At 40.5% G+C, this 71,932-nt stretch overlaps 2 protein-coding genes across 5 annotated transcripts in view; both read left to right on the top strand.

Moving 5' to 3' along the window:
- Window positions 1-3,565, top strand: part of ncam3 (neural cell adhesion molecule 3) — a 6,476-nt gene extending 2,911 nt beyond the window's left edge. The window contains exons 8-17 of one of the 2 annotated variants that reach the window (XM_031733132.2): window positions 1-29; window positions 182-317; window positions 468-635; window positions 784-900; window positions 1,157-1,159; window positions 1,303-1,430; window positions 1,523-1,691; window positions 1,885-2,071; window positions 2,160-2,264; window positions 2,359-3,565. The exon at window positions 1-29 is cut by the window's left edge and continues 105 nt beyond it. In XM_031733132.2, the coding sequence (XP_031588992.2) occupies window positions 1-29; window positions 182-317; window positions 468-635; window positions 784-900; window positions 1,157-1,159; window positions 1,303-1,430; window positions 1,523-1,691; window positions 1,885-2,071; window positions 2,160-2,264; window positions 2,359-2,401 (1,085 nt within the window). In that variant the 3' untranslated portion in view covers window positions 2,402-3,565. The remainder of the gene's footprint in view (window positions 30-181; window positions 318-467; window positions 636-783; window positions 901-1,156; window positions 1,160-1,302; window positions 1,431-1,522; window positions 1,692-1,884; window positions 2,072-2,159; window positions 2,265-2,358) is intronic. The other variant, XM_031733133.2, reaches the window with a different exon arrangement.
- A 42,699-nt stretch (window positions 3,566-46,264) lies between these two features.
- On the top strand, window positions 46,265-70,833 carry mroh1 (maestro heat-like repeat family member 1). 3 transcript variants are annotated; one of them, XM_031747575.2, is made up of 46 exons: window positions 46,265-46,419; window positions 47,061-47,164; window positions 48,166-48,268; window positions 48,411-48,556; window positions 49,315-49,446; window positions 49,835-49,997; window positions 50,556-50,654; window positions 50,815-50,966; window positions 51,629-51,769; window positions 51,963-52,055; window positions 53,257-53,335; window positions 53,674-53,787; window positions 54,008-54,081; window positions 54,235-54,357; window positions 54,827-54,934; window positions 55,171-55,315; window positions 55,501-55,541; window positions 56,044-56,185; window positions 56,422-56,474; window positions 56,694-56,801; window positions 57,484-57,603; window positions 57,717-57,839; window positions 58,504-58,650; window positions 59,412-59,438; window positions 60,719-60,841; window positions 60,939-61,018; window positions 61,351-61,492; window positions 61,631-61,726; window positions 62,650-62,754; window positions 62,860-62,995; window positions 63,208-63,320; window positions 63,529-63,681; window positions 64,929-64,985; window positions 65,247-65,344; window positions 65,502-65,667; window positions 65,892-66,061; window positions 66,174-66,311; window positions 66,503-66,617; window positions 66,788-66,934; window positions 67,017-67,083; window positions 67,225-67,346; window positions 67,492-67,641; window positions 67,766-67,900; window positions 68,049-68,151; window positions 68,328-68,393; window positions 68,487-70,833. In XM_031747575.2, the coding sequence occupies exons 3-46, from the start codon at window positions 48,247-48,249 to the stop codon at window positions 68,561-68,563; spliced, it is 4,911 nt and encodes a 1,636-aa protein (XP_031603435.1). In that variant the 5' UTR covers window positions 46,265-46,419; window positions 47,061-47,164; window positions 48,166-48,246; the 3' UTR covers window positions 68,564-70,833. The 3 variants fall into 3 exon arrangements, with proteins under 3 accessions (XP_031603435.1, XP_031603434.1, XP_031603437.1); XM_031747574.2 differs by lacking the exon at window positions 47,061-47,164; XM_031747577.2 differs by lacking the exons at window positions 47,061-47,164; window positions 59,412-59,438.
- The last annotated feature ends 1,099 nt before the right edge of the window (window positions 70,834-71,932 follow it).

Raw genomic sequence — 71,932 nt, 5'->3', positions numbered from 1 at the left:
GGCTCAACAAGCAAAATGGACAAACACTGGTAAGACTGTATAAACATAAATAATTATATTCAAACAGTAAGCACTAATCCTGAATTGAAAAATTTGATAGAGCCCATAACGTTATATGGTTAAATGTATGTAATGTTTTTTAAAGTTTTATATTTACCTTCTGTCTTTTTCTCTCTGTCAGAGTTCAACTTCAGGCCGTGTCCGAGTGGTGGATGATGTGTTGATGATCGATGAGGTGGTGCCCTCTGATGGTGGATTGTATTCCTGCATGGCCATCAGTTCTTCTGGAAATGCATCAAGAGATGTCGCCATATACAGTAAGAGTTTGTCTTTGTCATATATGGTTAAATGGAGAAAGTGCCTTTATACTTTATTTATAATACCAGTGCATGTTACTGTTCCTTTTATATCAATTTGTGTTTTGCTGTTCCCTTTTTCATTTTTTTAATTTCACACCCTCACTTCAGCTCAGCCCGGTCCACCTCTCTACCTGTCAGTCTCTGCGGGTCCAGCTTCAGTCCACTTCTCACTGAAAACCACACCTGTGAGTGGAGGAACACCCGTCACAAGTTTTGTCCTGCAGTGGAAAGAAAAACCCACAGAGCAGTGGGAGGAGATCACCGTCCCGGCTACAGGTAAAACACCTCCTCTTTCCAGCTGTGTATATGCACCAGTCATCATTTACACTTTCACCTGCTCACAAGTAAAAGTTTTATGAATGAGTGAATGAGTAGTAAGACTTGAATATGTGCAGTATCTGATGCTGTTTGTGTGTTTTTGTAGATCCTCTTGTTATCAACCTCAAGCCGTACACTTCGTACACAGTACGTCTCTCTGCACTGAATGCAGTGGGACGTGGAAAGTTCTCTGAGACACACAAGGTCCACACACAGGGAATACGTAAGTTCTTCACACATTACCAACATATTAGTTAAAACATTACATTATACATTATATCTCTAATTCATTCCATAAATTTAAATAGGTGTGAATGAATTACTGGTTCACACTGTGCAGGATGCTTGCTGATGTTTTTGTGGTACTACATCCTCATCTGCCATCATTACTTTTTCTTTTCCATGTCATCTTCTTCCGTCTCCTGATATTCACTCACACTGTTCATCACATGATGTAATCCACCCTCATCGATCCTCAGAAGGTAAAGTTCTCACAGTTTTTTGCTAAACTAAACTGACATGCTAACTCATTCTTCACATAGTTTAGCTAAATCAGTCAAATGCAATGATCAGGTTTTAAATTTTGTTATGAATTCTTCATGTTTTTCTTTCATCGTTCCCACAGGTGAACCTGACAGTCCAGTTCTGTCCTCTGATGAGATGAAAATAGAGGGCAACACCTTCTCTGTGCCTCTTAAACACACGGTAGATGGTGGCAGCCCTGTGTTGCAGTTTAATGTTCGATACAGACAGGTAAGAGACAGCATGAGCCTGTCTTTGTGTTTGTCTCCATCAGCCCATTTCCCTTGATTAAGTCCTTTGGTTGCTCTGCTGTCTTTAACCAGGATAAAGAAGAGGCTGAGTGGAAGGAAATGCAGATGCCACCTGATGCTGACTCTGTTTCCCTCAAAGACTTGGCTTTTGGCTCAAACTATCAGCTGGAAGTCTCAGCAGTCAATGCCAACGGTTCCTCCATACCTGCCACATTCAACTTCACCATCGCAGAACAGTCTGGTATGTGGCCTCTTGAGCTCTGCAGCATATACCGAGCTAGAAGTTATTCTCAGAGTGTAGTTTATACATGGAAAAACTGACACTCATACAAAATCACAGCAGATCTACCTGGAATAATAGAATTTTCTTGTCAGAATAAAGATGTTTAATGTTTTCTGTTTGCACATTGAGACTTTTTCCTCTCTCCCACCAGCCAAGGGCGGCATGACCAAAGGCGCTGTGGTTGGCATCGTCATGATCATCTTCCTGGTGGTATTCATTGCTGTCGATGCCACCTGCTGCTACAGAAACCACTGCGGCCTGCTCATGTGCATTGCTGTGAAGATCTTTGGGCAGAAAGTTCCAGGAATCAAAAAGCTGGAAGAAGGAGGTGAAAAGGGGTAAGTGTTTGGAATAACCTGGAGGAGATGAAGCTTTATCATATATTTCCATGATCATAACTCAAATATTTATGTGTTTTGTCTGCAGAGAAGTAAAGCTGAAGGGCATGTCCACTCTGAAAAGCAGTATGCAACAGGTGGGGGTCCCACTCAAGGAAGGGAAATGTGACAAGGCCCCACTCACCAAGAATGAGTACGTTCATTTTCTCCCACACACTGTAAATCTACACAGATATGTCATAAACATGCGTTGAGAATCTCACCGACTAATTATTTTTGTCTCGCAGGAAAACCCAACCTGACAGAGACCTGCCCAGCATCAATGCATGAGACAAGGAAACAAAGACAGGAAGATTTCATGTACTTTACAGACAACAAAAGAAGAAGTGAAGTAATGATAGGTGCCATGGGAAAGGGCAAACATTTTAACACTCCGTAGGGGACTGGCTGATTTTGGCCTGACCCAAACCTCTGAACGGTTTCAGTCAGAGGACAGCGATTCTTAGTGCAGCCTCTCGTGACAGCACCGTCCTCTCCTCAAGCTTCTAGCTGACCTGAAGGTTGATACGTGACTGCAGACAGGAGATTAGCAGAATTATTTTTTTGTTACTATGTCTGCTCCAATTTACATTAGTTCATGATAAATGGTCTTTTACAGGGTAATCCTCATGTCTGTGGTTTACAGGCTAAAACCATTGTTGTTACTTTCTAATTTTACACTTGATTTATGAAAAAAAAAATCATAAAGACACAGCAAAGGTTTGCCTTCCACATTTGAATGTTACACAGGCGTGAGGACCTAGTTCATTTTGGTTTTTGTTACTAACTGTTTATTATTACTGCACTGTGGCAGCTCTACTAACTTATGTCTATGACAAAATATCTTATTAATATAACCGAATATGACAACTTTACCATGTGGACCATTTAAAGGGCAATATATACTAAAGCTACACATAATCAACCTTAATTTAATGTATGCTAATTTGTGTTGATATTTATTGGGGGGTTTAAAAGCCATACCGTGACTAAATGAGAAATGTTGTAAAAATGAAAAACATAATTGGACTTTTTAGCCAGTTTTGTTCTTAAGCACTTTTTAGGAAAAGTTTTGAAGCTCTGCTAGTATCACTGACCACTTAGGGGACCTTAAAATGAGATCCCTCTTTAAAGTACCTGTAATAATAGCCAACATGCATGATATGGTTGCTAGACACAAAACTGATTAATGTAACTCATTTTTGTATTTATGACCAAATTAATGATTACAGGAAGCAAGCTGTTCAAATGACAATTTATTTGAAGTATCTTCGAATTATTTTTATATTATATTTTTCACTGTACATTCTTGTAAATACATGTTACTTCTTTCTCTTTGTGTTTTATAAAAAACTTTGACTTGGAAAGCAGCTGTATGTCTCTTTTACTCACCAAATGAATGTTTTTCCCTTTTTCCTGGTGTAATTATCTCATACAGTAAAACTATGAACACAGAGAAAACCTGTTTTTTCTTTATTGACTAAGCCTATTACAATTACATATGACACCCAACTACTATATTTAGAGAGTTTAAGAAAGTATAGATTATGTTCCATTAAAAAAAATGCATGGGTTAGGGTTAGTTTGTTAGTTAGACTGAGTTTTCACAGCTCACTGAGCACCATGTTCAAATTTAATGTAAATGTATAAAAAGAAAGATGGCATGGCTCCACTTCCTCCCACTTTACAACAATGAAGCCAAAAGCTTCTACAGTCACTGAACACAACATTTATTTAGCAGTTTTTAATTCCAGATCAACCAAGTATTGACTCCGGTTGTGCTGAATGGAGTTCTGACTTAAATCCTTCAAATAAGCAAAATGTACTATTCAGATGTACTATAACTCACATGACTACAGCATTAGAAACCTTATTGTTCAGTCGTGGTATCAGAATCAGAATCAGAGGACTTTATTTATCCCCAAGGGGCAATTAACAAACCGAGCAGCATAACGTTGAAGACAAGGACAATAAGAACAGGCAATAGGAGTGAAATAATAAATACAGAGAATATACAGTATATACAGTTTTAAAATTACACAGTTTTAAAATTAAAGTGACTGAAAGGTGAATAAATAACTGTAAGTGACTAAAAGTGAATAATGTATCGGTAGTATAAGAAGAGTGTAGTTTATGTTTATGGGTGTGGGAAATGGTCGGCTGGAGTTAAAAAGCAGAGTGGCTTTGGGGACAAAGGTGGCTCTCCTCCTCTCAGGCCTGCAGGAAATGCAGCGGAGGCGTCGCCCAGAGGGGAGCTATTGAAATGTGGGGTGAAGAATGTAAGAGGGGTAGTTGATGATTTTGGCTGCCTGTCTAAGGGCCTGTTGGCTGAAAACCTGTGCCAGAGTTCTGACAGGTTGGCCAATGATTTTAGAGCACACTGATGCAGTGTGCTGCAGTCTGTTCTTGTTCTGAAGGCTGAGGGAGTGGAACCAGCAGGTGATGGAGAAGGTCATGATGCTTTTCAAGAAGGCATAGTAAAAAGTCATCATGATGAGCGTGCTGACTCCAAAGGAGTTGAGTTTCCTAAGGAGGTATAGCCGTTGGTGGCACCTCCTGAGAATCTCCTCTGTGTTGGCAGAAAATTTCAGGAGGTTGTCAAAGATGGTTCCCAGGTATTTGTACTCCTCAACTACCTCCACAGGCTTCCCGTGGATGGTGGTGGTGACTGAAGCAGCCAGATCCCTCTGCCTACTGGAGAAGGTCACCACCATTTCTTTGGTTTTGCTCACATTCAATTCAAGTTTGGAGCTGTCACACCACTTTACAAACTCCTGAAGAGTGGGCCCGTGGTGCTGTGAGGGGCCTGACAGCAGTGACAGGAGAACTGTGTTGTCAGCATATTTAACCAGGTGACAGTTGGGCTGTGTGGATCTGCAGTCATCAGTGTAGAGGATGAAGAGCAGGGGGGAGAGCACACAGCCCTGGGGGGAGCCAGTGGAGGTGGAACGGAGACCGGAAAGAGAGTTGTTGACCCGAACAACAACTCCAAGTGGTATGCTGGAAAAAAAAAAAGTCCAAGTGGTATGCTGAGCTAATGTTGGTATTTTGATATCCAAGCAATTAACTTTTTTAAGGAAATAATTGATACCAACTTTTTATCTTTCTCAAAATGCAGCTGTGTATAAACAGAGTTAAACTGTAGTCTCAGTTGCTTTCTTCATGTTTGAATGTTTAGGAAGTGATAGAGTCCAGTCATGTAAACATCTGTTGACTTCTGAAGAAAACATCAGGACTAGAAAACAAAGAAAAAAGTCTGTCAGCAGATGCAGTGCTGTGTAATAGTGAATTTGATCAGCATGAGTATGACGTGGCAGCTAATCTGAATTTCTTCTTTCATGTAATATAAAATGAGATTGACCACAGTTATAACTGATGGCAGTTTTTTCTGTACAATGTGAGAATGGCCCATCATGTCTAAGATTACACACCACCTGACAGACAGGCCACAGTGCTTTGTTTTATATGGTGGTGAGTGGCTATGCTGTCTCTACTCCTGTTCACCTCGTACACCTCAAACTGTCAGTGCAGCTCTGCACTAGCTCGGTGAAAGCTTCTGCTTCAGAAAGTGAAAAAGACCCGAGAACTCATACTTTTACAGAGGGAGTATCGAGAGCGTCCCGAGCAGCTGCATCACTGTCTGGTATGATGATAACTGCACTGTATTGGATTCCAATACCCTACAACGGATAGTGAGAACAGATGAGAACATCACTAGAGCCTCTCTTCCCTCCATCACAGACACTTATCACACCAGCTACATCCGTAAAGCCACAGGCATTTTGGAGAACCCCATACACCCCTCACACACACTCTTCACCCTGCTGCCTTCTGGCAAGAGGTACCAGAGCATTCGGGCCCTCACTGTCAGACTGTGAAACAGTTTCTTCCCCCAGGCTGTCAGACTCCTGAACATTCAGTGACTGGACTGACACACACACACACACCCATACCTTCATACACGTCACTACCAAGCACTTATCTGCACAATTTCATACGCACACAGAAAGCACACCTTCATACACCAAGTTACTTTGTGCACAATGCTCAGTCTTCTGCACATTTCTATTGCATTGTTGTGTGTGCACCGTCTTGTGTCTGTATCGTTCTGTTCTGTCTGGTTTCGCACTGTCTTCGTTTTGTTTTTTTGCAATTTTTGCACATTGCACTTTACGTAGTCCTGCGTTGATTGTGTGTTATATGTCATATGTAGCACCATGGTCTTGGAGGAAGTGTCTCATTTCACTGTGTACTGTACCACTGCACATGGTTGGAATGACAATAAAGCCACTTGACCTTGACCTGTCTATCTCGGGCCAGGATGTTGATATGGTGGAGTATAGATACCTGAGCATCCACATTAACAACAGGCTGAAGTGGAAGACTGAATACATTGCCTTTATTCTTCAGTAATTTACACTGAACATTAAAGTTGCCATTTTAATGTTTTATGATTAGATTTCTATGGGGTTTTTTTTAGCTTCTTTGTTTTATTTATCTCATTTACATCTATATAATTTAACTATTTTCTTTTGAGCATTTTTTTTTCAAGGTGTGTGGGGTTTTTTTCAAGCTACCTTATTTATGTAACTTTTTTATAGATTGTGTTTTGGCTGATTGACCACAATGATTTCTTATTTTCAGGAACAATTAACATATATTTTATCCTTTATGTGTAGAGCTGTCAGTGTAAGTAAACAACTCTCTGTTATTCTCTAACATTCAGATTAAGGATAATCAATCAATCAATCTTTATCAATCAATCTTTATTTATAAAGCACTTTTCATACAAACTGTAGCACAAAGTGCTTTACATGGTTAAAAGCAGCCCACCCCACCCTCCCACTCATTCCCCGCACTGTCATTAACAGAAGCGGTCATGATACACATCCCCACACACACACACCTAAAGAGTAAAATTGGGCTGGGTGCGCATTAGCCAAGTGAGGAAACACTATCACAGGGAGCTGTCTGCACCGGGAGCCGATCACAGACCGCAGCCTCCAGGCTGGGCACACAGCAGAAGGGAGGCAAACAAGCCCCCAGCCAGGCTCAGAGGACCCACAGGGCCCCAGCAGCCACGGTCGATCACAGCCCGGTGCAGAGAGCCCCTCCGAGGAAACACTGGAGATATGACCTAATAAGAATATAAACAGGATAAAAAGATAAAATAAATAAGAGTGGGATATAATATAAATATAAGTATAAACAGAGTAAGAAGATAAAAAATGAATAAGAATACAATCAATCGGTATTAGGTAAAACTAAATGAATAATATAAATAGAATAGCAGGATAGAATAAATAAGCATTAAATAAATAAACGTTAGGTAAAAGCTAAATTAAAAGGTGGGTCTTGAGCCTGTTTTTAAAAACATGTACGTTCTCTGCGGCCCTGAGCTCCTCCGGCAGGCTGTTCCACAGTCGAGGACCATACCACTGAAAAGCTGCCTCTCCGTGAGTATGTGTCCTGACTTTAGGGACAATCAAAAGGCCAGTACCAGAGGACCTCAGGGTCCCATGAGGGTTCGTATGATAAAAGCAGATCTGAAAGATAAGAAGGCCCAAGACCATTAAGACATTTAAAACCAATAAAAGAACTTTAAAATCAATCCTGAAACACACGGGGAGCCAATGCAGCGATTGTAAAACCGGTGTAATGTGGGCCCGCCCTCTGGTCTTCGTCCAGCACACGAGCTGCAGAGTTTTGCAAAAGTTGCAAAGGTGAAATATTCTTTTGGGGAGACCAGAGAGCAGGGCATTACAATAATCAATGCGACTGGTAATAAAAGCATGCATCAGCATCTCCGTGTTGGCCCGAGAGAGAATAGGGCGGACTCTGGCTATATTTTTTAGATGATAAAATCCAATTTTGGTTACATGTTTAATATGTGGGATAAAACCAAGCTCAGAGTCAAGAATAACACCCAGGTTTTTCACTTGTAGTGAAGGGCATAGTGAAAATGCCTGTAATTTAGACAAGAGTTTCTCTCTCTGAGCCTCAGGACCGATGATTAAAACTTCAGTTTTGTCCTGGTTAAGCTGTAAAAAGTTTTCTGCCATCCAAGATTTTATATCTAAAATACAGTTAAAAAGGGCATCCATTGGTCTGGTGTCATCAGGAGACACGGAGATATACAGCTGAGTATCATCAGCGTAACTGTGGAAGTTCACTCCATGCCTCCTGATGACGCCGCCAAGAGGGAGCATATACAAATTAAAAAGTACAGGGCCTAAAACCGACCCTTGAGGCACACCACATGTCATTTTATGGATCTTAGAGGAGCATGTATCCATACTCACCATAAAAGTTCTGTCTGAGAGATAGGAAGTGAACCAGTTGTGTACAGCACCAGAGAGGCCCACCATGTGTTTCAGTCTGTTTAAAAGAATAGCGTGGTCTACTGTATCAAAGGCTGCGCTTAGATCCAGTAGCACCAGGACTGAGAGCTTTTGGGCGTCCCAGTTACATCTAATATCATTTAAAACCTTTAGGAGAGCAGTCTCTGTGCTGTGGTTCACCCGAAATCCAGACTGAAATATCTCTAGGATCTGTTTATCAATCAAAAAATCATTAATCTGAATAAAAACAAGTTTTTCTAAAATTTTACTTAAAAATGGTAAGTTGGATACAGGTCTGTAGTTATTAAAATTATTGCAATCCAAATTGCTCTTCTTCAGAAGGGGCCTCACCACCGCCGTTTTAAAGGCAGCAGGGAAGACACCCAACTGAAGAGAGCAATTCATCATGTATAAAAGCTCAGCTTCAAAAAATCCATAAAGTGTTTTAAAAAGTGGAGAGGGGATTGGATCTAAAAGACATGTGGTGGGTCTCACTGTGGAGAAAACTTTCTTAAGGTTCTCAGCATTAACCAGGGCAAAGCTGTCCAGTGTCTCCTCAGGTACAGTCGAGCCCTCAGATGTGTTTAAAATCATATCACGAGAAGATAAAATATCACATCTGATGGTGTTGATTTTTCCCTGAAGTGGTCTGCAAACTGCTCACAGAGTGAGTCTGTGGGGTTCTTTGGGAGCTGTTAAAATCAGGGTTAAATAAGTGATCTATGGTGGAGAAGAGGACCTTGGGATTATTTTTGTTATTACTGATTATTTTGGCGAAGTATGAATTTCTTGAATTGCTTTTTTTGAGTAGAGTTCAATGAAGTCTGAGATTTTTGAAGAGGCCGGAGGTTATTAATGTTTTTGAAGTTACTGGATTTATGATAATTGTGTTGCTCTCTGTTTGTGATTATGACGGGTATTGTGTTGACTGTGGGAGAGAGAGGTCCGAGTCCAGAGTTTTGTGTATCACTGTTAAAAGTGGAACAAATGTAGGAGCTGGGACCACGGGGACATCAGTCAGTGGAGGACTGATGTTTTGCTTTAGGTTAAGAATCACATTCAGACCTATACTGACAGACAGAAAGAACAGTTTTAGTAATCAGTAACTCCTATAATGTCGACATAAATGCACTGTTTCACCTAAAACTCATTTGAGTAAATATGTCTTGTGCATGTGAATCCATATTGAGACTGCACTGTTAATAAGAAGTTTATCAGTCCCATAGATGCTGGCCTCTTGTTGCGTGTGTGTGTGTGTGTGTGTGTGTGTGTGTGTGTGTGTGTGTGTGTGTGTGTGTGTGTGTGTGTGTGTGTGTGTGTGTGTGCGTGTGTGTGTGTGTGCAGCGGACATTGTTATCTATCTGGGTAGATCTGATATGTTTACAACGTGTGAGAGTGTGGTGAAGAAAATTGGTTTACCGAATGTGTTTATTTGTTAAGTCCCCTGTTTTCCTTTCATCATCTCCCCAAGGCGGCTGCCAAACAAAAGAAAGAACTTCTGTCAATAGTAGAGGCCGAGATAAGACCCAAAAATACCCCAACAAACAACTTACGGTAATGCTACATGATGTTACGTGCCAGTTTGCAAACTCTGTGTTTCTTTGACTAATTTCCTCCATTTACATTTGACTAATGAGATTGTAACAATCTAAATGGGTTGACTTTTGACTAAAACCTCCAGAGTCGCCATCAGTAAACTCCACTGTATAAAAATAAATTCTTTAAAACATACACTTTTTTCCCTTCTCTGAGATGTTTTTCTGACAAACAACCCCTGATTTCTGCTGCTGGCAAAACAGTGTTAAATAATGACAACCAAAATAAAAATTAAGTTAAAATAAATAGGACTCTATTCTGGTAAATTTCATAATTGTTAAATTAGGATGGAATTAAAAATGTCTGCAGATGTTTATGTTATTTCTCTATCTACAGGTAAACTTTTTGCTTTCATAAAATGGAAAACGAGTATAACCATGTCAGAATAATTATGTGGGTCAATTTCATTTACACCACGTGTAATGGAAAAAGAAAAGCACTTTTGTTCAGTTAGAGCCAAAAACAGCAGCGTCCCAACAATGCTAGGAAGCAGAAATGGAGGACGTTGTACTATGGCAAGGAAGTTAGCCTGTACAAAAAGAAAAAAACATTTTGGCCAGAAATGCTCAGAATATTGACACAACATCAATTGGACGAAGCATGTGAGGAAAGGTGGGCTGAGTGAATGATTCAGATTGAAACTGAGTAATAAAGCTGAACCTTGACAGAGAAGTTTGTTATATGGATTATGGGACTGAAGGCCCTGAAAGACAACACAAAGCAAACTGTAAGGCTTTGGGGCAGGACAGAGGAGAGAATAATTATCCTGCCAGAGATTTTCTGTTGATGACCACTGGCTCACTGTTCTAAATGAGATGCCTGAATGCATTTGGGTGCATACACCACACCGGAGAAGCAATTGTTTAAAGTGTTGAATATCCTAGGCTTTTGGCTGACTGTCGGGAATTAGAAGGAGAAAAGATTGTTCAGTGATTTTTCTGATCTTAAGAGATGTGAACTTGATTTTTGAAGTAATAGAACCTGTACCAGCTATAATTACTGAACAAGTCCTTTTCAGAATCAGAATCAGAATCAGAATCGTGTTTATTGGCCAAGTATATGTGCAGACAAATACAAGGAATTTGGTTCCGGTAGATGGTGGCTCTCAAGCACAGCAATGTAAATCACACACACACACACACACACACACACACACACACACACACACACACACACACACACACACACACACACACACACACACACACACACAGAGCATAGAGTGAACAGGGGCTATTAAGAGTGTGGCCTGTGTGTATCTATGCCAGCCTGGATCTGCTCAATTTGAATCCACCAATCAGAGCTGCTGCTTCTGTCTGCTTCATCAGGCTGTGTAGTTGTTCCTGTCAGTACAGGAACAACTACACAGAGACGCAGGCTTTCTGCAATGTATTTCTGACATGGAGCATTAAAATAACATCTTAACAAAAATATTGTGACTTAAGGGAAACATAATAACTGTCAGAAAAACTAAATTTGGCACAAATACTAAAACAGAGTAGAAACACTACAATTTAGCAGAAAAGTAATAACTTAAGCAGAAACATTGGACAAGCAAAATGAGCAGCTGAAAAAAAGCTGAATAAGGTGAAGTTCACTCAAAACTTCTTGTTGTTCAACTGTGAAAAATTGGGAGAAATTTTAAAAACGCACGAAAGAACAGCCAGCAGATACACACAATTAGAAATATGGGCACATATGGAAACACAAATGCACAGAGAGACACACACAGGATCGATGTCAGTCGACCAGTCTGAATATTCAATTTGAATCTTCCAAATCTTCCTGGTTTTATGCATTCCCCTCGAATGGCCATAATTTCCTAACCATAGGAGCTAGAGCGGTCATTCTTCGACCGTTCTGTTCAGAAGAGATGGAGGAATCTTCAAGTGTTGATAGTTCATAATTAAAATATGAATTATTAAAGATATATGGCTTGTAATGCACCATAACTGAGTAGAGGTGAACTGCCTTGACTTGCCCTCAAACTACGGTTTGTAAGTTGTAAAATTTTAGCCAAAACCTAAATCTATATGGAGCATCGATATCATTCTTTCACCATAAGATACAGCAGGCTTTGATGAACAGTCATGGAAATTTTCAGGTCTCTGTGGAAATCCATCAAAAAGATATGACGAGAGAAAAAAGTGCTTAATTTGAAATCTGAAGAAAGAAGTACAGATTTCCTACTCTCAAACAAACGTAATTCATGGCAGAACGGTAATAGGTGATTCAAAAATTCTTGAATTGTGAGCATCAGGAGTGTCTCACGATATATTGGCAAAAGCCTCATGTCTTAACTTCGCTTAGTTTTTAATAAAAAGCATATTGCCATCACAAGTTATCTTTTTCAAAAGGAGTTTGTGCATTTGCCATAATGGGACATTACCTAGAGCTCAGGTAATGTATACATCACACTGGGCCGACCACTGGGGATATGTTGATGTTTTTGATGGCCTGATGGGGCGTGTATTCCTGTGCAGTGTCATCCTGTTAAAAACAATAAATGAATGTAAGAAATGTGCATACACGCCTGCCCAGAGTACTGCAGTTGGTTGTAAATGAATTCAACCAAGACTGCAGGTCAGAGTAGGCTTTAATGACGAAGCGTGTCCCTTTGTCTCTTCAGATGTCTCTCACTTACATGAAAACTGTGTCTGCTGCCAAGCACTAACGTCTTTATAGTTCAGGCCGAGCTCAAAGTAAAAGTCTATGACGCTCTCACATTGGGTGTGTGTCCTCCATCGCTGTGGTTGTTGCCAAAGTGTCAGTACTGACCTGCAGGTGCATGGACTTCAAACTTTTATGGATCTCACAAAAGTACATCTTAATTTGTTTTCTTCAATGTCACATGCAGGGCTCTGTAGATTTCCTTTCACTGATAACAAAGGGCAGACAGTTAGAAGCTAGGAGGCATTTCGACCATACACTGCAAGGAGGAACCCCCGTAGATGGATCTAGTAGAAGTGGGCAGATTGAACCAAATATCACTAGCAACACAACACTTGTATTGGATCGAGTGCTGTCGAGTGTTGTTTCTCTCCTCCAGGTTCAGTATGCAGCCCAGTGAACTGTGTAAAATAACGTCTATTTGTGTGTGTGTGTGTGTGTGTGTGTGTGTGTGTGTGTGTGTGTGTGTTTGAAATTAAAAAATATACATCCATTATGGAAAATGTCTCAATCGGCACATTTCCTACATTGTGCTTTGCAGACAGGCACACGTACCTTTCAGGTCTATAAAAAGTTTAAAATGAAAAGCTCACAGGTCCGTTTTTATTAACTCATTATTGCAGAATCACAGTGATTTAGTGGTCATTAAAAATGTCTGCAGAAGTTGCAAACTTGTGATTCATGTCATAAGTTATGATACACTGCTCTTCATATTGTAGCCCTGACTGCAATTATTCGGGCTTGCAGTATAAAGAAAAGAAAGTTTACGGTTATAAAAAAATGGTTAAAATATAAATAGTTGATAAAAGGTTTAAAAATCATATGCTTGGGTAGAAATGTATTTCATTTACAGTTAAGAGTCCAATCAATAAAAGAGTTTCATGCTTTAGAGTTCATTTACTGTGCAGAAGCAATATGTTGGGGTGTAACCTAAATTTGTTTATCCATCTAATGTCAGTAACCTTAATGTCGTATTGTCATTGGTTGTTGTGCTGAGGAGCCAGTCAATATCACTCTTCTCTGTTATGGGGGCGGGACGAGTGGTAAAGGTTTGTGTGAATTTGTGGGAGCGGACACAGAAGCTCAGTCCGAAGAGAGAGATGTCGTAAGGCAAACGTGGTGTGGATTTTGCATCTAAGTGTATCTCTGAGGTCTACTACCCGTGGTCCTGATATTACTTATTTGTGATCTGCAAGAGGTAAATGAGAGTGTGTGCCTTGACATTTGTACTGTAACTATTCGTTATAGTTGTAAAATGGCGTGATATGTGATGCTAACTAGCGGCTTGCTAATTAGCGCAGCTTACCGCGTTGTGTGCTGTGATACCATGCTGTATGTTTAGCTCTGTGATTTTCAGTCAAAGCATGCTAATGCTAAATCGTTATCTGATAGCGTTTGGTATTGTAGCTCAAGTGTTTTAATATGCTTAGAAGCCGAGGGACGCTCTGAAAGGAGAGTGAGAGAGAGAGAGGTTTCTGCCTGGATGGACCCTGCTGTTTTCTCGCCCCTGACTGTCTTCACTACTGATGAACTAACTGCCCGTTTCTGATTGCCCCACTAACAAACTCATTGGACTTGTGAGTACTAACTGGAACTAAAGTGCACGTATTTTGTTTATTGCTCAGTTTGAGTGAAGCGGCTATCAGTTTTAGGCCTCACCGCACCCGAACTTCGAATCAGGCCTCCAACAAGCACTGTGCTACAGGTGTAGTGTGGACAGGTTAAAGTGTGTGTGTGTGGGCCCACTGTTGCAAAATTTGGTTTAAATGGAGTAAGTGTTTATTTATAACCCATGTAGTCACATTTACCGTGGTTTTGTTTGTTTATTTGAATTCAATTCATTTCATTTTATAAAAGTAAGTGTTTATTTTACTTATTTCTTCGTTGTCTAAATAAATACCTGGTGAGGGATTTAATTTGTGTAAAATATAGTTCTGGTGGTCCTTATTAATTCAATTAGATGGTATCAGGTATCATTATTAGTAGCACTACAAACCCAGGCCCAGTCTCATTGTAGTAAATACTCTAGCTTTACCCTAGCTACGTGGGACCTGGGTTACATAAATGGAGGCACCGCTGGGATAGTTAACTAAAGTAAGCTAAATTTATTTTTGGACCAAGAGGAAAAAAAAAAAAACAGGTTGACCCCACAACTGTTAAAGAGTTAAAGTAGTCAAACGTGCAACAACAACCAAAAACAAACCAGATAGCAATGATGACACACCAAATGAGCAGACCATCACAACTTGAGTTGTTCAACTGGTGCAAAGGGGAATCAATAGATTTGAAACATGCCCTACTATTGTATGGGGTACCGGAAGGTGTTTCGAGAGATGAAATAGAAGAAACAGCAGGGACTATCAAAGCTTTGGGAAAAGTAGTAGTTAAGGGAAAAATGTTTAACTCTCAACTACAATCGTTAATGGTGTTGTGTGAGTGTCATGAGGAGATAAACCCCATGACAATCCCCCCCGAGATAATGCCAATATAAGTGGTGGAAGTGGCTGGAAAGCAGTGTACTACAACCTCAGCCAGATGACTTTGAGGGAAAGTTACTCACTTTTCTGCAGAATGAAGGGAAAACCCTAGAGGATATCCAAGGGTTACGCACCCACAAAGGGGAAGTGGATGGTAATTCTGAAGCCATCATCCATGCAGTAGGTGAGTTAATGGTCAGAACAAACAAACAGCCTGAAAGCCATCCATACAGACGTCTAAGGACATTTTCCGGGGTCAGTCCCACCCCAGCTGGGGAAGAAGCCTTAGATATCTGGTTGGAGCAAGCGACACTTCTGGTAGATTACGACACCAACTGTCTGCCATCTATAATCCAGTTTTGAGTTCCCTCCCCAGACGACTTAACGCCCACTCACATCCTGGGCCATCTGACCTCAGGAATTCACATGACAAGGTGGGGCCAGGTTTCACAATGAGCTCACCTGAAACCTTGGCTGATTAGGTCCCACACCCGGTTTCACACCTTGGCGCATGTGATTAGAGGATCACCAGGGGGTCCTTTGTCCCTCCTTGGGGGGGGATACTCCCACTGGGTTTAAATCTGGGACTCTCGGCCATTTGACCTTAGAACTGAAGAAGCTTCTCGGATGAGAGGTGAAACGTCTTCAAGCAACTTAAAGAAGTCCAGACTCTTTTCTTTGCAAACTCCTTTGACTACGATGACCTGGATGAGTGAGAACCTTCACAGACATAGATGAAGGTGAGTGCTCCGATAAGGAAAAACGTAGACGCATACTGGAAAGTCTCAAAGGGCCTGCCTTGGAGATCATTCAGGCCGTGCGTCTGACTCAACCTGATGCTAGTTCCCAGGACTACATAGAGGCCATAGAGACCATTTTCGGCAGAGTAGAGTCCGCAGAGGAGCTCTACCTGTCGTTCATTCCCTTCACCAACAGCCTGGTGAGCACCTGAGTTTCTGCGAAGATTAGAGAGGTCTCTTGTTAAAGTAGTCCAGGGAGGTGGCTTACCAGTTAGCGCTGCTAACAAAGCTCGGTTAGAGCAGTTAGTTAAAGGATCCATTTCTGAGCTTATGTTGCTTCAGTTGAAAATAAGGGAGCGGATGGATAGTCCTCCCTCATTCCTGAACTTGTTAAGAGAAGTGATGGAAGAGGAAGGCCGCCAAGCAGCCAAACAAAGCCAGGCCCCATCTAAGTGTCACCAAAGGGTTCGCACAGTTCAGGTGGAAAAGGAGAGAGTCTGAAGCGGTCACTCAGAGTGAACTGCAAGCTCAGATTCGAGAGTTGAGAGCACAGTCAGAGGAAAGAAACCACTCAGGAATTCAACCGCTGTCTGATTGTACTGTGACTTAAGGGAAACATACAACAGAGAAGCAAAAACAGAAAAGTGATTCGCAGAGTGAAATACAGTCACTCAGAAAGCAAGTGAAAGCACTAGAAAATAAAATGAGTGTGATGGCAGTGAAGTCTACAACTGACCCCCCACAAGAACACTCAACTCAGTCTCGTAGACTCAAAGCAGCTTCTTGCCCCAAGCCTGCTTCTTTTAAAGCATCATCTTCTAGAGAGAGTGATGAATATTTCTGCTATAAGTGTGGAGAAAATGGTCACATAGCTACAAGGTGCACTGCACCTGAGAACCCCCAGAAAGTCATAAGAAAACTTGTACGAGGAGTATCTGGTCCTAACAAGGAGGACCCAAATCCTACAGGAGAAGAGCCATGCGTTGCTTGGCCCAACAAGGTTGAAGTCCCAGAAACTGACACAGGCCTGCCTGAGGGTCTTGTAGGCCCGTCATTTATTCACAAAGTCAATGATGTGGCCTGTGATGCTCTTTTTGATAGTGGGTCTAACGTGACTATTATCTTTGAAAGCTGGTATAACCAACACTTGGCAGATGTCCCCATAAAACCTCTCTCTCGCTTGGGACTCTGGGGACTTGCTGACACAGAGTATCCCTACAAAGGCTATGTTGTTGTAGAGATGGAGTTTACCAAGGAGATCACTGGTGTCTCCGGGCGAGTAGAAGTGCTCGCATTGATTTGTCCTGACCTGAAAAACCAGCAACAAACCCCCGTGTTGGTTGGCACCAATACATCTCTGTTCCGCCGCCTATGGGACTTGGTGCAGATGAAAGGTGACCAGAACACACCTCATTCTATGAGAATTCAGTCTGTGTATGCCCCCATTAGGGCACAGGAGCAACTGCTAAAAAATGATGTGCTGGGACAGATAAAATGGAAAGGGCCCCGCCCTCTCTCTATCGCCCCAGGAGCAAATTGCTATGCCACCTGCAAAGTAGACAGGCACAGTGCCCCCTCCAAAGACCTTATCTTGATCGATGCACCCTCTACCCAGTTACTCCCTGCCGGCGTGCTGGTACAGCCAGGTGTGCTCTCAGATGCTGGCATAGACAGCAATAGCTTGAATGTGCTCCTCCAAAATGAATCCACAAAGACAGTCTCCATACCAGTGGGATCTGTCATTGCTGAAATGTTTGCCGTGGATACAGTCACCCCAGTCCAACCCTCTGACCTTGCCACTGAGAAAATAGAGCCAAACCTCTTCGATTTTGGGGACTCCCCTATCCCCGAGGGCTAAAGGGGTTGAACACCACATTCGTCTACATGACCCTAGACCTTTCCGGGAGAGGTCAAGGAGACTAGCCCCAGCCGACATTGATGATGTGAGGCGACACATACAGCAGCTGCTGGAATTATAACAGAGTCCCCGTAGCCCATATGCCTCCCCAATTGTTGTTGTGCGGAAAAAGAATGGGGCTATAAGAATCTGTATTGATTACAGAACACTGAACAACCGCACTACACCTGATCAGTATACAATGCCACGCATTGATGATGCCTTGGACTCCTTGTCAGGCAGCCGATGGTTCTCAGTCCTAGATCTGCGTAGTGGCTACTATCAGATAGAAATGGCTGAGGAGGACAAGGAAAAGACGGCATTTATTTGCCCCCTGGGCTTCTATCAATTTGAGCGCATGCCACAAGGGATCACGGGAGCACCTGCAACGTTCCAACGCTTAATAGAAAAGGCTGTTGGGGACATGCATGTTCTGGAAGCCCTGGTGTACTTGGATGACATCATTGTCTTTGGCAGAACGCTTGAAGAGCATGAGAAACGCCTCTTTAAGGTGTTGGACAGACTAGAGGAGGTTGGTTTGAAAGTCTCCATTGACAAATGCCAATTCTGTCGTCCTCAAGTTAAGTATGTGGGTCACATTGTATCCACCAATGGAATAGCCACCGATCCAGAGAAGGTTGAGGTGGTGAAACACTGGAAAGTACCCACTCACTTGAAACCTCAAGTCTTTCCTCGGATTTTGTAGTTGCTATCGGAGGTTCATAGCTAACTACTCAGCCATTATCCGTCCTTTGTCAGAACTCACCAAGGGTTATGCACCCACTTGGAAAGACCCCAAAGCCAAGAAGAGTGTAGACCCAAACCAAACCTATTTTAAAGCATCGTTTGCTGAACGATGGACTCCAGCCTGCCAGGCTGCTTTTGAACAGATCCGTGAATGTCTGATCAATGCTCCAGTATTGGCATTCGCTGACCCCACCAAGACATACATCTTGCATGTGGACGCCAGCTTGAATGGTTTAGGTGCTGTCTTGAACCAAGAACACCCTGAGGGCCTAAGGCGGTAGCTTTCATAAGTCGAAAGCTCAAAGACTCAGAACGTAACTATCCAGTTCATCAACTGGAATTCTTGGCATTAAAGTGGGCCGTCGTGGATAAATTTCATGACTACCTGTATTAGAGCTGGGCGATATGACCCAAAATTCATATCTCGATATTTTTTTAAAGCCATAAAGTAAGAACAAAAAGAGTTCTTAGTCAAAGCTGTGTCCCAGATGTCACACAGGCACTTTTATTAACATACAGCATAGATGTACATGAAAAAAAACTACTCAAAAATAAATTATGAGCATTTATTGAATAATGATGCTCTATAAATAAAAGAAAACTATGTTGTTTTGTGCATAACAAAGAGCTCACAATTGTGCAGTCAAAATGTAAACTAAAAGACGCTGAGCATAATAACAAAGACAGATTTCACAGCTGCTCTGTTCCCAACTTCTACTGCGTGACTGACAGCCTGGAGTTAGAAATCCGCTTAGTAACCATGTCTCTGAACAGGAGCCATTTATGGTCCTTATACACACACTGGTAATATTACGTTGATGCACAGTACGTATCACTCCATGAGGCTCCTCGGTAGCCGTAATACTCCGACAATCCATCAAGCGGTGCAGCTCCGTAGCTTACCAAAGTCGTACTAAAACATTTTTTGACAGATTGCTGAGCGCCGTGTATCACATAAAATCGGTTCGCGGTCATCAAGCACAACCAGAATTCATACAAAGGTGCGCAGTCAACTTTTGAGAAAATGAAAAGGATTTCAGGCGCGCATGGCGTTAGCGTGGCTAGCTCGTTAGCGTGGTTAGCTCGTTAACACGTTGACGCCGTCCAGCCCCACGCACGGGCGATGCGCAGTAACTCATTAACAGAGATTTGCCGTGTCCATCTTGTCGCTGCCTGCACGTGAAGCGATGGGGAGGAGGGGAGTTGTGTTCAGTGAAGGAGAGGCGAGGTCGAGTAACGTTGCGTAAAGACAAAAGTGGACGAAAGAGAGGCAAACTTGCGGCTCCGCAACTATAATTATAACATAACATAGACTATATCGATATAAAGGATATTGTCACATCTTATATCTCGTATAAAAATATATCGATATTTTTTAAAAACTCGATATATCGCCCAGCTCTAACCTGTATGGTGCCAAATTCATTGTCAGGACTGACAATAACCCCTTAACGTATGTATTGACTTCGGCTAAGCTCAGTGCTGTAGGGCATCGCTGGTTCGCTGCCCTCGCCACGTATGACTTCACCATACAGTACCGCCCTGGGCGCCACAACATTGATGCTGACTTGCTGTCCCGACAGTATGCCCAAGAGGAAGTTGGAGAATGGACTTCCATCCCGCCTGCTGGCATTAAAGCTCTCTGTAAACAGGCCTGCATTAGGGAAGGAGCAGTTGTACCTGACAGATTGGTGGATCAACTTGGTGCTCCCGCCTCTGCAGTACCGGAAGCCTATGCATTTCCTGTGAATCTCAGCGTAAACATCCTGGATCAGCTGAGTCCAAAAGATATTCAAACATCACAAGATATGGACCCTACCATTGGGCCATTGAAGAAAGCAATCAAGAGCCATAAAGGGTTTGCTCGCTCTAAAACTGATTCGCCAGAGGCTGTGATGCTCCTCCGTGAAAGTCGCAAATTGGAGTTGAGTGATGTATTACTCTAGAGTAAAAGAAAAAATGTGTGGAAAACAAAGCCGGCAGCTTGTTTTGCCAGCAAGATACAGATCTATGGTGTTAAGGTCTCTGCATGATGAGTGTGGGCACATGGGAGCAGAGCGAATAACGGAACTGATTAAAGAGAGGTTTTACTGGCCTCGTATGGCAGCTGAGATTGAGTAGTACATTCGCACTTGTGGGAGGTGTATCTCCAGGAAGACGCTCCCTCAGCGTGCCTCGCCCTTGAATCAGATAACAAGCAATGGCCCTCTAGACTTGGTCTGCATTGATTTCTTACAGATAGAGCCTGATTCTAAGGGTGTTGCAAATGTGTTAGTTGTGACAGATCACTATACACGGTATGCACAGGCATTTCCTACCAAAGATCAAAGAGCCATTACCGTTGCAAGAGTCCTGTGGGAGAAGTACTTCGTGCACTACGGTCTACCTGCACGAATACACTCTGATCAGGGCAGAGACTTTGAGAGTCGACTGATCAAGGAGCTGTTGTCCATGTTGGGGATTCGGAAGTCACGAACGTCTCCCTACCACCCGCAAGGTGATGTGCAACCGGAAAGATTCAACAGAACCCTTCTAGCAATGCTCTGTACCATGGACACTGCAAAGAAACAGTGCTGCAGCCAGCATATCACCCACCTGGTACACGCGTACAGTTGTACAAGGAGTGATGCCACAGGGTACTCACCTTATTATCTCATGTTCGGGAGAGAAGCTAGACTGCCCATCGATGTCTGCTTTGGAATCTCACCAAATGGTGAAAGTGAGTCCTCCTACCAACAGTAGGTTTCACGGATGAGAAAAGAGTTGCAGGACGCATACAAACTCGCATCAGAGGCAGCTACAAAAAATCATCTGAAGAACAAAGCACACTATGACCAACGCGTGAGAGATCTGCCTTTGGAGAAGGGAGACAGGGTTCTCATTCAGAATGTTGGAATAAAAGGCAAGCATAAACTGCAGGATCGTTGGAAATCTACACCATATGTTGTAGTGGAGAAGTTGCCTAACCTGCCTGTTTATAAGGTAAAACCAGAACATGGTCCAAGTATAGTCAAAACTCTCCATCGAGACCACCTGTTGCCCATTGGTTATATGGTCAGGATGCCTAATCCAGTGGGTGATACAGGACACATTAGGAGACCCGTAACCAGAGCACATCGTGCCCAGAAAAGTCGACAAGCAGTTAAACCGCCTGATCCAGTGGAGGAAAGTGACACAGTATCGTCAGACGAAATGTTTGAAACTGTCCATAATCCGCAAAGTTTTAGTGTGCAAGAGGTCAGGAGACAACTGGCAACGCCAAATCAGACTTCGGAAGAGGAGGACAGTTCTGAGGAGGAACATTTTGAAGCAGCAGAAAACCAACCAGTAGGAGAAAGTGAGAGTGAAAACTCATCTGGAGATGATACACCTGTGCTGGAATATGATGCTCAAGAGACAAATGAGTCTGTGGGAGAGCAAGAAGAGGAACGGGAAACAAGTTCACCTTTTTCAACCAGAACCCGAAGTGACAGCTCTCATAGAAGTACTAGAAATGAGAGTGAACAGTTTTCCACATCTCGAAAATCCCTGAGAAAACCAAAACCACCCATGAGATTGACATATGAAAAGCCAGGTCACCCATCTTGTGAGCCTGTTACCATCATGCACCATGGTATGGTCATTCAACTAAAACTAAACCCTCCAGACATCAGTGAATCAAAGGGACATTCTAAGACATCGAAGAAGTTCTTAGGAAGTGAGGAACACCATCACCCTGTAAAGCTAAAGAGAAGTCAGAGGTGTGATGAGGACATCTACACGGTTAGAAGGGGGAGGGTGTACTGTTGCAAAATTTGGTTTAAATGGAGTAAGTGTTTATTTATAACCCATGTAGTCACATTTACCGTGGTTTTGTTTGTTTGTTTATTTGAATTCAATTCATTTCATTTTATAAAAGTAAGTGTTTATTTTACTTATTTCTTCGTTGTCTAAATAAATACCCGGTGAGGGATTTAGGCTACGTCCACACGTACACGGGTATTTTTGAAAACAGATTTTCCGTTTTCGTTTTGAAAAATAATCCCGTCCACACGTAAACGCAGACATGAAGGAAAACGCTGCTAGGAACATGCCAAAGCAACAGGTGGCGATATATTCCTAACTGTGTAGAAATGTTTGCCAATCAGAAGTCTAGAAGCCTCGGTAGGAAATAGTAAACAAAGACTGGGCATAGAAGCAGAACCGAGTCGTATGTGTGGAGGGACAGTAACTGTGTGTGTATATGTAAGCATTTAAACACTGCAGAGAGTACAATTAACAGTATTGTAGAAATTCATTTCACTGAAACAATAACGTGGTGCACAGTGTGACGTCAAAAAAGGCACACACCTTTGACGCTGCGTTTTCTCCATTTTCCTCGTCCACACGTAAATGCAAAAACGGAGTTTTCAAAAATATCCACCCTGGCAGGCGTTTTTAGAAATCTCCGTTTTCAGTGACCAAAAACGCCGTTTACGTGTGGACGAAAGGTGCAAACGCATAGAAAAATCTGCGTTTTCAAAAATACCCGGGTACGTGTGGACGTAGCCTTAATTTGTGTAAAATATAGTTGTGGTGGTCCTTATTAATTCAATTAGATGGTATCAGGTATCATTATTAGTAGCACTACGAACCCAGGCCCAGTCTCATTGTACTAATACTCTAGCTTTACCCTAGCTACGTGGGACCTGGGTTACAATATGTTAACAGAATAAGTTCAAATTGTATTAAAAATACAGTGTGTGAATGGGTGGATGACTGGTTGTGTAAAGTGCTTTGGGGTCCTTAGGGACTAGAATATAATACAAATACAGGCCATTTACCATTTTAAAAATAATACCATCAATATGCTATGTTACTGGACTATACCTACTAGACTTGTGGAAGTATTTTGAGAACCATAAGAGATTCTTACAAATGTTTGAAAGAAAAAAAATCTTTAATATAGCTAGAGACTCATGTAGAAATATGAATGAGTTTATAAAGTTTGATTTCTGTCATGGTGTGTTGTGATGGGCAGGTAGTAGGACCCAAACACAGGACTCTTACGTGGAAGAAAACTTAAATCGGCAGCTTTTATTGCTGGAAACTCAAGTGGATTCCAGAAACTAAGAAACAAGAACTAGGAAAACAAATCAGGAAATATGAACAAGAATTAAATAAAGAACACGAAGGGAAAAAAACACCCAGCCCACTGAAAACTAAAGAAACCCCCAAAACATGAACAACAATCATCAAGGAACATATTTACAGTTACTGGAACACCTATACTGGGTCGCAGACCCAGTACGGTGACAATTTCAGCTTCAATGTCAGTCGGTGTCTTGTGGTCTGCAACGACAGCAGAACAGACTTCTCAGTCTTTTGAAGAAGCCCTTTTTCTTCTTCTTCTTGTTGATCTGAAGGTCTTTGCACTTCATATTGGTTTCAGGTTCAGGAAAAGGTTCCTCACAGGGAACATCAGGAACTGGCCCAATTTCCGAACGAGATCCTTTGATCTTATGATCTTCACCTTCAACACAGGATTTGGACTCGGCATAGGGTTCCTCACAGGGAACATCAGGCTCTGGAACATTTTCTGACAGAGCTCCTTCGATCTTAAGGTCTTCAGCCCTCAGACTGGATGCCCTATCAGCAAGAAGTTCTTCACAGAGAACGTCAGGCAGTGGAGCACTTTCTGAAAAAGATCCTTCGGCTGGTGGAACATTTGCCATTGAAAGACCGTCAGAGGAGTGTTCTCCATTTGTGTTCTTCACATCAGGAAGACTTGAAGGGGGTTCAAAGATTTTAGATATCCGGATCATTGCTACATCAGCAATGGTCTTCAGCAACACTGGTGCAAAGTTTGCAACTTTGATAGACAGAATTTCTTGAGGAAATTTCTGCCTAATCTCCGTCAGGATGCTGTCGACCATATTGTCTCGGATGGAGCGGGCGAAGATGGCCTGTGTTTCTGCCGTGAGACTCTTGGAGACACGATCTAAAGTGGCCTTGGTGACACTCGTGGAGAGGATACTTAGACTCTGGGAGGCCATGTTTAGGAGGGGACGAGGAGGCAGCTCCCAGAAGCCCTGGAGAACGCGGGGAACCACCTCGATCACTATCTCCTGCGCGGTGAGCAGTTTGATGTTATGCTGTTCCTGCTGCTTCTCTTTTAGGATTTCAACGTAATCCTTCATCACGCTGAGGAGTTTAGGTGCTCTGTAGAAAAAAATTATAAGAGTTATCTTTTTATTTTTAGCGCAAATCTTGTGTAGTTAGTGTGTAGTGTAGTCAATAGTTTTGTTGTGTGTGTCAGAACAATGAGGCGACTACTGAATGTTACAGGTGTTACAGGAGTGATACATCTCCTGTTGTCAGGCCTGCAGGTATCAGGCTGTTGTTCTCCTTCATCTCATAGTGGACAGAAATTATTTTTTGGAGTGGCACAAATAATTTGTGGGGCATCAAATTTGATGCAGAACAGCTGATTGTTCTGTAGATAGTTTTACATGTTTATTTTTTTTAAAACGCCTAGGCTGCATTTTTAGGTAAACAGCTGCAAAAAACGTTGTTGTTTGCATAACTCAGTAACTTTTTTGAAGAAGTAACTATATAATTAACTGCCCAACATTGGTCATTATATACTGTATGTAGCCCTGGCTATATAAATAGGTCATTATTTAAATAGTTCATTTATATTCATAGTTAATTGCAAATGTTCACTGTGTTCAAGGATGTATACAAATGCCTGTAAAGTATGTGATGTGTGTGAGTTCAATGCACAACCTTTTTATTTGTATTTTGAAATGTATGCCATTATTTTTTTATTATGGTATTGGTATGTACTACAGTTCCAGTCAACCCTGAAGTAGTCTCAGGTAGAGGGGTGGGAGTAATGGGGAGCTATGTGCACTCTGCAGGAAGCGAGAGACGAGAGCTGAACAGTGTTGAGTGAACGCAGAGTTCATAGAAGGGCGACAGACCTATTTTCGGGTTGACGGATAGTTAGCTGGAGTGGAAATCTGTTGTACCCTACTGTGAGGTAAATGTCAATTTTGTCTGACACTTGTACCATATGTTATTGTGTAAAACGGGCTAACTGCTAACCGCGATTAGCCGCTAGCATAACTGCCAACATAGCCACTAGCGTAGCCTAGCATATTCGCTAAGCTCTTGTTCTGCTCTGTTTTTATTTATTAAGCTAATGCTAAGATTGAATGTTATCATATGTGAACTGGCATTTAGCGGGGTTGTGTGATTCAGTAGGAGGAGACGGACGTATTGCTGGCGTGTCAGAGAGGTCCCTTCTGCTGGTGTGCTGAAATTATGTGTTCACGTGGGAGCACGTAGAGAGGACGACTGTGAGTGCTGCTGCCAGCCTTGACCCAGTTTTCCCCGCTATCCCCTTGAACTGCCTGGAGGTGTGAGTACTATTGTGAGCACGTGCTTTTTATTTTACTGCTTGGCAACAAGTGAAGCGACCATATTGTTTTAGGTCCCAACGCACCCGAGCCACGACTCAGGCCTGCAACGAGGGGTTTGCTAGCAGAAAGACTGTAGCACTTGAGGTGTGTGTGTTGGTGAGAGTGCGTGTGGGCCACAATATTATTTGATTATTTTGTTTCTGTTCAGGTAGATACCTTACCATTGTTTAACAAACTTTATTAATTTTACTTATTTTCTTTTGTGTTGTTAATTACTCATTCACTACACAGCAAAAACTGTAGTGTTGAATCAACTCCCACAGAGTTGATTTTAACATTTTTTTTCAGGGTTTATATAGCTCCACACTCTACAGAGTTGAATTAACATTTTCAAAATAGTTAATTATTTAACACTTTGTCAGAGTTCCTTCTTTAACTCTTAAAACCGGGTTAAATTAACACTGAGCAAATTATTATTAACACCATGTCTGAGTTCATTTTAACTCACCAAACTGGGTTAAATTAACACTACACAGATTGAAAAATAACACTACTTTAACTCTTTACTCTTTTATTAAAGTAGTTTTAATCCCTAAAAGAACTATTTATGTAATAGATTAACATAACTTTTTAACGACAACAATTACAATTATGAGAATAATTTCAAGAAAACTGTACATTGTCCAAAAACATTTATTATCATGCTTCTTTTTCCCAGAAAGTGAATCAAAACATAATAAATGAAGATATAATGTACAAACTTTCATCTGCAGCACTGTATGAGTTTTGAATATCAAATGGTCTGTGACATTTGAGTTCAGTTATTATGACACACCGTTCTTCAGTTTGTACTACTTTGAATGCATGGTGATGTTCATCAAAGTTTTCAGTAAAGAGTTTGTGTGTCAACAAAAAAATGTCATTTTCAACCATAAGTGTATCAATTATTTGACAAAAGACTGGCATGTCTTCCTCCATTGTACTGCAAACAACGAGTCCAGCTTTGTATTCTACACCATCAATTTTAACCCAACTTGTTGAGAAAACATCTTTTGCTAATAGCATTTCACTATTGACCACACTTTCATCTCTTAAAGAAAATGATTTAATTGGCCCAAACTCCTTCTGTTTAAGAGAAAAGGTTTCCCAGTGATAAGCAATGGCCATCTGATGCCGTTTAGCAAGTGATTTGGTGAGGTTTTTGAAATTTTTGAAATAATCTTTGAACAACTTGTGCTTAGCTTCAAACCTCATACTCCACATATACAGTAAAGGGCCAATTTTTCGAATAGAGGATGGGTAATGAATCATAAAATGATGCTTAGGAATCAAGTTTCTGTGTGGATACGTGTGCTTAAATAGTTTGTGGTGGTCAATAATCAAATTTCAATTATTTGATTATTGATAGTCATTCCCAGAGTGAGACAAGGTGAAAAAACAATGTTCATTATTTGAAGTAACAACAATAACAAATTCCAGTGTCTGTTCCCTGCAGGAATAATGTCACCAAACAAAAGTGGGATGTCTTTCACAAGACAGAATGTCTGGATAGAGTTCAAACCAATGCTATTGCCAGCACTGTCCAATATGATTTTAGTGGGCCGGTTTTTTTCTTTCTAAAAATCCATAGTGAAAACCATAAATCCTAGAAAGCAAGTTCTGTTCTGATATGAAGTGTTGCGTAAGATACTCAAAAAGCAATTTGACCTCATACTGAGCCACACCTTCAAGAAGGTCATGCATTATATCAAATAAGTAGTTATTGCAAATATGGTAATACTGCAATGAATTGAGTGCAGAATTTCTTTTCAACCCATACAGTGACTTCAATTTAGGATTTTCCGAAGAGACTGACAATGTATGTCAAACAAATCTTTCCCACGAAGAATAATTTTAGGATCATCCTCACTGTACACCATTTGACAATCATTCTTCTCAATCAAACAAAGGCGACAGAAATGACGGCTACTGAACGACTCATTAAAACCAAGAATTGAGTGCATCCCTAGGTTATCTCCAGTGATCTGTGATATTGTGCCATATACCTGCTCATCAGAAAATGGAAGACTTAGCCCTTGGCTTTCCAGTTTTTTGACATCATTTATCAGTGGTTCCAGTATAACATCAAAACCATACTTTTGCAGATCTGGTGTGTGGAAAAGTGACACTAAATGAATGTTCATCAAAATGGAATTAAATTTTGGGGGCAAGTTTCTTATAACAAAATAAATACAGCCAATTTTGTGAATTAACTTCCATCACAAAAGTCATGATAAGCATCAGGCTCTGAGCTACACTCTCTCTGCAGGAAAACACAAATCTCTGGATTTCTAAACATGAACTTCAAAGACTCCAAAATAGGTACATATATAAAAGTATCCTTCACAGGTACTTGATCATAAGTACCAGACTTCTGATTTCGCCTGATGTCATACCTCGCTCCAAGTGTTATTTCTCTAGGTTCTACAACTCCCCATTTTAGATTGAAGTATTTATTTCGTTTCCATTCTGTGTTCAGATTGGTGAAAGGGTTTTCAAAATTTTCAAAACATTCATTTATTAAAGATATGCTGGAGTCCTTTGTGGGTAATGCAGAAAGAATGGCCTGCTTTGCTTCTCTTGTGAAAGCTCACTTGTTAATTCCTCCAAATCGCCTACAAGTGAGGATACTAAACTGTTAGAAAGGCCACTACCCTGCAGTTTGGCCACAATGGATGCACACATTTCTTTGGATGAATCCTTGTAAGTACTGAATCAATGCTCACTGGAACACTGGAAGAACTAGACTCTGGAAGAACACTGGGAGAACTGTGAGGAGATTTGAGGAATTAAACTGGTCCTCCAAAGCAGGTGAAACTGTGTCATTAGAAAAACAAGCAATGGCTGAAGTTCGATCATTTTGGTCAACATTGCTGTGAAAACTACTGAGGTGCTTCCTGAAGCCTGCAGCCTGGCTGCCAACAAAATAACTTAAACTTAGGTCCAGGATAATAACCATGTTCACCTCTTAAATGTGAAATCAGCTGCTGACTGCTGGGATAAGCTCTCTTACACAAAAACATGTCAGCATTTTAATGATTTTTACTTAGGTTGTGAGAAGAATTTCCTGGTTAAGGATTTTGGCTCTCAGGTCACAAACTCTTGGGGACTCCTTCATTTTCCCCATATCAATATTGTATACTGTTGTCTGCAGAAATGTGTAGAAATTCACAAGTGCAGCATCATAAGACACATTGAACACAAAATGAGCTTTAAAAAGCTCATCAAATGCCCCAAGGGAGCGGCTGGCCTGGCAGGGGATGAGACGCTTGTCTGTGGCAACATAGAAGCTGTCGACCTTCCACTTCTGGCGCCCAACAGCCAGGAGGTATGGCTGCTGATTCTGGAGATGCTCTTCCAAACTGCAGCAAGACTGGAGTTGAGACAAAGATACTGAGCATTAGACACAGGAGCAAGTCAGAGATAATAGCATCACAGAAATGAGTATGTAAACCTCCTTTGTATGCTCAACTGTAATTTGTTTCATCCACCTCTTAACCAGTGACATGACAACTTATGATAAAAACTATAAATATTAAATTACCTTATGAAAGACTACAAGTCTCTCAACAGCATCAGAGGCGCTGATTTTTTGATACTTTGGTCCTCCTGGAGGTGGCGGAAGGAGATGTAACAGTAACAACAGGAGGCCATGTCTTGGTCAAAGGCTGCGGCCAAAGAGTCACAAGAATCAATTGACAGCAAATCTTTCAAATGCAATTTTTAAGGAGAACTAGAAAAGCACTTCCTAAGAAAGTTGAAATGTGCTGTCATAAACATTAAACTAACAGCTAAAGAAAACTGATGAAGCAAAGCTAACAGGTGAATGAACTGGTATTTATTAATAGAATCCTGATGCTATTGAACTTTAACTGCTTATAGCAAATCATATTTAACAAACTCACTTGCTGCCTCATCAAGATCACTTCCTGGTGGACTCTCTGCTGACTGCACCAATTGACGCAACTCTACTGTTGAGGTGAGCTGCTTGGCCTATTTGATGATTTGATACCTAAAGACTGGATCCCATTTCTGAAGCAGCCTGGTAGATATCTCATCATCAAACAGGAGAGTGAAGTCTTGATTCACCTTTAAGAAAGAAAATCTACTACTGCCACATTCATCTTGAAATTTAAAGTGATATTAAAAATTCCACTGAATATTCTCACCAATCCTTTTGTATCCAAGAATCTTGGGAAGATAGACATGATATCAAGACTTTTGTCAGGATCATTGATGAGCTTCTGACGATGCTGAAAGGTCTCTCTCATCTTTTGGAAAATCAAGGAAGTGTCAGATGTATGGTTCAGCAAAGAGATGGCCTCCTGGCAAGCATCTCCATCAAGCTGCATGTCGATATTAATGGGCCTCTGGGAATTTGGGCCCCCTGAAGAAAAACACACAAACATAAAAGCATAGGTGCTGAGCAGATAGGTAAATGAAAACAAAATAGTATATAATGTAAATGAGAACATTATCTAGTTTGTGGACACTTAATTTCTTACCTCCTTCTTGAGCAAAGCCAGTGGAGCTACTTGGTGGTGCAGATCCTCTTCTAGTCTTTCTCTGTATCGTTTTCAAACGCCAAGAAATGTATCCAGTGCTGCTTGCAGCATCATAGAAGTGTTCCTGAAATGTAAATACATTCAAAAATAATGTGTTGTCAATCTGAAAATTTTCAGAACTTAAATGTCAACGCACACAAATCCCAATGATGCACAGCATGAAAATTATGTAAACAAAGTGCAATAATAGTGACTATACATAGCCTTTCTTGGAGTATGGGTCTTTCAGGGATGGGAACAATGTCACTATCCCTAGCGCGTACTGTTCTCTAACAGCTTTGGCGGGGAGGTGCCTGAAAAACGATTTTAAATTAGCATGCTTAAGTAATGGCAAAATAGTAACTTGTATTTAAAAAAATAAAATAAAATGCACAAATAGAACACATACCCATGGCAATCAATCATGTGAGCCGCTATTATATTGACCATTTTTCTTCTGGTAGCATCTGTTAGAGTTTGTGTTGTGTGATATTCCTGGAGAACCTCTTCACCACCTGAATTGGTTCCAAGTACACCTTCAATTAACTTGAGGGAAAAAAAGATGCAAAAAGTGAGGAATAGCTTTTCTACATATTAAGAATAATGAAGTAGGAAAAAAAACTATGAGAACTGAGTTTTGTCACAACCTTTTTAGCAGATGCTGCATCAACAGTACCCTCAACTCTTGTTTTCTTCCTGGGACCCTCATGTAGAAGTATAGTTGATGTACTTGCATTTGAGCTGAAGCTTGAGTCAGAACAATCAGATGCAGAAGACAAGGAGCAATCAGAAAATTCTAAAAGGAAAAAACAACATTATTCTGTAAGGTGTAGGGAAAAAAAAAATCTGGCTGCAGATTTTTAACTAACAAAGCAACATCACACTGCAGACCTGACTCATTTAAATTAACTGATCTCAATGTTCAAACAGCTGATTGGTCAAATTGTGTGCTCCTGATTATTTGGAACAACCAGCAGCCACACAGCCCTTCCCCATGTCTGGTGTTGAGTTTGCCCCTTTAAATTTCTCACCATCACTTGAGAAAACTGTTAGGACCACAGTGCCTTGGCTGATAAGGTCACTGAAAATCACTTCATCAACTTCTGTCCCTGTTGCATCTTTGTACACTGCTTTTGCATCAGGTGGCAGGCAAAATCTCTCGATGACTGGAAAAGATAAGATATATCTGAGTGCACCTTTTAAGTAAACTGTTCTTGCCTCACATTCACTAAAGTGATACACCACTGTATGATTCAAGAGACTTGGCGAAACGCCCTACAAAAAATTCTGTCCCCCCAACTAAAATTAGGTAAGATATAAACAAACCTTTTTCATGAAACTGCATAAACTCAAACCGCCCATCAACCTCTTCCAACTTCACATACTTCTGCTGTTGGCAGTATCGAACCTGGACCAGCATTTTACTGAGACAAAATAATAACAAAAATGGCATACTAGTAAGTATTTGACATTTAGAGCAATTCAAGCAAAAATGATTAAAACACTGACATATACCGTACATGGTGATTAGTACTGACCATGCGTTTGAATTTCACTGCAATAACATTTAATGTTATCAAATAAACCTGTGTCTGTCCATGCAGGAGTCCAATTGATACACAACACAATACAAAATCCATGTTAATCTATGGTGTAGTTTACACCAGACACGGAGTGCTAACGAAGCGATTGTTTCGGTATCTGGTCTATTTTTTGCGTGGGCCACGCATGTTCTGCAGGAAGTTACACCAAGACACACAAGACAATCCAGGCAATTTTGAAGATAAAAGCTATTCTCCAAAATAAAATACTGCGATTGACAAATGCGATCAGATTCGTGTATGAAAAGAGACAATAGAGATGAAAATAAACACATCGTAAAGGAGGGGACAGCCTAACTGACTATGTTTGGGGCAGGTGTCTCAAAGGGAGAAGAGAGTGAGACAGAGAGAGAGACAGAGACAAGTCAACGATGAACGATGTCAAAGTAAAAGCAGGAGTGACTAAAACAAGCTCTCTTCAATTATTTTGGGATGTTATTTACTTATCAATTGTGAAAAATTGCTCTGAATAAACAGAGGAGAAAAAACGCTCATGAACTGGTGTGGAGAAAGGCGTGTCTGTGTGAACAGGGAAAAGCTGAACGTGGTGCGGCGCTTCCACGTGCAGTGTCTACCGTCACTCACGAGTAAAAAGACTGCAACATTAACATTAGCATTGAAGGCTAAATAAATTTTCGACACATCTCCTCCTCTATTAAAGCTCGTTTTCAGCAACCGAACACCAAGAAACATCAAGAAAACCTCACTGCACCGATAGAATACCGTGAATTTTATATAAGTTTGAATTACTTACCGTTTGTGTAAAATACTCCAAACAGCAACACAGCAGGTATCCACCACGGTGTAACCAGCAGAAGCACATGGAAAATCAGCCCGGCAGAGCAAACTATTAATTGATCCACAGGTTTACCTGGGCAGAAGCCCAGGGGCCTACCAAGATAAATAACTCTCTTCAGAGTTCATTTGCTTGGACCTGAATAACACTGTTTAATAACTCCAACACTGAACACTATTTGAATCAGAATGTGTTAAAATGACACTTTGAGAGTGGAAATCAACTCTAACATGTTTAACCCTGAAATTTTAACACTCCAGTTTTTGCTGTGTAAAGTGGAGTTAACTTTATAATTGACCTGCTTGTGTGTGGTTTATTTCCATATAATGTAGTTTTATTGCATAGTTTATATCATAAGCATTAAAAAGGGAGTATCAGTAGGAAAGTAACAACAGGAACCCAGGGCCCCTCTCAATAGAATGTGGGACGGGTGTTACATGTATTTTGCAGAGAGAGGGTTACAGGACTCTCTCCCAGACCACAGACTCATACTCATAATACAAGTCAGAGCTTTATAAAAAGAAAAAAAGAAAGTTGTGCTTTCAAAATTGGAGTTCAAGTTATTTTTACTTCCAATAGTGTTAACATACTACACAGGTCATGAACAAGATTTTTTAAAATTTTCATTGTAAGTGGGCTAAAGCAGTTAATTAAAAGTAGTCTAACATAAATGTAAATGCTGTAATTTGATTACTTTAATAAACCATGTAACTTCGATGGATTCGATGCTGGCGTGACCACAGTGTACACGTCCACTGTTGCTCACAGAGGTCCAAGGGACCGCTCAGGGAGTTTGTGTGTTCGCTCAGACACATAAAACATTAGAGGGAACATTGGCCAGGATCTGCACTGCTTCAGCCTGAGCCTGTTCAGTCAGCACAAACAGTCTGTGTAATATGAGAATAATAATAAATATGACTTTTCCTTCCTCTTCCATAAAAAGGATGTCTCACATGCTGTTCCATACTTACCTTTTTAGAGACTTTTATGTTGTTTGGCAGGATAATGGCATCACATTGAATTTTAGGTGTTCAAAATACACACTGACTGATTTTCATGTCAACAACTAAATAAATATTCTGATGAAGAGCCATTAAAGGAGGTTTTTGGAGAAACTCTCAGCAGTAATGTGGACATGAAATAGTTGGTAGACATGTTATTAACCCTATGAGAAAAATGTTTGGTTCTATTCAGGTGCACAGCCCTATTTAGGCTACAGGAAACAGTTTTATTCAAATACAATTTATTGTCAAAATGTTACAGTTGTTATGATCCAAGGTTGTCAGTGTTTGTTTTATGTGTGACTCCTCCCACCAGAGGATGGCTGTGGGTTTCTTCCCTTTCTCTCTTAGGAGGTGGACACCTGGGCGTGCCTGCTGAGTAGCTGGGTGGAGTCTCTTCCTGTCCTGGGATTGGATATTGGTTGATCACCTCCAGTACTTAACGACCGGATGACAGCCACCTGGCCCCCTCTCTCTACCCAATAAATAGCATGTGTCTTTGATTTGTTATTTTTGATAGAGTGTCTGTGCCCAGTGATTTGCAAGTATAACCGTGTGTGTGTCTGGTGTTAGTAGCTTAATTTTGTAAATAGCTGTAAATAGATTTGTAAAGTAGCAATTGTGCATTTTGTTCACCTTGTGTATATATATTCTTCACTGCAGCAGCCTAGTAGGCGTGAGAAGCCATTTTTGTTGATTAAGTTTTCTCCTGTTTTTCATTTAGGAAGTTAGGTAAGTGAGTTGTCTTTTGGTTGGTTTTTCATTTGTGTAGGAAAGCATAGGGACCATTAGGGAGTTTTGTTTATTATTTTTGGCACTGCTCACTGCTGAAGCAAATAAATGGCTGCTTAGCGCTTTAAAAGATACTATTGTTTGTGTTCTTGCTTTGGTGGAGCGGGAGTGGGCCAGTTTCTTGTTGCATTCAATACACGCCTAGACAAAGAACGTAACACAGTGCTGATCATGACTGCCTTTTTACAACTTACCCATTATAAAGTGACTGCAAATATTGTGGAGCCGATTCATAGCGTTTGATTGCTTGTGTGCCGAAATGTATTAAACACGAAACCAGGAGCTGCAGAAACCCAGTAATGCTGAAGACGCATGTGTGTGCGTTTATTATTTGTTTTTAAAGCTCTCCGCGGTTTGGCTCCAGGGGCCCGTTCTTCGTACCTCGCTAAGTAAGTTAGCCGGATTTGAATGTTGACGATTTCGCGTGATCTTGGATCGTTCGGTTCTCCGAAGCTCATCTGGGACTTGCTCTCATAGCAACAGATCCGTAACCGTAAACCTGCTCGGGAGCAGGTTTACTTTATGTAAACAGGATTAGATCGCGGCCACTCAGGTATGTCCGCTTCATTTATCTGAAAAAGCAACAGCGATATTTCTCCACTGTTTCTCCATAAATAAATATTATCAATGTAACTAAAGATAATGCAGCATTTGATTCTTTTATTGATTTCATACAGATACATACAGGTCATTTCGAAAAAAGGGAAATGTACTATTAATCATTCTATTACATGTAGTAGATCATGTCAGATGTAATTCATATTTTAGAGTAGTAATAGTAAATTACTACGTGCAATCAAGATGAGAGACCACGACTATAAAAGCGAAGGTGGATTTGGGAAGTCTGTCGCAGCCATGTCCTGTCCGTTTGTACGCGAGCAAGGAAGGTGCAAGATTGATAAGGAGAGTTGACAGAATTTAGCGTATATTGCGGGATAGACAGGATCCTTTAGCTCAGCGCGACGGTGTGCTCATAGAGAGATATCGATTCTCCCGTGAGGTTATTATTTACACACTCTCTCTCTCTCTCTCTCTCTCTCTCTCTATATATATATATATATATACACACACACACTTACTGTACTGTATATACTTACTCCCGACTTACTGTGCATGCTTCAGTCACCCCTTGCATGGGAACAGGTAAAAGTGATGGAGTTTTATGTCAAACTACACACAAAAAAACCACAATGTCAATAAATGTCACAGTACAAAAGGGGTGTGACGAGGGGTGCAGGACCACCACCTGTCTTTATTTGCTCTGCCCTTTTCTTGGTTGCTGTTATAAACAAACAAACGGATTATTCCAGGGTCTCTTGTCATAGACTAAAAGCAATATAAGTGATAAATATTACCATTCTGTGGAATATTCTTATATTTCACTTTTACTTGTTCCCATGTTCTAGTGGGTCCTGTTGTGGCTCTAATGTGAAAGAGGATATGATGTAATATAATATAATGTGGTATAATATAATATCACATGATATAATGTAATATCATGGATCACTTACGGGTTTAATTTGTCAGCAACTTTCTGCCAGCCCTCTCCCCTTGCTTTTGCAGCCTTTGCAGTGTTCCCCTGCGTTTTAATTGGACTCTGAAACTCCTGATATCCCTCAATCAAGAGTTCTTGGTATGCTGCCGTGAAATACTGTGCACGCTCCTTCGACATCTTAGCCGACCAATCACAGGGTTGCCGATCAATGTTTCTACTATCGATCGTAGCCCCTTTAAAACACCCAGTGATCTCAGATTACTTCATCCAGCTATACTAATCGTCAACAACAGGTGTGTTTGGAGAACCGGATTAGCGAGCTCAAAGTTAGCGCGATGATTTGATCTTGGATGTGTCATTTGATCTTGGATGTAGTAAGCGAGGTACGAAGAACGGGCCCCAGGTTACATTTCAGATCTTCTTAGCCTGCCCACTTGAACTCTGCGCTCCTCCAGTCAGATGCTGTTATTAGTTCCATGTTCCCAGTTCAAATCTAGAGGTGACAGGGCTTTCTCCATTGCCGCCCCGAAGCTCTGGAACAGTCTTCCCCCTTTCATAAAATCCTCTTCATCCTTGGAAGTCTTCAGATCCAATCTGAAGCCCTTCCTATTTTCCAAGGATCTCTCTGACACCTCTTTTATTGTGTTTCAGCTATTCTGGTTTTTTATCTCATTGGATGATGATTGCATGTGTAGACACGTATACGTGTATATGTATGTGCATATTTGCATGTACACATATTTTTTTACAAACATATACGGATGTCTCAATGTTTCTATAATGTTTTCATCTTATCTATTTTAATTCTTTTTATCATTTTATCACTTTGTTCAGCACTTTGGCCGACACTTGATGTCTTTTAAATGTGCTATATAAATAATATATAGATGACGACTTATATTTGCATCCGTCTGTCAGAGTGTGTGTGTATGTTTTTACCTTTAATTTAGGACACACACAGACAGACAGACAGACACGTGTCTATATATACATTACACATGCATACACAAAGCTGTGTAAACTAACTATAAATAACTAGTCTAAACTTATATACATAAAATACAGAAATGAAATGAGGTGGAATGAATACTACAGAATGTACATAAGGTGCAGTTGCAGTCTGGCAATGGGAGCAGTGTCAACTATTTAGAAGGGAGATGGCGAGGGGAAAGAAACTGTTCCTGTGTCGGGTGGTCCTGGTCTGCAGGCTTCTGTACAGTCTGCCAGAGGCCAGCAGATCAAAAAGTCGTCTGTGTCCAGGGTGTGAGGGGTCTGTGATGATTTTCCCTGCCCGTTTCCTGGTTCATGAGAGGTACAGATCCTGGATGGAGGGCAGGGGGGCGCCGATGATCCTTTCTGCTGCCCGTACAGTCCACTGCAGTCTGCTCCTGTCCTGTTTAGTGGCTGCACCATACCAGACTGTGATGGAGGAGCACAGGACAGACTCAATGACCGCAGTGTAGAACTGGATCAGCAGTTCCTGTGGAAGACTGTACTTCCCCAGTTGTCTCAGGAAGTACATCCTCTGCTGGGTCTTTTTGAGGATGGAGTTGATGTTGGTCTCCCACTTCAGGTCCTGGGAGATGGTGGTACCCAGGAACTTGAAGATCTTCACAGTCGACACAGGGCTGTCTGATATGGTGAGGGGGAGCAGTGTTGAGGGATGTCTGCTGAAGTCCACTGTCATCTCTACAGTCTTAAGCATGTTCAGCTCCAGATTGTGCTGACTGCACCAGAGTACCAGCCGCTCAACTTCCTGCCGGTATGCAGACTCATCACCATCCTGAATGAGGCCAATGACAGTGGTGTCATCTGCAAACTTTAGGAGTTTAACAGCCGAGTTCTTGGAGGTGCAGTCATTAGTGTAGAGGGAGAACAGTAGTGGTGAGAGGACACATCCTTGAGTGGCACTAATACTGAGGGGCACCAATACTGAGGGACCGAGTTTCAGAGGTGATCTCCCCCAGCCTCACTTGTTGCTTTCTGTCTGTCAGGAAGCTGGTGATCCACTGACAGGTAGCTGGAGACACGCTGAGCTGGGAGAGTTTGAAAGAGAGAAGTTCAGGCACGATGGTTTTAAAAGCCGAACTAAAGTCCACAAACAGGATCCTGGCATAAGTTCCCGGGCGGTCGAGGTGTTGCAGGATGTAATGCAGCCCCATATTCACTGCATCATCCACCGACCTGTTTGACCGGTAGGCAAACTGCAGAGGGTCCAGCTGGTGGCCTGTAATGTCCTTCAGATGGGCTAACACCAGTCGTTCGAAGGATTTCATGACCACAGACGTCAAGGCGACAGGTCTGTAGTCATTCAGTCCTGTGATGGTGGGTTTCTTGGGAACAGGGATGATGGTGGAGCGTTTGAAGCAGGATGGAACTTCACACAGCTCCAGGGATCTGTTGAAGATGCGAGTAAAGATGGGAGCCAGCTGTTCAGCACAGGTCTTGAGGCAGGAGGGTGAGACACCGTCTGGTCCGGGGCTTTCCTGGGCTTCTGTTTCTGAAATAGTCGGCTCACATCCAGTGTGTATTCTGAGTTTCAGGGAGGAGGAAAGGGGGTGAGAGGTGTGATGGAGGTCGTTGAGTCTGGATTGGAGAGGTGAGGGTGAAGGGGGAGAGGTGGAAGGTGTGTTGGGGTCAGTGTCTGAAGCAGTGTCTCTGGGGAGGGAGGGTGAGGCGTGGGAGTCTGTCCGTCTCAAACCTGCAGTAGAAAGTGTTTAACTCGTTGGCCAGGTCTTTGTTTGCTTCAGCAGTGGGTGGGGGCGTCTGTAGCTGGTGATTTCCTGCAGGCCCCTCCACACTGACGCAGGGTCGTTGGCTGAGAGCCGTTCTTCCAGCTTCTGGGAGTAGATCCTTTTAGCTGCTTTGATCTCCTTGGTCAGTGTGTTCCTGGCTTGCTTGTACAGGGCCCTGTCACCACTTCTGTAGGCGTCCTCCTTGGCTTTACGAAGATGTTGGAGTTGAGGAGTGAACCATGATTTGTTGTTGTTCTATGTGCAAAAGGTCTTTGTTGGCACACACACGTCTTCACAAAAACTGATGTATGATGTCACAGTGTCCGTGAGCTCATCCAGGTTGTCAGATGCAGCTTCAAAAACAGTCCAATCAGTGCAGTCAAAACAGTCCTGCAGTTCCTGCTTTGCTGCGTTAGTCCACTTCTTCACAGTTTTGACTACAGGCTTGGCACGTTCGAGTTTTTGTCTATAAACTGGAATAAGATGGACCATGCAGTGATCAGAATGTCCCAAAGCTGCCCGGGGCACAGAGCGATAGGCGTCTTTTAGAGTGGTGTAACAGTGATCCAGTATGATGTTGTCCCTGGTGGGGCAGTCTATATGCTGTCTGTATTTAGGGAGTTCGTGGTTGAGGTTTGCTGTGTTGAAATCCCCAAGGATAATTGTAAAGGAATCCGGGAATTTCCTTTCCAGGGTGGTGATCTGCTCAGCCAGCTCGCACAGTGCGTTGTTCGCGTTGGCCTGAGGAGGGATGTAAACTCCGACCAACATGAAGGAAGAAAACTCCCGCGGTGAATAAAACGGTTTACAATTGATGAAAAAACTTTCCAAGTGTGGGCTGCAGTGTTTCTGTAACACTGTGACATCAGTACACCAACCTTCATTAATGTAGAAGCAGACTCCACCACCCTTTGTTTTCCCTGAGAGCTCCGTTTCGCGGTCCGCCCGGTGAAGTTGGAAGCCTGGCAGATTTAAGACAGCGTCTGGGACTCGCTCACTGAGCCTGGTTTCAGTGAAGCAGAGGGCAGCAGAGCGTGCAAAGTCCTTGTTGGTCCGGATTAAGAGCAGTAATTCATCAACTTTGTTTGGAAGAGAGCGGAGATTCGCGAGGTGAATGGAGGGGAGTGCCGTGCGGAATCCTCGCCGACGTAGTTTCACCAGCGCACCAGCACGAGTCCCCCGTCTACGTCTCCTCCAGGAGCCACAGAGAGCTGCTGCGCCTCCAACTAAAATCTCCAAAAACTTTCCGGGTTTGTGAAAAATGGATAAGAACTATAGTGAGATGACTGCCTGATGTTTAGCAGTTCATCTCTGGAGAAAGTGATGTGGTCTGAGTGACCAAAAGTGCAGAAAATAAACAGAAACAAGAAAAGTGCGAGAGAGCGCAGTACCGAGGCTGCCATCCCCGGCGCCAAGATAGGGAAGATAGAGATTTACTGTAGAACCGGTGTTGAAATTGGTTAAATTAATATTTAACCAATTAAATATTAATTAATATTAATACTTCAGATTAAAGAAGTTAAACAGTCTTTTCTTCATGTGAATTCTCATTTGTTGTATGATGTGGTTAAAATATCAGACTGTCACAACCATCAGTGATGATGATGTCCTCAATCTTGCCAGAAAATTGTTGGACCAGACTTATGATGACATTGGGGAATTTGATGTAAAGAATAGACTGGTACCCAGAACACTCAGGATTGGAAACAGACAACTGAATACATTTTCTTTATTATTGAACTTTATCATTCATACAGAGCTTCATGAACAGAGGAGCAGGGAATTGACTGGAATTGCCATTTATTCCCACTATTGGCTGAAGGAATATGGACTGGACTAGCTCAGCTTAAACACACAAAACTGCATTGTTTGTTTCCTTAGTTATTTATATGCTTTTAGGGTGTTACTTTCTGCTTTAACCCTTTCACGCATAGTGGTCACTACAGTGGACAGCTATTCAAAGGCTGTTTTCTTGTATTTGTGTCAGTGTTGATGGTATACTTGCACATAAACCACTACATTGGACACTGATCTGTCACTCCATTCCCCGCCACCCACTGGTCGTTTAATGTTACTATAGATGTATGTCGTGTTTATTGTAATTATTGTTATTTAAGCCTGTCATACATGAATTATGACAACCTCAATCAGGATTTTTGTCTTAAGTATTTTGATTCATTTTTTCATGCCTAACGATGAATGAAATCCTGGTTGAGTTTGTCATAATTCATCCATGAAATGGCTACCTTCGCTTTCAGATTGATAAAAATTAACAAAATGTCATCATCTAGTTTTTCTGTCTTTTCAGTTCAATGTTTCATATGTCAGATCACAGATGAACTCAGATAGAAATGTGCATTCTAAAATTGTCTAGTTGCTTTTATTACATCATTCCAGTTTGTAAACCTTTGAACTGATCAAGGGCAAAACCTAAACATTTTACTGATTTGTATCAGTACAACCAGTGCCTTCAAGAATTTTTCAATTTACATCATTCATTGACAAAGATTTGTGTTAATAAAGCATACTGAACTGAATGAAAGAGAAGAAACAAAAGAGAGGCAGCTACAGGAGAACTAGAATAATGAGATGAAAATCTTGAAAAATAGAAATAAGAGACAATGAATCGCTGGGTGCCATGGTGAGTGAACAAAAAAGCAAGATAAAAAATCATTAACATCATTCATTCCCCACTTTTCACTTTTCCTTCAGAATAACTATAACTAACTCTGGGGTTACTTTTACATTAATTTTTCCCTAAAAGCATCTTCCATTATGTCCCTATGAAACCTCTGTCACAATGGTGATACACAGATTAGAAACAACAGGTGTTTGGATGCCATTGTGAATATGTGTGGATATATTCAAGTCTTGTGTTTGTAAGGTGTCTTCTTTTGATAAATCTGTGGCCTTATCTATATTCTTCTATTTTGTCACTTGTAATATTCAAAATATTGCTATGCTATATGTTGTCCTTAGTTGTACTAACATGGGGTTTAAGGGCAGGCAGGAAGGAGGAAACGGGTGTTTCTTGTTTTTCTGACCTTCATGTTGCAGGTTGACTAATGAATCTTAACTTCTTCTTTTTTTTTTTTTTTTACCTTTGTACAAGTATATAAGAAAATAACAGGCAAGAGGGAGGTTGTTCAGTCTAACTTACACACTGTATCTCTGTGTTGTCTTACAATATTAATTTGTATATTGCTTAGCCAGGCCTGTGCAGTTTAACCCCTCCCCTCATCACTTCAACTCAAACAGCAGCCAACTGACTATACAGTCTGTTGTCAGGGAGGACTTTGGGGAGTACGTCTGCACGGCTACTAACAAGATTGCTGAGAGCAGTGCTACCATCACGCTTCATGTCTTTGGTTGGTTTGATTGTTTCATTTCGAAAACAGCTGTGCTTTAGTCAGATTTCAGACTAGAAAAACACCTTCTGTCTTTTTCTCTCTGTCAGGGTTGAACTTCAGGCCGTGTGCGAGTGGTGGTTGTGAATGTGTTGATGATTGATGAGGTGCGCCCTCTTATGGATTGTGTTTCTGCATGGCTGTCAGTACTTCTGGAAATGCATCAAGAGATTTGGAGGAACAACCATCACAAGTTTTGTCCTGCAGTGGAAACAAAAACCAATCAATGACAAAAAGTCATCATTTAAACTTTCACCTGCTCACAGGGGGTTAAGTCTTTCCCTCAAAGACTAGGCTTTTGGCTCAAACTATCAGCTGGAAGTCTCAAATCAAGGGTGCATAACACACAGAAGATCCCGCACCAAGGCACCCCAGTCACCTCCACTTCAGGCCTTCTGCTCTGAATAAAAGAAACAAAAGTTAGTGTATTCCAACAAAAACCTAACTACGTCCCTCGTGGTTAGCCCAACTGCAGAAACACACTGGTGAAACGCAGCGGAATAGTTTTCTATACAAGAGCGCTGGAAAAAGTGCAGCCTTACCTTATGTCCACCCTACTGTTACTTAATTTATATTAAGATTTAAAAATCTAGTTGATATTGGGATGGCGAGTAGCCTTCAATAATAGTAATAAATCACACAGCAATAGTACATTCATGTAGTTGTAAGAAGCATGATATTATATTAAGTAATCCAAAGTATTCAGAATACGTTACTCTCATTGAGTAACGTAATGGAATACGTTAGAAAATACATTTTGGGGCATGTACTCTGTAATCTGTTGTGGAATACATTTTAAAAGTAACCTTCCCAACACTGCCTATAAACACACTTATTTACCACCGAGTAAAATAATAAATGGCACAAAATAAACACATACCAGCAGCGATGGGAGGCTTCAGGAAAATAATCTGTAGGTGATCTCTATAACATGAGTAACACCAATCAACAAAAGTATAGCCAATTCAGGCTGAGGCAGTGGCGACATGTTTGCAACTCCTACCTGTAACACCCAGGGAAGTCGGGTGCCCGAAAGGCCGCATGCGGATAACAACAGGTGAGCGATTCAGGGACACTCAGATGGCAGCTACTATTTATAGCAGAGCCATCTAATATGATTGGTTAGCAGTTGGATTACAAACAAAAGTACTGACTACAGTATTCATTCTGCTACACAGAGAAGTAATGCTGAAGAGCATATCCACTCTGGAAAGTAATATGCAACAGGTGGAGGTTCCCACACTTGCTTATGTGGTCGGTCAGTTCACAGAGATGAATATGAAAACTGTTTATTATATGCTGCAGGCTACAAACAAAAGAAGAGAGAGGTCAAATATACTAAAACGGTCTGATCTGGCGGTGAACCAGACCTCTGCATTGTTGCAGTGAGAGGACGGTGGTTCTGAATGTAGCCTCTTTGTCTTTGACAGCAATGTCCTCTCCTCAGGCTTCTGAGGAGGCCTCTGACTACAGGGACGAAATTCTGCTGAATGTTTTGTTGTTTATTGAATTTGTCCACTGCAGGGGAGTAAACGAGATGAATCAATGCTGCACAGTGAGACCAGCAATTTATTTCATATCAGCAAGTTTTCTAATTATATGTCTTGGTATAAGATACACTGCTGTAATATGGAGACTCTACTTCATTCCTGGTACAGCAAGCTTATGTTAGTCTTTTGAAATGTAAGCAGTGAACTTCCTCAGGAAATAACTGATGTCCAAGTCTCTTTTGTCCCAAATTTGTGTGTATAAACAGAGTAAACACCAGTTGTGGTTCCTTTCTTCATGTTTAAACAGTGATAAAAATGATAAAGTCCAGTTCTGTAAACAGTTGCAGACTGCTGAGCAGAACTTCACATCCAGAAAACGACAAGTGAAACATGCATATCTTATTCTTCAGAGAAGCAAACCGGAGAAAATGTCTTATTCACCACCTAGTGCTGATCTTTTTTTTTCCTTCCAGTATAAATTGAATAAAATGCAATGTTTTCCCCACCCTACTTCTATTTTTCTTAAATGAAGCTTATGCGAAGGCTCAGTAAGGAGTATCTATGGCTTCCCATCTGTCTGCTCGCTCCCAGATGCTGCCAAATAAATCTAAGCTTTATCACTTCCACTTTCCCACGCTGTCAAGCTGCTTGTGTCATCACTGGACTAGTCCAATCAACTTCTCCCCTGCCTTTTCCCGGCCAATCAACATTCGTGTCACGTACTTAAAATCTCACTGCGCATCTGTCTTTCTCCTTCGCAGACTCCTTTGTGCAACCCACCTCCTCCCCGTCTCCACTCACTCATCACTCAAGCTCCATTCAAGCTCTCTCTTTTAAAATGGCCATATATGTATTTAAAGGACTTCTGAATATATGTTTAGTTTTGACCAATCTGTTGATTGTTTCTTCACTTTCTGTGTATAACTTCAGTTACCTAAAACTATTAAGACAGTAATTTTGGTTTAGATTTTCACAGGTCAGATTCGGGTTGCCTGCATATATACACTGGGCTGCCATGGCAAACTATATGCTGCACTGACATTTTTCCTCCTTCAGTGATTGGTCGCCAACAGCTTTGAAAGTCAAAGCTTCAAAGCATTTGTTAAAGATTAATTTAAGATTATTCAAATCAAGCATTTTTTTAACCTGAACAACAGTGTGTGCCTTGCTCTTTGTCCTGCAAAAGAATGCTAAAAATCTAAATTTGGGGCGTTAAAAATATAAAAAGAATCTTTAATGCAACATCTATAATCTCTCCTTAGCACCAAGACAGATACAGTCGACTCATTTTTTTTCTTTTTCTGATTTCCTCTCATAACAAGTTCAACACAGGACCCAGAAAATATGCTTAAAGGGGCAACAAATGTCAAATGTTGAATTATATTTGTTAATAATTGGGCATGTTCTATGCTTTCTATTGTTAGCTAGTTCATTTACATATCTTTGGACTCCAGTCACAACTCTATCTGTGAACACTTGGTCATTATTATAGTCCACGGTCAGACCAACGAAGAAAACTAAAAACAAAGAGAAAAAACTGAATCTGCACAGAACTCTTAAGCACTGTAGCTAATATGTAATGAAAACTATAATGACAGAGAGAAGTGAACAAATACCGACAGAGGTGAAACTACTTCCCATGCGACAATGTTGTGGTGGATCATTAGATGGCAGTATTTCCCCACGATTTTAACTATTGCTCCAGGAGACATGACAAATATTCTTTTGGGGCTTTTAAGATAACATTTCAGTCTGTAAAGTCTTTATATTCTTTTGGAGATGACATTTCCTGCACATATTTAATTTGTGTAAAATTAGAGTACAGTAACCAAGTCAAGATTGGAATTTGCAATTTTATTGTTCGATGAAATAATGTGGTCTTTTCCCCAGTAACCCTTGTTAGAGTCCTAAAAGTCACAAGTATTAAATCTATAGTTAGAAAAAACATCTACTTTATCTATCAATCAATCAATCAATCAATCAATCTTTATTGACAGACTTTTCGTCTATAAAATGATCATACCTTTTTTAAAATTCATAACCACAACTCCATTACAGTATGGATTGTTTTACAGTATGGATTACAGTATGGATATTGTTCTATTAGTACTGTTAGTATGTTAAAATTGCGTTTGTGCACCATTTACACTCACACTTACGCTTGAATGTTTTTCTTTGACTAAATCACATCAAACATCCACTTTATCTTTTTTTAGCCGTTTTTACAAACCTAAAATAATAAACTGTGATGAGGTACCCAGTTTACCCAACAGAAATAAATACTAATTTGATGACGCACTTGAGCAAGTCAAAGTCTCGATACTTCACGGTAGCAGTGATGGTAGCAGCTCTATGTGTTTCAGGTCTGCACGCTAGCCACGCCCCCTGCCTGATGCGTTCCTGCTGACTGAAAGCACATGACCAGGCGTGTTTACACCTGCAGTCTTTAGTCAGGCGCTAACGTCAATTGTGACACGGATACACAAGCCTGCTTTTTAAACCAAGATAAGACTTGACCGTGGGGTGAGAGATTATTGTTTGGCAGACTCTCGGCTGGTAAGTTAGCCTTATTAGAAAGGCCGCTGTTTTGCTTCAATAAGAAGGCTAGTAGCTCTTCCGTAGCAGCTGCTGCTGCTAGGGTTAGCACACTAACGACTCTCAGTAGGTTGCGACAGCAGCATCACCACCAAAGCAGGTAAAAGCTAAAAGTTTAACAGTTCACTCATCTATAAATGGCTTCACTCCAGGCACTCTACTTAGCTTAGCCCACACGGTGTGTTTGCTTGCAATGTCATCGTTCTCTATGGTATAATCAACGTAAAAACTACAATAAATGACTAAACGAGCTAGCAACGATTCAGATGGTTATGTTAACCCTTTAGCACAGCAAGTGTGGCGGACTGATAAAAAGTTAAGTCCTATTGACTGGATAGTGGCAGTTTTTGGTTGAATACAGCCTTAAACTTATTAATTGGTGTTAATGTGTCCCAGTGTAAACTTGTCACAGAGGTCACAATCAACTATCTGCTCTCAGGTAGCTTCCCGCAGGTTCCCTGTGTCTACATGAGTTAAACTGAGATTTAGCAGGTGAAGGCACAAAGATTGGCTGCAGCAGTGCCAAATAATTACTGTGAGTTAGAAGTAAGTTACATAAAAATGTGTTCTGTGATGTCCAGTAGATGTTTCTTTGTCTGCAGATTGTGATCAGCTGAACTGCCATGCTACTCCGATATTCCCTGCTCTTTATGGATTTAACCACCTGAATTCAACAAGATATAAGCAGATGTTAAGACAGTAAAAGGTAGAATTCAGTGAATGAGTCTAATCAGCATCAACTTAATCACCTTAAATATAAACTGATGTAACCCAGTAGCAGTACCCAAGACATATTCAGTTCAACATACTACATGTCTGTAAACTGCAAACTAACCAGTGTAGCATGAACTAAACTGCCTAATGCCATATTTTCATGTAAACATTTGCAAAATGTTAGACAAAAACATAATTCAGCAACACATCATGCATAATCCAGTATCTGATTTAAAACTCAGAGACTGCTCAGCATGTGAAAATCCCATTCTTTAAAAATAAATAACTCATCTTCCTCTCCTTTCCTCTCTTTCTGGCATCTTTCTCCATATGTCAGTGATGGATGTTAACATTTTTTTCCTCTCCCTGGGAAAAAAAGCAACTGAGCATTTGGCTCACGGATGCATTTTGCAACACACTGCACAGAAATAGTTTGTGCATTTGTTGACATTTGTTGAGCTGTTTTAAAGTTACTTTTTACAATACTTCCCCATTAAAAATCATTTCTTACCTCTTCTGTGGCACTAACTAGATGCAGACTACCGTGAAACCTTATTTAATTCAGCACCATTTATTGCATCACAGGGATAAAAAGGAAAAAGGGATGTGTTTAAGGTGTAAATGAACCATGGGATGTCATTGTTTTCTTATTATTGAGCAAGTGTCTCCATGCCATCACTGGAAGCAAGCACAACTCACCCAATAGTAACATGCACTAACCTCTCTATCAGATGTAATTAATCATTAACTGAAGGCGGTAGGATGCTATTTCAGATCGTTCCAAATCACTTTAACCCCTGGTTGTCATGTTTTTGCATACATTACTGCACATATTTGATAAAGGAACATCCATACTGGCATGGTAATATTAATATTTTAAATGAATTAAATGATTTTGGTTGCCCCCAAGTCAAAACAGCAGTTTATTTCCAATAAAAAACGGCACAATTAAGAACAGTATTAACTGTAAATACTGTATACTGTCTTCCGTAGCTCTAGCCCATCTGTATCCCAGGAGAAACAACCCATCTTTGGCCTCTGGCTCAAGGAAGCCAGAGCTCCTTGGTGTCCAACATGGATGAGACAGATGTTGAACGTGAGTTTCTTCCCTTCTCTACTGAAGGCTAAGCCACATGTATTTGATTTTGGTCGATTCAGGTTTCTGAAATATTGTCCATCCACTTATGTTTACTCCTTTTCTGCTCCGATATGCTTCTGAGGTTGTGTTTTCCTTTCAGAGGTGACCCTGGCTCTACTTGATGCAGCCACCGATAAAGACTCAGAAGTCCAGGAACAAGTCAGGAAGTCTATTTTGACTCTGGGAAAACAGCAGCCAGACCGAGTGCTGGCCATGTGTCAGGACTACCTCCTGAAACACCCTAAGGTAACAACCCAGAATAGTGAGAGTCCTTAGGAAGACGAAAGTCAGCCATAATTACGTAACTAAGAAAACAACTGCAAAGTCGTTTAATGTTTAAAAGCAATATGGACTGTTAAATCTATTTTGAGCCTGTTTTTCTGCATTTTTTTCCCGCACACAGCTGTAGAGACTTTTGATACCGTTGTAGCCACTGACTTCATTCAGTTCATTAGTTGGCTTCTTTTTAATTTAGATGGTGTAAAATGTTCTTAGTGATATATTCTTTGCTTATCTAAAGGCGGTCCCTGACATTCAGCATAAAACAGAGTCATGCTGTTATGTTTCAGATTAACTGCTCTTGTAGCATTTTAATTTCCTGTTTCACTCCATTGTGTTCCTGTTCTTCTTTATGTTAATGACCTTGTCAGTGAGGCTGATAATGTTTTCAGCTTATTAATCTGTCAGTATCATCATGCTAAAATGTGGTTAGGGAGACATATACTATAACAGAAACTACAAAAAAGGCTCTTTTGGAAGCTCTGCCTTTCTGTGGACAGATTTTGACAACAAGGTAACACAGCTTTGGGAGATGCAGTCATCAGATTTTACGCTTGTACTGACATCACAATGAAGGCTCATTTCTGTGTGGTTGGAGAGCTTATTGGCATAGTGACTGATGTTATTCCATCACAAGCCAGCCTGTGGTCCTCCTTTTTTTTTTTTCATGTTTTTATCTCGCCTCTTCATATCTTTGTCTTCTTCATCTCATCTTTCTTCTGTAGCTGGTGGTGACCCACAGAGTTGTGATTCTTCGGACTATTGAGCTGATTGTTGGCTGCAGGATAGAGGAGATCAGTCCTTCCAGAATAAAGAGTATTATCTCCCTGGCCTCAGATGAAATGACTCGATCAAAGGTAAATTATTTATGTCCGTGAAGGTTCTCAGGCACCCAGGTCATCGTAGTCTAAGGAGCTTGGAAAGAAAAGCATCTGGACTTCTTTAAGGGGACCCTTCACCTCTCATCGGAGAAGCTTCTTCAGTTCTTCTTCTCTAGAGCTAAAGAAGCTGAGAGGTGTAATGTCTTCAAGAAACTTAAAGAAGTCCAGATGCTTTTCTTTCTAAGCTCCTTTGACAAAGGTAGAATATTTACTTTTAATTAATGATTTTTTGTGTTTTTTAAGAGTGTGGACATTACATGATTGAGTTTTGACTAAGATACCTTAAAAGTCTTAGTCGTACAGTTTCGTTTAGTCCCTTTCTAACATCCTCTTTATTGTTGTTCTGCCATCATGGTTGATTCAGGAGGTCATCCCAGACTGGCAGCAGGCAGCCAGTAATATCTTGGTCGCAGTGGGTAATAAGCACATCAATGACATCATGGAGGAGATACTAAGCAAGTTCCAGCCAGGGGTCCTGCCTCACTTCTTTGTAGTTCAAACACTAGCCAACCTCTCTGATTCAAATGGTAAGGACGTTTTTACTGGCACACATAAAAGGAAAAATATGCAGTCTGTCTGTAAGGAAGCGCACGTGCAGGCCAGGTTAGGATTTTGGCTGAGAAGGAAGGAATTGAGCGGTTGCTGAGAAAAGATGAACCTGTTAAACCTGTCCAGTAACAGCACTTGCAGGACAAAGATTTTGCACAACACCACAACATGTTTTTTTTTTTTTTTTTTTTTCTCTCTGTTTTTTAGGATCACTCTGTTGTGGTTACAAATGATTAGGGCTCATTTTTTCCGCTAAGTATGGAGTCATACTGCCAGGAGTGAGATATTTTTCAAAACTTCTGAGCTGATGTGTACTTTTCTAATGGATTAGTAAAACTTATTTAAAGCCCTGAACTTCAGTGTCTACAGACAATTAACATTTTGTGCGATTTACTAAGGATTTCTCTGTACCTTTGCTGTGTATAAAAATTGGTGTCATAGTGCAAATAATAATGCCAATGTATGTCTCACTGCTGTTGTAGAGGAAGAGGGAAATGTAAGCATGCCATAAATGTGTAATCTGTTCTCTTCTCTAGTTTATGGCATGGTGCCATTTCTGAATGCTATTCTGGGAACCATGTTACCCATGCTGAGCATGGCAAAACAGGACAACATGAAGTGGGTCTTCTCTTCTGGTAAGAACCACCTGACCTGCTTTCCGGTGGCTTCTTAGATCTTGACTGAACAAACCAAACAAAAAGTGCAGCTTCATGATGTTCACATGTTTGCTTTCCCTGCTCTTTACAGTCACACGGCTTTTCTGTTTCCTGTTTTGTTGTTTTTCTCTCCCTGCAGCTCTGTCTCATTTCAGCGACAGTATCTTGGAGTACCTGGCCAACTTAGACAAGGCTCCAGACCCTTCAGTCAGAAAAGACACATTCTCCAGTGACATCTATGCTGCTTTTGAAATCCTCTTCAATAACTGGTTACAAAGCAGAGAGCCCAAGGTAGGTTGGTCGTACAAGATGATATGAAATAGAATGGACTATACAACCGAAAAACCACCTACATTTTGCAAGAAGTCATGGGTTGAGGCATTGTTGAAGGAAGCTGAATCATTAAGGAAGCAGAAGTAAGCCATCCAAAGCTGCAATGACAAATAAAAAAAAAAAAATAATAAAAGCTAAATTAATTTTCTCAGCTTGTAGAAATACACAGACAGAACACTTGGTGTAATTTACTCTCCTATCCTGGAGAGACTCTGTTTTATTGGGAAATTCCCAAAAAATGTTTTTTTTGACTATTCTGGAAGGTGCTATCTGTTTTAGTTAGCGAAAGAGAGACACAAAGTAACACAGCAGTCACAAAACTCAACTAGAAGAGAGTGACATCTTTACTTTTTGTACTGACTCTATGTTAATCCGTGTTATTGAGCCAAACAATTAAACCATTTGTTGCACAGTTGGGAAGATACAACTGTTTATTAGAAGAGCATTTAGTTAAATTATCTCAGAAAGAGACTTGTTCTGGGAACGAATATTTATTCATTCACAGGTTATTGATGTTAAGGTCATTCTTATTACACATAATATGTCCAAGTACTCACCTAATCTCTGTCATCTCTATCACCTCATATTCTGACTTTTCTTTTTATCTGCTTGTCTTCCAGTTGAGGCTGACAGTGGCTGAGGCGGTGGGATCAATGTGTCATCTGATGGCCAGCGATAAACTGGAGGAACAGATTCCCAGACTTGTTCCTGCCATCCTGTCCCTGTACAAGAAAAACAATGAGCACTACATCATTAGCAAGGTGGGCACAGTGTGATGCATCAGTGTAGGGATTGTTTATTATGGGGTTTTGTAGAAAGTATAATTTAGGTAAGGAAATGGAGGACCATCCCTCTCTGAGCATCTCTGAACTCTGTCCTGGCTTTAAGTAGAAATGTATCTTAAACAGAGTCTGAGCCTTTGCGTGTGTGTACCTGTTTTGTTTTTCTAAACAGAGTCTGTGCCAAGTCCTCGATGCATCTTTTAATATGGGCAGCAGGGTGCTGGAGACACAACTGGAAGCTCTGCTCTTTGCACTGCACCAACAGGTACACTTTAAGTGCATTTCTTTGCTGCTTTGCATGGTAATAAATTGGTATCATTGATTGTGTAGTGTAGTGATCAGAAACAAATGGTTAGAAGAATTGTCTCAGTATTTCTGTTTGGTGTGAGAACTACTTATTGTATTGAAAGCACAAATCTGTGAATGAATGGACTGGGTTAATTCTTGTGAGTTGCTCACCTGTGCTGGTTTTCTTACTTGATGAATCAAACGACAGTAACTGTCACTGAGGTCACACATTTTCACATCCTTGTGACTCAGCTGACACTTGGCCTGATGCCTGCGTGTTGCAAAATTTCACCTCAGCTACGTGAGTGATGGCATAATGTTACAGCAGCGGTGTCTGTTACAGTGGTTAGAGTTCCTTTTGTAATTTTTTTCCTCCATTTTATATATGCAATATTTAACGGTGCTTAAAAGCGTTGCTGCTGTTAAGAATGTGTTCCTACAACATTTTCAGTTCTTATTTTCAGCTGAGAAGTGTACCCAGAGTGGGAAAGTGGTGGCACGTGAAGCTTTTCAAACACAATAAACACATGTGACTTTGTGCTGTAAAAACAGACCATGTGTCTCATGTGTTACTCAGACTGTGAATTTTTTTATTATGGTTTTCAAAAATACACTGGTCCATGCAAAAATGAACTCATTCTAATATTCTCCCATTCTTCAGCAGCAGGAGAACACCATCTTCCCTATATATGATACAGTTGCAGGAGAGCGTTTATACAAATGTTTTATTGCCTTTAGCTGCTTGATTTGCACACTGACTTGTAGATTATGAGCAGAGATCTGTCCTTGTTATGTAAAATTATATCAGTCCCATTTTTAATATACAAATGCTGTCATTCGTATTAGGTAGATATACATTTCCTGGCTGTCACTGATCCAAACGCACATCTGCACCCATGACACCCGAAGCCACAGAAACCAAATTAGAAAACTGTATTTTATCCATGCTGAATACCACATGCGCTGTTATTATCACAGCTGTTATAATACAAGGGATAAAGGTAACGGTAAAAATATTAAGATTATTTAGAATAATGCGACATGTAGCACAATTGTGTTATAGTGAGCCATTTTTAATAACATATAAAATAATATAATCTACAGTTACCGTTATTTTCCTGATGTAACTAAAACTCACCAGAATAGACACCATGATGCTCTTCCCTTGTTTCTACCAGGTGTCTGCCCCTGTTGACTACAGTAACCCTCCTACTGTCAAGAACCACAATGAGGTCCTGCGCTGCTTCAGTTTGATTGGTACTAATTTTACACTGCATCTTTATTTAATTGTCTTCTTATGTTGATGTTGAGTGCAAAGTGACAGCTGAATGTTGTCCGGTTGCGTCAAGCTTTTCTATCTGGTTTAGCTCTAGGGAGTCACAAGCGCAGTAATGAGATCATGCATTAGTGTTTTAGACCCAGTTTCCACCACAGGATAATTGCATTAACTGTGGCAGTTTGTGGACTGCTCTCTTCCTCGGTCTTGCTTTGCTAGCCTTTTTTGACCTGATTTTTACATATGTGTCAATTTATGCATTTCACATTTTAATTTCTTCTTTTTTTTTTTTTTTTTACTTCTAATTCTCCCCCTCTAGCCAACTCTTTCCCAGATCGCCTGGTAATGTTTGTTCTTCAGAAGTTGGAGAACAGTAATGAGAGAAGCAGAATGGGCTCCTTGGCTGTCCTTCGTCACCTCATCAACTCCTCCAGTAAGGAAATACAGTAACAGACCCAAGCATGACACACACTATTCCCTGATCACACACTTGCCTGTTTTATGGCACACAGACATTTCAAGACAAGTAAGAAGCAAATTGTTCAGTTTACCTAAATCATGTGATATTATTCATGTATGTCTATGTGTGCATATAAGTGCTGATTCATTTGATTATTCAAGACTTTACCTTTATTTGTACCTGTGCATTACAGCTTCTACTATGGAGAGCAAGAAGCTGCTGATTCTGGCCAGCATCAGACAGCCGATGGCTGACCACAGCAACAAGGTAACACACATGTACACACACACACACACACCTTTTTATTTATTTATTTTTTGACTATCATGCTGTTAGATGGATGAATATATTCTTGTTCTTGTGTTTTACTCTTTTCCTTAAGCTTTTAGTTGTTTAGACAATGATGTCATTGTTTCCCAGGTGAAGAAGCGTGTGGTCCAAGTGATCAGTGCCATGGCTCATCACGGCTACTTGGAGTTAGAGGGAGGAGAGTTACTGGTTCGATTCATAGTTCAACACTGTGCTTTACCTGACACATATCAGGTACAACTCCTTTTTTGTTCATTTCTCCTTTTTTCTGATTTGTGTGGAAGTTCTCTGTTGCAGTTGCATTTTCAGTACTGTATGTGTGTGTTAGTATGGTGACTTTTTGTTGTATATATGTACACCATGTACAAAATGGTAACAGTAAAAACAAATATCATTTTCTGTTTTCCATGTGATTAAAATCTAAGGTGCAAAAATGAATGATGACATGCAAACAAGCCCATTAATGCCCAGACATTCATAGAGTATAAATGAGCTTTAATACTTTATCTTAAAGTCTATAAGGTTAATGAACTATATGGAGCTGAAAATGACAGATTCTGCAGATGTGAAACATCTGTCCTCTCACAGATAACCTGAGGACTTTAGCACCCCAGATTAAGGAAGAGTTGTACAGAAGGACCAGCGAAGATGTTTTTAAGTAAACTATGTATTACTACCTGTGCCTTTTGCTGTGTGTCTTCAGCGGAGTCAGAGGCCTACAGATCCAGAGGAGGTAACTAACGAGTCACTCAGGTCAATGTGTGACAACACTCTTCATCTCCTCACTACCACTGTTGGACGACTAGCCGATGTATGTACCATTTCTACCAGTCTGATCTGATAAATATTGTATATATATATTAACATGTGTTGTACAGGAAAGCACTGTTAGCAACAGGTGTTTCTTATGTCTTTATTTTATGCTGTGCATGTGTGAAACTTTCCTGTATAGGTCAGTTAAATTTGACTTGTACTACTAGTCAGTTAAAAGTGTTACATTTAGGAACTTTGCTGTGATATTTAACATGTGTGTTTTGTTGTTTGAAGGTACTGTGGCCAAAGTTGCTGTATTATCTGACCCCTTCACAGTACAGCAATGCCACTACTCCTCTTTGTAAAAGTCTCATAGTGCTGGGCAACAAGAAGAAAAATAACCAAGAGCCCAGCTTCAAAATCGACTTTACACAGGAAGGTACGTGGCTATAGACACTTTTTTTATGTAAAGTGTGGAAAGCAGTGTTGAAATGTTGTGTGTGGAAGTGGAAAAAATAATATTATAAATAACTTTACAAGCATTGAAATTTGTTCTTATGTCTCTTCTTGTTCTTGTTCTGAATGATCACTTTAAGTTAAACATGTCTCATCTCTGTCCTTTAGTCAATCTACCGTCTCCACAAACACTGATGATCAGACTGCTGGTAAGCAAATATAGAAGCATCAGCCAAACCTAATTTCCTTTTTGCATCTTCAGTATTAAAATAAAGGCTTTCCAAGCATCCCATCTAATGATTGGCTGGAACAACATTTTTGTAATAAAATCTAAGAGAAAAAAAAAAAAAAGGCCGGCATGGATTTATTATGCTAATTTAATCCCCAGTAACATACGTGTGTGATCTGCATCTAATGATGGGGTGTTGTATGCATACTGTGAGTGAAAGCTAAGTTTAAGTTTTATTTTAAAATCCTCTCTCTCAGTGTGTGTGTGTGTGTGTGTGTGTGTGTGTGTGTGTGTGTGTGTGTGTGCGTGTGCGTGCATTTGTTTCACTCACTATGACTTTTAATCCCAAATTCTTTGTAGTTTTTTCTCTAGCTCCTCCTACCGTGGAGCAATAACAAAAATAATCAAGTTGTACAGATTCACTGCAATTGTTTGTCTTTTATGTGATCTGTGATATAAATGACAGGTATCTGTTTTTGTAGGTGAATGCAGCTTTTCCATTCAGTAACAGAGATCATGGCGCTCCGTCCCTCTCTCTCCTCCAAATCCTCAGTAATAACATTCACCCCAATGCAGAGGCAGTCTGGGACAAAGAAATACCTCCACTGCTTACAGTACTAGAGGGTATGAAAATGTGGACATACAGTAATCATTTTATGCATTTATTTATATTATACTGTATATGTGCTTTACACAAACTGGCACGTTTGCCCTTCAGGGGTTCTCATGCTTGTTTTCTTTTGTTTTGTTTTTTTTATTGTAAAGATGATCATGACCATGAAGGTCATCCTCATGCACAATATTAGTCTCTATGCTGCTGCTGCTAGAGCTGTCTGACTATGGTTTTTGGTTTTTAACAGAGTCAGCTGCAGAGAGTCTGGATAAGAAGGAGTGGGACAAGAGGCTACTGGAGGTGTGTGTCTTTTTTTTTTCCCCTGCTTTGGAATATTTCCTCTTCAAAAGCATTAGTGTTTTTCAGCTGAATAAAACAAAAATATGAAAGTGAGTGATGGTTGTCACCATTATCAGATTGTTTATATCGTTAGACTGTTATGATCCCTGCTTTGTCAGAAAACATTTAAGTCAATTAATTTGATCAAAGTCATCCTAAAGGTGCTAAAACTGTCCACAGCTCTTGTCTAAAACCCTGACAGCACTTGATGATGATAAGTGGGTATGTCAGTTGGCAGCTGAATCAACCAGATACCTCCCTACATATAACAACGCCTTAGAGGAGAAGGTAGGTACCTTTTTAACAGTAACAGTTTTATTAAACAACCAATCCAGAGCTGCTAAGGCTTTAAAGCAAACTTAATTTAAAAGTGAAAATTATGGAGCGGGTAAAGGGTGGTAATAAGTCTAAGAAAAAAGTCAGAATTTCTGACGGTAAAATTGGCAATTTCCAAGAGAAGAAAACTGCAATATTCTAAGATTACTATCACAAATATGAGACCACGGTTCACACAGCACACATTAGCACTAAAATGATGCCCATGGTACTCCTTGTGCATATTTTGGCAATGAGCGCTCATGCCAAAAGTTCATCATCTCTCCCAAATCACCAAGTTGTTTTCTTCTAAATGGGCCGATTTCTTGCCAGTCTCTTCAAAGTCAGAGCGTTCATGGTAGTATTATGAATCATATTTAAAATCACGAGGATTTCTTCATTCTTAAATCCAATTGCAAGGTATAATTTGATTTGGTCATCTGCTGCAGACATAATGAATGCTTAGCAGAACACATAAAATGTATATTTATTTATATTTTTTTTTTTAATTGCATACAGAAAGTTGAAAAGTTAAACCTGACCAAGGGTGAAGATTGAAAATAAACAAAACAAAACTAGATGTTCCTCTTATGGGAGAGAAAATGAAAACGCTGCTTAGACATTTATATAATGAGCCTTTTTTTCCTTTTTTTAGAGCTTCCTGTATCGATGTATAGGAGTGACTCTCCAACACTGTTTCAATAAAGAGCTGGTCAAAAAACAGCTGCATGAACTTCTCCTCGCAGCTCGGCACAATGATGCAGTCGAAAGAGAGGTACCTGAAACGGTCACCTGACAATATTCTTTCCTACAAAACTCATGTCACTTTTGATGTTGTTGCACAGGTTGATAGTCTGACTTTAAATTCCCGCCATCTGCATTTCTCAGGGAGTTGCGATGGGCGTCGGTCTGTGTGCAAACAGCCACTTGGAGGGAACTCTGGCCAAGCTGGATGAGTTTGGAAAATCGGATGCCTTCAAGAAGTCCCCGAGCATCTTTAACCTGCTCAAAGTACGATGGAAAATGTGCAAATAACAAGTTTCCCTATGTTTATTTTATGTAGAGCAGTGTTCATTTAGACAGCAAATTTTGATTTAGTTTTGGTCACAGTCTTTTAAAGAAAATCTCATTTGGTTTTAGTCATAATTTAGACATCTAAATTCTTGTAGTTTAGTCAGATAAGTATCATAAGATATGAGACCAAATCTGACGTTGGCTACATTATAAAGTGTGAAAGAGTGTCAAGTTATGTCGGTGACAGTTTCTCAACACTGTTTATTTTCCTTGACATGAAATATCAAATGTGTCCATATGTCTACTCTTCTCTTCCTCTCATATGTTGGCATTTTGTCGGGAAGCTAGTTTACGATCAGAGATTACTTTTGATTGGATAACTTCCAAATTCGTCCCACCCATCTATACATCTTAGATAGTTCTGATTGGATCTCGTCTCTCCAGAATATTTTCATCTCAATTTTTTTTTTCCATTGACAAAAAGTGGCAAGACATCCCGTCATCGTTTTTGTCCTCGAGCATTATTTTTTTATTTGCTTGTCAGCTTTTTTTTTATCAGGAGGAAAAAGTGTGGCAAAAATTATTGGTTAACAAAATGAATACTGATTGCACAGTTTTTTTAAAAAAAACAGCTAGTTAATCCTTTCTTGTCTAACCTCAGGAGCGTAATGATGTCGAGGTGGAGAAGGTGAAAAGCACATTAATCCTGTGCTACGGTCAGGTGGCTGTGAACGCCCCTCCAGAGAAGATTCTGAACCGCATTGATCAGGACATCCTCCGCTGCATCAGTAAACATTTCAACACTAAGGTATGGAAACACTGCTACTACTCGCCTTATATAATTTGGTGTTGATACTAATGAGAAATAGTCTTGTGATTTAGTAGTTTGCCATTGTTTGAGATGGTGTTGCTGGGTGTCACAGACTCCTGCATCACTTAGGTCAGCGGTCCCCAACCCCCGGGCCACGGACCGGTACCGGTCTATGATTCGTCTTGTACAAGAGTTGAGGTTTGGGTGTGAAATTTATGGTTCTCAGTGTTTTCTATTGTTAACTCAGTTTCCCTGGGTCTTTTCCCGTGTTGTGGTTGTGTGTATTATTTTGAAAGAAATATTTACGCGTTACCATAGCGGGGAGGAGGATGTTACTCTCAATGTTGTTGGTGCATTTCAGGAGGACGCTGCTAATAAAGTTACACAATTACACAGTGAATTTGTGTTTATTATTATTATAGTTACAAAAATACCACAGTTTTTGTCTTGGTCGTATCATTTTATTTTGTTGTATATATCCGCAACACCTTAAAGGCCGGTCCGTGAAAATAGTGTCTGACATTAAGCGTGGTGCAAAACGTTGGGGACTGCTGACTTAGGTGATCAGACAGTTCATAAGGGTGAAAAAACCCCCAGCAAACTGAGCTAAGATCCAGGTCTGATGCTACAGGCAGTGAACAAGGAAACTATTAATTTAAACTGCTTATTGATGAATATATTTTATTTGACTGAATCCTGCAGGAATCAGGGCTGTATTTGTATGTGAGCTCATTCCTTATCACCTTTTCTTTATGCAGGTTCTGGGGATTAAAGTAGAGACAAAGGTATCGTCACAGGAATCCAGGAGCTTTGTCTTTAATACTTGCTAGTTAACATTTCCTCTTTCTTCAGTTTGATCTCACCCTCCTTTCTTAATACATTTCTGCATAAAATCTGCATACTTTTGGTGATATTGTCACTAAAATCATACATGAAAGTCTTCAATTTGAGAGCACTGTGCAGTAAAACAGCCTCTTCGTTATGCTTCAACCCAACTTCACTGCATATATGTGAAGCTTCACAGTGCAAGAGCACCAGACTTTACTGTCCTCTGAAGGCATTCATGTATGATCAGTCACTAACATGTTTCCAGTGTGGTGGTGGAGTCTATGTTGATTTTTAAAATGCAGTTCAAAAACTTTACTATCACGTAATAGCAATGAGACTAAAATGTATCCCAGCTAAATTTGGTTGTTGATCCGTCAGAAACCATATTGAGCATCACTTCTTATTGTAATAAGGGACTGTGGTGTACCTCTGGGAAAGGTAGCTTCAAAGTGATGCATCACTGAAAATATCTCACACACTCACTTCAGGAAAGCTTGAAAGATGTTTTTATCTTTTGTCGCCAGCTCTCAGCTACGAAGAGCAGATGATAAGAAACTAACAGACCACCTCTCTTACATTTGTCCTTATTAAGTAATATTCAGGTTTAAGACAATATTGCATTATGTATGTGCTGTTAAGCTGTTAACATTTCGTCTTATGATTATAATCATTTGGGGCAAAAAAACAGCTGTGTTTACGGCATTGTTTTAGTCAGGGTGACATTCATAAATAACACCTTCAGGTCTGTCTTTCTGTGTTCTTCACTATAAGCTCTACTCTTTCTTTCTTTGTGCCTTATTTGCTTAAAGGTTGATTGCTGTTACATTACTCACTGGTGACTCGCACGCTGTGTGAACGCCTTTTATAATGTCTTGCTGATCAGAGCTTGCAGATGGTTTTTGTACTGATCACCTCACATTTCTTTCCATCCATAGGCATGGAGGATCAATCTGCAATATAAATTTTGGATTGATTTAATTAATTAGCTGACTGATTTATTATTATTATTATATGTATTTTATTGTTTGTTTTTACTTAGCTTTGTGTAGAGTTGTGTCTGCTAAAACAGGTTTGCAGTGCATCTTGTTCATTCTTGATAACGGAGACTGCCTCTTGACCTGAATCATTTTCTCTCTTTGTTTTTTTTGTTTTTATTTTTTATTTTTTTTATATGTCTGTGCGTCATTTGTCTTTCTTTATTTTGTGCACCCACATTTCTCTGTTTTGCCCAATACAGGACCTGACTATGAAGCTGAGTTTGATCCAGAGTGTTGGCCTCATAGCCAAAGCCATCAGCGAGTGTGTGAAGAAACAAGGCTACATCTTCTCTCGCAAGCAGGAGCTCATTACTGTTATGCTGGTCAGTGGAAATTAAGCACCAGCTTCTTGTTACACAGTAACTGCAGACAGTAAGAACAGCAGACATTTTCTGGTCTTTTACTTTTTTCACTGGTCAGGACTTCATTAAGGCAGAGCAAGCTGATGCACTGAGGACTCCAGTACGCCAGCTTGTGATGAGCACGTGTGCCAACCTTATGTATCCTTCACTTCAGTGAAGAAACTGAACTTTGCAAAGTAATATGAGAAATTAAAAGTCCCTTAATAATAGAGACTAACAGCTACTGAATATATGTACAGAGCGCTTACTTAAAAATGACTGTTTGTAGTAGTTAATCTTACTGTTTGCACTGAATTAACTGTAAAACTTTGATTTGGAGTGACTTCCTTTTGCAGACTTAAATGATAACCACAGAACTGAAAGTCAACAGAAGACAAATACGAGGCAGCACTTTGCTGACGTGAAATGAGTCATCAGTGACTGAAGCTCTGTCATCTCCCAGTGTTTTATCTTTGACCTTAATGTCTCAGTCCACTGGACCCTCCGATGAGCGAGAATGAGAGCTTTGACTTGCTAAAGGTGTGTATCAACAGTGTGTTCTCTCTGCCAGCTGAGACGCACACTCCAGAGAAAACTAAAGAAGAGGAGCCGCTTGATCCCAAGCAGAGAAAGGTGAAGTGAGGCAGGCTGAGATCTGCTGTAGTTTGTTTGTACCACCTCTGATCTTTATAGCAAACTTTGTCTGTCATTGTAGCCAAGTGGCATATTTTAAATGCTGTCAGTCCAACATACTCTGGTGCGTCTCTACAGGCGTTGTACAAAGACACGTTGGCTGCTCTGCAGGAGCTGCTGAAGAGCGTATTGGCTAAAGATCCAACACCCGACGGCTTACAGAATGTCTTTAAGGTGAAGCCTGCTGTTTCAGCAAATGCTCTTTGTTTTCACTTGGCTATTCAATATTTTATTTATTTAATTTTTTAAAGATAAATGAGGTCAGTTTTGTCATAAGATTAAGGGTCTACTTTACTTTACTACTACTTTTGGTCGAGCAGTAGAAGAATGGAGATGGGGAATAAAATCAATACAGAATGGTATCACAGTGGTGATATTGTATCGATACAGGGAAACAAAATATCAATAATCTATTAAATAAATTCAAATACTCATGCACCATCATCCTGACATAATGTTGACTCAGTTTAATGCCAGTGAGAAACACTGGACACACTTAGCTTGACAAAGCTAGCTCCTACTCCAAAGCAAGCTAATGGCTCAGTCACAGCAGCCTCCTTACACTCCATCTTATGGCAGCATTGACAGGTTTTAGTGACAGTGTGGGTCTGCTTAACGATCTCATTTACAGCACAGAAATAATAATAACTGCAATAACTTTATCTTATAGAGTAAAACAAATACTGAAATAGTTTAACTTTGAAGACATTTTTCAGTTTAAAAAGGTGATAAATTTCAAAATATGTTATTGGAATATTCAGTATATGGCAAAATGTTAAAAGTACAATAATATTATATTGTGAGTGAAGTATTGTGACAATATTGTATCGTGCGGTGTCTGGTGATTCTAGCACTAGTAAAAATCCAGCTATGAGAAGTATTTATTTCTGGTTTTAAGTGCATGATACAAATCACTCTCCTTCTCAGCTTTTAATTTTAGTTTCTGTCAGTCCTGCTCACTACTCCAGTTCCAGAAATAAGTTTTTAAAAATCTTCGAGTATTATAGACTGCCATACATTAATGATTAACTTTAACATGCCAGTATCATATCGTAGTGTATGTAACCTGCGTTTCCTGATGTGACTTCCTTGTGCAGCACATTGAATCATGGTTGAGTTCTGGACAGGACCACGAGAGGGAGAGAGCTATCACAGCCACAGCTCACATACTGGCTTACTACCTGGATAACCTGACCGTCAAGGTACACACACAAACAAAGGGCAGATATATTGGTGGCAAAATGTTTTTTTTATAATTCAATGGGTAAACATGTAATTACCATTTAACAACTCACAACTTTGTGTAGAACATGGTGTCTTTCCACAACCTTGGAGCTCTGCTGGGCCGCCTGTCTCCACGCTGTTCGGACCCTGTCCCTGCCGTACGCGCTGCTGCCGTCGACTGCATACATACGCTCCTTTATATACAACTTCGATATGAAGGTACAGTCATGTAACGATTTGACATTTTATATATTGTTTTAAGGAAGTACCATGTCATAAAGTGGGGAAAGTTAAGGAGGCAATGATGAGACCCTGTCTTTTATTTTGTAATTAGTTTATAAAAGGAGCAGGGGTTGGATAATCTGGAGTTGAACTGTGAACAATTATTGTCACTGTAAAACTTATTAAAATGTTTCTATCCTTGTTCCTAGGATTCTCTTTGGATTATAAGGATGAATCTGTGGACTCTCTGCTGTCTTTAAAGGATCGGCTGGAGAACCCTGACCACTCAGTTCTGTACAAGACCTGCTCAGACCTTACCAAGGTACACGCAGGGGAGCTGCAAACTGCTTTATTGCTCGTGCTCAATACTTGTTTTCTTGCCAGTGTGGATTTTTATCTTTTAGTATGACACTCAACAATATGTTTGTACAGTTATCTGTTGTAATGCATATTTTCTGTCACACTCTGTCCACCATAATGTAGATATGCAATGTGTGTGTGTAACTGCATCTTTCCCTGCATGAAATCAGGTGATGAGTAAGCGTCTGCCTCAGCAGCAGCTGACGACATTGGTGTTCATGCTGTTTGAAGGGCTCGTCGACAGCCAGACAAACTGCTGCCGAGCTTCAACTGTCATTCTAAATACTCTGCTCAAGAACAGAGGAGGCGGACTACAAGATATGGTAACACACACACACACACACACACACACACACACACACACACACACACACACACACACACACACACACACGGACTGCCCTTAGTTGCATTTTCTTATGCCTGTACAGTCATTGCATATGGTATAAAGTTGCAAAAGAAAAATCTCTGGAATCACCGACATTTCCTTATAAATAAATACAGCATTTGCCTACTGACAAATTTGGGGGATAGCTTTCACAGAACCTTAAGAAGAGGCATTTGAGAGATCCACCAACCAGGGAAAAGCAACAACAAAGCAACAAGCACTTCTAAAGATCTGGATGTTATTCAGCCCGCAAAAAGAACTAATTGTCTACAAGTGAATAAAATTTAAGACTGCTGCTACTCTCCTGGGAGTAGGCGTCCTTCAGACATCAAAGGGGATAACACTCAGTCTTGGGAGTTGAAGAAGACCCAAGGGCAGCAAAAAACAGCAACACAGCACTATAAATCTCTAAACCTTGTTAAAGTCTTTGTTCATGTATTCATAAAAAACACTGATCAGGAAAACTCCTAATGAAGGGGAAAGTTTTTTTTAAAAGACCACTCAGATGTTTCAAATTACATTAAAAAAAAAAAAAAAAAAAAAAAAAAAAAAGGAAAACACCCAAAAAAACCCTCAAGATTGGCTGCTTTGCAACCCAAGGGCCAAGAAATCTTTGAATCAATGAGTGAGGACATGGAAAGTACAACTGTTACTGGTTTAGTTAGATTGTGTTTGTCTAAAACGATCTTGATGGTTCGTGCAGATGACATTAAATCAGAAGTCCTGCTAAATGTAACCAGTTTCACAGTCATTGTCTTGCAACGATTGCAACCCTAACTGTTACGGTCTTGCAGTGAAGTAAAATGGTAAATGGCCTGTATTTGTATAGCGCTTTAGTCCCTAAGGACCCCAAAGCGCTTTACACATCCAGTCATCCACACATTCACACACTGGTGATGGTAAGCTACATTGTAGCCACAGCCACCCTGGGGCGCACTGACAGAGGCGAGGTTGCCGGACACTGGCGCCACCGGTCCCTCTGACCACCACCAGTAGGCAACGGGTGAAGTGTCTTGCCCAAGGACACAACAACCGAGACTGTCCAAGCTGGGGCTCGAACTGGCAACCTTCCGATTACAAGGCGAACTCCCAACTCTTGAGCCACGATCGCGCTTTACCTGCTGCTGTTCTGTTGGCTCACCAAACACAGCGTTTGTTTGTTTCTGTTTGGTGTGTATGTAGGTCCCAGAGATGCTGGAGGTGGTGCATGTGCGTCTGCAGAGCATCACAGAGGACCAGGTAAAGACAAACATGAATGCACAATTCATATATCACACACTTAAATCATTCATATAATGAGCATTATCAAAATTTTGCCCATGTTAAAATAACAAAGAGTAAATTAGAACAATACCTTTGAGCCCTATTTTGCAATGATGAGCCGTTTACTTCACAACTCTCTTACTTTGTGTTCTTGCAGGTACTTAATGAACTCACTCGGTTTATCAGGGGTTTATATGCACTTTGCTAAGAATAACTGTTTTATTGTATTATGTTCAGGTGAGAGTGGCAGTGGGACAAACAGTACTTATCCTGGCTTCTCAGCATCTACAGACTGTTATCAATACACTAGTCAACCAACCACTTCCTTATGACAAGTAAGTATAAAGAACCTTTAAATGCTCTTCCTCAGCATGACCACATGCCAGCTGTTTTTGTTTTTTTGTCTTAATATAAGAAAGAATTGCTCATATTTTAGCTGTAACAGATGTTTTCTGGGACATGTGTGAACATGAAGCGTATTTGTTTGTGCAGCTGGATCAGTGAGATGTGGATGGCTTTGGGAGCAGACCCCATTGTAGCTAATCAGATCATGGAGATGGTGATGGAGAAACTTAGCATTATGGCACCCTACGTAGACAAGAAGGAGTCATTTATGAGAGGAGGAACAACAAAGGTGGCTACCAATCAGCCACTGGCTGTAAGTTACCAAGTGACTCACTAATTTAAATTGAGACACAATTGTTGTGCACAGGACGCACACCCCTCATGTGCTTGACGTTCAAAGTAATATCATGAAAGTCTGTAAAGTAACAGGTACAAAAGAATTTGGCATGTGTTTAGTTTCTGCCGCTGTTTTTAAACTTGGTAAATTCACTATAGATAATTGATGGGTGTGAATGTTGTGTGACTTTTGTGATTCAGATGACATGCGGTCTCAAGGAGCTGTTATTAAACGGTCAGAGTCAGGAGCCAGCGGTCAGTCTGTTCCCTCGACTCTTCTCCTGCCTCACTGTGCGACTGGGAGCGAGCGTCGGAGTCTCGGCACCAAAGGACAGCAACTCAAAACACACTGCCTCCATCCACGTAGCAGGGTACTCATCTTTTTATGTATAAAATAAATAAATAAATAAAATTTCTGTCAAGTTAGAATGTCAGGTGTTTCTCTGGGTGAACTTTTTGATCCAATCCTTTCTTCTCTTCCAGGGTAGCAGCTGAAGCGCTGAGAATTTTGTTAGCACGAGCCCAGTTAGATGAGGTGATGAAAAAACTGGATGAGGATAACGCCTGGGATGCAGTGAAGGAAGCCAGTACACATGTTAAAGGAGTGACACTGCTAGCAAGGTACAGATATCTCCATGTTGCACACTAGTAAAGCTGTAAATCTCTTTTAAAACAGTACACTGGAAACACTATGCCCTTGTTTTGCATTTTATCCCAACCCTGTCTTATTAGGAGTTAAAATGTTAATTTAAATGTGCTCTAAATGTACTGTGGTGTCTTTGTAAACAAGCGTTTGTTTGCCTTGTCCTTAGGGCGATGGCTAAGCATGCTGGTCCCAGATTGCCTGCAATCGTGGAGTGTCTGTGTCCATTACTGAACAATATCTATGAATGCCAGCGAATCACTGTCACTGCTTTCTTTTCTGAGGTGATAAACCCAGTGATTACATGCCTCCAGTTCTTATCGTTATATCTAAATTACAATTGCTAAATGAGTATCTTTAGCAGCTTCATTGGCCAGCAGCAGGAGAACAACAATAACATAATGTTTTTTATTTATTTTATGTCTTTTGTCACGGTCTTATCTTCTGACTCCAGCTGTTGAACCATCATGTGGTGACAGAGCTGATGTTAGTAGATGTGTTAATGAACAACATGATGGAGAGGATATCGGATCCATGCTGCACGGTCCGCATGTTGGCTGTGCGAGGGCTGGGGAACATAGCCGTGGGCTCACCTGAAAAGGTACACACACTCACAGCACTCACACTCACCCACCCTAACTGTTACGACATTCACAGCTTTCTCTGTATAACTTTCCTATCAGGTGAATAAATATGCCAAGGAGCTGCTGGCAGCCATGAGTTCAGGAATGGAGGAGAAAGATGATCCAGGTAAGTCAACAGCAGAGTTACAAGTGAATAAAGGTAACACTAATGAAATTTGTATCTAATTCCACTGCAGTGTTTCTTAAAGCTTACATGGTACAGTCATTAATCAGATCTCTCTCTTTTTTGTATATAAAACTAAAACAGGTAAACTGATCACACTTGAGGCCATGTCAGGCCTGTCTAAAGTTCTTGTCCACCTTGACAAGAAAAACGTTCACCTACTCGCGGTCTACATCTTCATGAAGATTAAACCTTTCTTGGAAAGTGTAAGTACCTGCCTACACCTGTGTGCCTAATAAAGTGAAATTTCCCATTCCAACCTACATGAGACGATGAAACAGGCAACATCCCACCGCACTTTCTCCAGTTGTCTACATAAAATGCTAAGTGCAGCTTCTGACTCTCAACCAGGAGAACGATGACATCCGCTGTGCTTCCATCCATCTCATGGGTAACCTGTCCACGTTTGGCTCAGGAGAGCAAGTGTTCAAAGACCAGATCCACAATGTTCTGGTCAGCCTGCTGTTACACCTGGTTGATCCAAACCCAGAGGTGGTTAAGGTACAGTTGGAAAGCACACACAAACTGTGACAGCAGCTTTCTCTATTATTGCAGATACATTTTAGTACTAGAGGGTGAACTGTTACATGCTGTCATGCAAAAGTGGATTTGTTTGTTTGTTTAGGCGTGTAAGTATGCGATGCGAGTGTGTGCTCCTGTAGTGGGATCAGAACAGATCACAGCCATGTTTCAGAACCACCTACATGAAGATAAGAGCTTGCACTACGGAGAATTCATCAACGACCTCACAAAATACCTGGTGAGCTGAGAGACAGTCAGAGTTGAGCTTTGTCAGCTTTCTGTCCTGATGTTTGCTTTTCTCACCACAAAGTTAGAATAAATGATAATATTGAAGCACATCATAGATGCTTGTTGGTGATGTTCGTTGCGTGTTTTGTGGGTTGTAGATTCAGGACTTTCCTGGCATGCTGAACTTCTACCACATTTCAGTCATCCAATTCTTCAAGAGTAACTGGCCTGAGGTCAGAGCAGGAGCTGCCATGTTTATAGGTATCACTGCACTTTAAAAGATCACTCCGTATTATAAACTGAAGTTCTATCAATAAAAGCGTGAAGTATCAAATGAAAACCAGCCTTTGTGTCAGTTAGGTTACAGTATGATAGTTTACAGATGACATGTGATCTACATGCCCTGCTCCAAGTGATGATAATGTATCTATCACCAGGGTTCATGCTGGGAAATCTTCAAGAGGAGCATCACTCCCACCTCAACATGGGCACCATCACTAAAGGTAAAGTGAAAAAAATCCCTTCATTTCCTTCGAAAATCCGATCTCATTCTGTTCGTTTGCTGATTTTAATTATTTGTGTGTGTTCATTTACAGGTTTGGTGATGCTGCTTCAAGATCCAGATCCTGTTGTGAGAGTGAAGGCTGCTGAAGCCATGGGACACTTCCACTGACACACACACCCCTACATACAAATACTAGTAATTCCTTTACACATCAGTGGTCGATCAATATAGATAGTAATTTAAATTTTTTAAAAATATTCAGCACTCAGTGTTCCGGTGTGCAGCCATTCTCAAATTATCCAAATAAACTAACTGCAGACTTTCATTAAAACCAGAACAGGGACCAAAGAGGAAGAAGTGAGGAGTACGAAACCAAACGGTCACATGATCATGCCAATGAAAACTAAAAACACTCAGTCATACACACACACACATGCAGATGCATTTAGCTCTTATAGTCTTAATTTAGCCCCTCTCACCCTTTACTCTGGTACTTGAAGGAAGACTTGATTCTTAACGGTATTTTAGTGACCCAGGACTGTGTTGCTCTTTACAGATAGACCTCATCTGTAGCATTCTGTCAGTGTGACAGTGACAACGAGATACACTGTGTTCTCTCGATCGATATATTATATGTGAAGTTTCTAATGCGAACATGAAAATACATTTAAACTTGAGTAAAACTTTTTTAGAATAAATATAGTTTCTTTGAATATACATGAGCAAGTGAAAGTTGCACATTTGAAGTACATGACTAGTTCACGTGAGCGTGGTTGGTAGCTAAAGTGTGTGTGTGTGTGTAGTCATGGCAGCATTTCATGACGATGTCAGTGAATGTGGAGTTTAGTTCCAGAAAATCTCCGTTAAAGGTAGTTGCAGTTTAGTGATCTTGGTTTTGGTGTACTAAAGACCCCACCCTCCCCCTCACCTTTTGAATCTTCAGCCACCGCTGAGCTGCTTCCCTGCCCTCAGTGAAGACCCTGTGAAACGTGCTTAGATCGATTAGATTCGTGGTTCCACATGGATGTCTTAAAGTGAAGCATAAAATAAAAATACATGCACGAGAGTTAGAGCAGATCAGATTTGAAGGGTTGACAGTGTGTCTGGAGGATGTGAGTAATTAATCCATATCGTTTAGCCACTAAATCAGCCACCAGTAACCAGCCAGTAACTGTTTGTGTTTCTATGACCAGCAGGATTCAAGCTCAGTAATGGGAACTGTTTAATGATGCTGTTTATAAATCACTGCCATCTCTACAGCTGTAACGGTCATATCTTCAGCCGAGGCTTTTAAAGCTGCTTTGATTGTTGTCTTGTTTTATCAGCATATGGTTAATTTGGTTTTTAATTCCACGTGAACTTCACATTAATCTCACACGTACACGTTAATCGCCTGAAAATAATCTTTGCCAAACCTCCTGTGTTAACCCTCATAAACACACCAGCCAAAATCATTGGCTCATCACATTATTTAGAAAACTAACTGAACTCCAATTAATAATTGCCAAAAAGACAATCGTAGCCAATGAAAGGTTACTAACCTGGTGTTGCTTTGTCAAACAGTCCAGTTTAACCGTGATGAAACCAATGCCAAATATCTACAGACTCATTATATTGTAGCGATGCCGTTAATGATTTTCCTTTATTCTAGCTTTGAAAGCACTTGATTCTTGTTTAGTTTTACAGTTGTTGCGTCTATTTGTGTGGTTTTAGGGTACTGATCTGAGTGTGCGTGTAAATATGTGTGTGAGCAGTGTCTTATACGAGAATTTCTTGAACACGGGACCTTAGTATTTATGTCTCCAATCAATGTGCTCAAAGACAATAAGTTGAAAATAATATGTTATGCATCCACATTCAAATCGATTTTGGGGCAGAAATTTCCAGAAACTCTGATTAAGGTGATAGCGATGCATCATTTGTAAAGTTTACCTCTGATATTTCCGTTGCACTTTTAAGCCCTGCTGTGCGGTCCCTGATTGGGGAACTGGCCTGCAAACCTCTGCTAAGTTCAGCATCACAAGTCTTCTTTATTTTTCCCTGTTTAGTTTTGCACTTGAACAATTGAGACACATTTGTCTCTTAATACTCACATTCACACTATAAATGTATTAATCGCGTACATAAGCTGCTCCTGGATCTGTTTTTGTTAGCCCTACAAACAGGGACTCATGGCCTCCTGCACTTTCTGACACTATGGCTTGGTTTAGGGTAGTTGGTATTGTTCTGTTGTTGTAAAGTTTGTACCACTGATATTGATTGTTTCATGTCTTCCTGATTTTTTTAACATGTTCTGAATGTCTGAGGGTGTGATTATTTCAAATGTGTCTGCGTGTTGGAGCGTGAATGTGTGCATGTCTGTTTTCAACAGTGTGTGTGAGGACGATGGCAATCAGTGCATCTAAAACGAATAAATAAACAGACCCATTATAACATAACTGGTCATTTTGTATTTTTTTAATACCTTTTTCAAAATGACGTATCCTCTTACTATAGCAGATCAACCGAGTTGAAGACTTTAAATGAGACTGGATGGATAAATTTCAGCCAAGAGACCAGCAGATACCCTCCTGTCTATATCAACACATTTTCATCCTGTATGATAACACATGCCACCATTTTTTAATAAAGAGAAATTTTAGCTGAAATTCTTATTTCATATGTGTGACATAGGTGTACTTGCTGTAATCATGCAGAAAACTGTTAGAATAGAAAGTGAAAAACTGACTCCAACAGAGAGCTACAATATTCTTGTGTATTCGATGAGCCTCCAACCAGGAAGCATGTTATCAGTTTCATTCATACTGTCCTCAAGTGCAGCTTAAGGATGATCTCTCTTAATCCAACAACAGATGAAACTTAGGTTAATGAAACTGCGTAACAATCAGTCAAACAATATCACCAATGAGTATTTCATTCATTACATTAAATTCATTGAGTTGTCTGATCATTCAACATGTTTTCAATGTGAACAACAGAGGTGTACCAAATTATTACTTAAGGTAATATAACCATGTTGTGTTATATTGCATTGGTCCTTCTTGTGTTCTGCACACGAAAACAGAGTGGTGACAGTTCTGTGACGGCACATCAAAGTCAGTCACTTGAATATGAATGAATGTTGTGAATGTAAAGGAAAAAATGGAAAGTATCTTTCATTATAAGTTTGTGAAAATTCAAGTCCAAGCATGTGTGATTCTTCTTCCTGCTGTTCCCACAGAAGCCCCACAGCAGCCTGAGCAGGGCCCACTTCCTTTCTCAATTCATCTCTCACACATCTTTGCACTTTTTTTTAACAAATCAATGAGGTAATAACTGCACACAGCAGTCTGTGGAGGTCATTAAGGTATCTGGTAATCGACTGTTCATATACTGCACTACCACATTTTTTGATTTTTGATTTTTAAATGTGATGTGTCCGTAAGTCTGCAAATTAGTTTTTAAAACTGTAATTACACTGCCTGGCCAAAAAAAGGTAACCACCTGGATTTAACTAAGCAAATAGGTACGAGCCCTCCTACTGGATAATTACTGCAT

Source organism: Oreochromis aureus, linkage group 11 (genome assembly GCF_013358895.1).
Source record: "Oreochromis aureus strain Israel breed Guangdong linkage group 11, ZZ_aureus, whole genome shotgun sequence".
NCBI lineage: Eukaryota > Metazoa > Chordata > Actinopteri > Cichliformes > Cichlidae > Oreochromis > Oreochromis aureus.
Note: the sequence above shows the minus strand (reverse complement) of the source record. Positions and strands in the feature narration are given on the sequence as shown.

Coding starts and splice junctions, on each gene's coding strand:
- mroh1 (XM_031747574.2), top strand. CDS start 48,247: ATGGATGAGACAGATGTTGAAC. Junction 64,986..65,246: donor AGAGCATCACAGAGGACCAG/GTAAAGACAAAC, acceptor TATTATGTTCAG/GTGAGAGTGGCAGTGGGACA. Junction 66,618..66,787: donor TCACTGCTTTCTTTTCTGAG/GTGATAAACCCA, acceptor TTCTGACTCCAG/CTGTTGAACCATCATGTGGT.